Raw genomic sequence first — 72,089 nt, forward strand, 5'->3', positions numbered from 1 at the left:
TTTATGAATTTACACTTATTAAATGAAAGATAATATTCATGTATTAAATTTTTATAATAAACTTTTTCTTAACAAATATTTAGATTAAATATTTAATAATAAAATTTAATTGATAATTTTAAATTATTTTTAATTTATAATTTTAATTGAAAGCAAATATATATATATTTTAAATATAATAATGCATAAATAAAATTAAATATATAAAAATTTGTTTAGGAATAAATTTAAAAATATTTGAAATCACATTTTATTTTAGCTAAAGGCTAACCTATAGAAATATATTTCTAAAAACAAAGTTGATTCTAGGTATTGTTATGAGCACAACCATAAATAATTTAAAGCTAAATAAGGTTATGATTAAATAAATGAGCTAAACTTAAATATATATATATATATATATAGTCTTTTTGCTAGTAAATATTCATAAAAATTATAATAAAATTGAATTTTTATTAATATATCGAAAAAAGAAAAGAAAAATAATAGAAAATAAAATATAATATGTAAACGATATACTATATAGATAATTAAATATATATATGAAAATAAAATTAAAAGAAATTACTTACCAATCAGGTTGAGTGTAATAGTAAGGTGCAATACATTTCTAAAAGGATGATTTAAGTCCGAATCTTAGAGATAATATTATTGGGAAGGACAGTCATGAATCTCGAACATGAATATAAAAAAGTTAATTTACGAAAAATTCATTAACACAATAGAGAAAATCAAATAGGAGGAAGAAATAATTATTATTTAGTTTTTATTAATTTTATCTTAATATTTTTAAACTTTCTAATTTATAAGGAAAATAAGTTGTTCAGAAAAATAATCAGTTTGAATCGCTGTTTTATATTTTTTTTACTCTTCCTTTTTTGTTCCATATTAAATACCTAATTTTTTTATTCTTTCAGTCTCTTTGTTCTCTGTCGCCGCTACCCATCACTTCTAAAACCCTTACGCTATTTGCCGCCTCACCGGCCACCGCTGCCGTTTCTCCTCACCTGCGCCTTCATAAGTCAACGTCTTTTATTGGGTAAAATTCAGCTTTTCTTTCCTCAACTTGGATTGGGTAAATATCTTATCTTTTACTTATTGATTATACGAAACAGGAAGATGATGGCGGAAGAGGAAGGACAGCCATTGCCGTATGTATCAGAGATAGTATTGAAGAAAAGGAAAATAAGAGATGAGTTAGCAATTACGAGGAGGACCCAGTTGGAGTTGGGTAAATACGGAGCCAAGAAGAGCAAGAAGCAATCCGATGTTTCTGACATCAAAAGACCTGAGCAATTCATTAAAGAGTTCAGAGACAAGGTAATGCCCGATCTAACTTTGCATCTCTTTGGTTTACTACTTTATGAAATGGGTTTTTACTGTTCACTCAGTGCATCTCTTTGGTTCATAATGTTACTAAGGAATGATACGGGTATAAATGAGTGAAGCTACTTGTTACCTACTCAAACTGCACTTGTTCGTAGTCTAAGGTTATGGGTTTAATCGAGACACTTGTGCTTTCAAGCTACACGTTTTTTAATCAAGCTTTTTTAGTTTTTAGTTAGTATTGAAATTTTTTTTTGCAAACTCAAACTTGAGCATAAATAATCTAACCTGTACTTGAGCAGTTGGGCACTGTAATTGAGCTCATTTTAATCCAGTCTAATCAAGTGAGTTCAAGAAGTTTGGTTTTTTCTTGAATTGAGCTCAAGTTTTATGCTTGAAACTCAATCAAGCTTGAGTGACCTTTGAACATTGAATTTTAAGTCAAGCTTGAGCTCTAGCTTTTCATGGCTTAAGCTCTGCTCAGCTGGATGGGTTGAGTCCTGACTGAGTATATCCAATGCTTTCTCAAGCAAGTCATGAACCTAATAGCAGTTTCGAGTATTATATTTTATGAATATACATGTGTAAATATGATTCGGTATTTATTTTCATGTTTGCGGAATCTGAACTCCTTGTTTGAACTTGAGTTTCAAGTTCCTTGAATTGATTACTTAAATTGACCCTAAATTAGTCTTCTGTAGCATGATTGTTTTGTTTGAGCTGAGGTCAAGGACAGAAAATTATAAGCTTAACTGAGCTTCAGCTCGACAAAATATCAGCTCAGCTGGACTCACACCCGTGGTAGTGGTTCTATTTCGAAAGGAAATAAGATTATCTTAAAATCAATTGTCTTGTGGGTTTAGGAATTGGACCTGATCAGAACGAAACAAAGGGCAAAGAGGCCAAAATCAATGATACCAACAATAAAATCAAATTTGCTTTTCATTATCCGTATACAAGGGTAGGCAATCTTTTCCGCTGTGATCTTATTCAATAGATTTCCCTGTAACTTTTTCCAGCTCTTATCTTTTTCTTTGTTTTGCAGCAAAAATGACATGCATCCAAAAACTAGAAAGATCCTATACAACCTGAGATTGAGGAAAGTTTTCAGTGGAGTTTTTGTGAAGGCAACTGAGGGTGTAATAGACATGCTGCAGAAGGTGGAGCCGTATGTTACTTATGGGTATGAAAACTGCCTCTGTTTTCTTTTCTTTTCCTGTGAATGTAAAACACCGAATCTTCTGATGTGACGTTTTTCATCCTCTAATGCATATATATCATCGTTTTTATGGTTACCTAGTTCCGGGGGGGGGGTATTGCCAAAATAGGTTTTTACTATGTTTGAAGGGGGGAAGGGGGTGGGGCAAGGCCCCTGTCTGCCTAGATGAATATTGAATCTCATGAAAAAAGGTTTTACGTGCACACTTGGCAATCAATGTACTTATTTTTTTTGAAAAGAGCTAGGGAACTTGCCATGGAAAATTGTTCTTAGCATCATAATAGCTAGAATCGGGTGTGAATTGCTGTTGGCCATTTGCGTAATGGTATCAGACGCTGCTTTCTGTGAACTTTTTACCAAGCACATACTGTATGCATTTAAACCATTAGTGTGACCTTTTGATGTGAGCCTTCGTAATGTGTAATAATTCAGAAGCTCTTATTTAGAGGTTGAACTGTCCAATAATTCATGTAGTTGAAGATTTCATCTTGGATAGCTTAGGACTAGGAGCATTGGCAGAGCTAACTGATGTTCATGAGGTTTTCTTTGTATAGGATACCTTTTCGAGGAATTTGCTATCTCATAAATTTAGCAACCACCTGTCCTTTAGAATGTACAAAAATAGAAATGACTTTTCATGAAATTATACCAGCATCTGACAATTGCACCTGAGTTTGAGGAATACAGACCATAGAATCTTATGCAAGCTATAAGGGTTAAGTTTTCAGTTTGAATGCTTAGTTCTTTTATTTTTGTTTCTTCAACTTATCTAACTACTAACATCGGTTTATGCAGATACCCAAACCTTAAGAATGTGAAGGAGCTGGTTTACAAGAAGGGTTATGCAAGGATTGACAAGAAAGCAGTTCCTCTGACCGATAATAACATCATTGAACAGGTACTGTAGTTGTCTTACAGTCTAAGTTCCGGGTTTAACTGTCCCAATGTGTATCATAGTTGTCAATGTAACCTTTTCTCTTTCCAGACATTGGGAAAGTATGGCATCATATGCGTAGAAGATATCATACATGAAATTGCAAATGTTGGTCCACATTTCAAGGAGGTTGTTCTTTTTATGGGACCCTTAATGCTTAGCAAGCCAGAAGATGGATTACTCCGAGGAAAGAAACAGCCGTATAGAGAAGGGGGAGATGCCGGAAATCGTGAAGATGAAATCAACGACCTAATCAGCAAAATGAATTAAATATCCAATATCCTAGTTCCTTGTACCTTTCCGTAACCTGTATGGGATGTAATCCAGTTTTGAAGTTGAACAAATTTGCCTTGCTTTATCATTATAGATCAATACTAATTTACCATTTCTTATTTGTTGAGAAAGTTCCCTATGAGTCTTCTTGTTTAAATTTTTTTCCCTTTTACAGAGAATAGGGATAGTGTTTGGTTTCTGAGAAACTGAACGAAAGAAGAAAGAAATTAAAATAGATTTTCGTTAATTGTTGTAGATTTGAACCTGGAGAGTAGACATCAACGTATCATTGGATCAAATATCGATCTCTCTGTTAAGCTCTAAATTTCAAGCAGAATATTCAATTTCCAAGGAAATTTTCCTGAGAAAATAGTTGTTCTGCAGATCAGACGAAAAAGGGTTTGAAATAATGAAAGAATGTAATGAATCTGACACCGAAATCGAAGGAGGAGCAAATCTGTTAATGAACCAACAAAATTGAGTTTATATTTTTCCTTGTGGTAATTTACACTTGGAGTCTTAGATTCCATATAATTCTAAAACGTAACATGAAAAAAAAAGTAGGTTTCCCTCTTCTTTGAAATGAAAACCAAAATCCTATACTCCGATTCTGTATAAAGCAAAGGAAGAACCCCCCCCAGAACTAAGCACAATCGTTTCATTCAGTCAACAGAGTTGGGATCTCAGCCTCCACACCCGAATCCCGATCCCCACTTTGGATCGAAAAAAAAAAGAAAAAGAAAACCAGACAGAGAGAAAACCAATAAACCTGAGAAAATATAAAAAAAAGTGTTCGGAAGATCATCAGACAACTTCCAATTCATTGTATCTTGGTCTTGTTCTATCAGGGGATTGAATTTCTTCACTACCCTTTCTTTTATTAGTGTTGGATTGCATTTCAGTTTTGGTTGTAATTCCTTTCATGAGATGAGGCCTAAGCTTGTTTACATCTGATAACTTAACAGGTTTCAAAAAGAACTCCTCTGCTCCATCTTCCAAGCATCTGTTGATTCTTGATGGGATATTCTCAGATGACATTATGACAACCGGTATGTCTTTAAAGGATGAAGATTGTTTGATTTTCCTCAGGAGATCATACCCCGTCATTCCAGGCATACAATAATCCGTGATGATCAAATTCACCCCCACTTGATGATCCTCATCTGCAGCAGATACTGATTCGACACTCGAATTCCTTTCTTCATCTTCATTCTCACCATTCAATCCCAGAAACTCCAAAGCCTTGCTTCCAGAATCCACTGCAGTCACTGTAAACACACAAACATCATCAACCCATGTTCCCATCATTCATATTTTCCTGATTTAAGAAAAGAAGGACAAAAAAGGAATACCTTGATAAGAGGAAGTCTTGAGAAGCCTTTCAATAAGTTTTCTATCAATGAGACTATCATCAACTGCAAGAACATGAAACTGAGTCTGGGTGGCCATATTTCCCATGAAGAAGAAATAGGGAAGAAGAAGGGAGTATTAAAAGGGGAGAGACATGGAAGAAAATGAGACAGTTTGGAAAGGCAAGATCCGGCAGATATCATCCAGAATCTCCCGGATCTTCTACGTTGATTTTTGAATTGGACTACAAGCAAAGATGATGCTGTGTTTTCCTTTTTCTAAATATTAATAATAATATTCTGTTTGACCCTTTGATTAAAAGCTTATTGGCCTTTTTGCTTCATGGAAGGCTACTGTTTCGACCTTTTCTTTTTCTCTCTATTTTATTTATTATGTGATGTAATCTCCTTAATTAAGGATTTTCTTTTCTTTTTCATTTCTATTTACTATTTCTTAACCAAATGTCAACATATATATATATATACATATATAAGATTTCAAATATTTTTTAAACATATGAAAGATATTGGCAATCACCATACATTTTGACTTTTTTTACTTTAAAAAATAATTTTTCTAATTTTTTGAATAATCTGATCGCTCCTCAATCAATAAACAAGAGGATAATATGCTTCAATATGCTCACACTCACATTCTCATACATTGATAACAATATTCATGCCAATCAAATTAAAACTCAATCGGCGTTAATTCTATTAGCTTGAAATAAAAAAATTTAACATAATTCTCTTTTTTTTAATCTTTTCTATAATACAATGAAATAAAAGAAAAGTGTATAATTTTTATTTCAAAGGATATAATAAATCTGTCCAAATAAAGAATATATATATAATTAAGTGTTTATAAGATTATTATTATTATTTTATTACATATTAAAGACATAGACATCATCTTGTAGAATTTTTCGATAATGTGATAAAATGGATAAAATAAGAAAAGGAAATATAATATTAAATTTGATTATATTTGATTTAATTTTGTTTAATACATCAAATTAATTTGAATTAATTAAGAATCAAATGTTTGGGTTTAGGGGATGTGATGTTTTGAAAAAGAAAAAAGAAGAAAATATTTGTAGGGCCTTTTCAATTGGGTCCCTGAAACTGAAATCAAATTCATACCAATTTTTTTTTATACAGTAATTAAGAATGGTAAGGAAGACATGAAATTGATGGAGTGTTGATTTTGAAGGGAACATTTGTGGGTCCTTTATCTTGAAATTTTGTAGGAAAATAAAGAGGAAACTTCAATTCAAATTATTAGGTTTCCAACATTTCATGTCTTCATCTTTTCTCCTTTCTCAATCATCATTTTCTTTTCTTCTTCCCTTTTTCCATTTTCAATAATTTTCTTCTTGGAAAATAAATAAATAAATAAATAAAAGAAAATGGATCTTCAAGCTTTACTATTTGTCCCCAAAATAATTGTTGCTTCATCCCCATTTTTTTATTTTTATTTTCCATTTAAAAACAAACATAGATAGCTGTATGAATAATAAAGTCTCCACAATTTGTTTTGTCTTTATTATTTTTTAAACACACCATGTTATTAATGCTTTGCTTCTTTCAAGCTTCAAATTTATATATTTTGGTATTTAAATTTATTTTTTCTCATTTTTTAAAGTAAAATGAGATAATAATAATTCAAATGTGAAAATAAAGAAAAAGGGTTGAAAATTAAATAAATAATAGTATAAATGTTAAAATTGATTATTAAGAATAAAAAAAAAAGGTTGGAAAAGAATCCCATGAAGATGGAAAGAGTGAGTGGGTGAGTTTGGAGCAAGAGTTGGGTTGGACCCACCAAATCTTTTCAAGGATATGCTTATTTCAGCTGCCTAACTTTTCCCTTGTTGGAAAATCATATGCTCCCTCCATATGCCATTTCTTTAAAACCATATCCTACAATTCAATATTTAACAATAACAAAATTAGTGCAATATCTTAATATTTTTATGGGTGGCTAAGCTATTTTACTTTTATATAATTTTGATTTGATTTATATATTAGATTATTTAGATTTGGATATTTATATTTTATAAGGAAAGAGGCATAAATTAAATTTAATCCAATATGTGATACAACATAATTTCATCAGTGTTAGTTTTGAGGATTGAAATAATACAGTCAATAGGACTTCAACAATAATATAAAAGATCTTTTAAGTTTACATTCATAACATTCTAATTAGTCAATAAAATATTGCCTAATTTGACCATTATATTTGCGCACTTATCCCCCTCTTTATAGATGTGTTTGAGAGAGCTTTGTTTCAACTTAGATAGCAGGAGCTGCAATAAAAATAAGCACATCCAAAAAGCATTTTCTCATATCAATATTCTTCATAAGGTTAACAACAATTTCAACTACCAAAATTTTGATATTAAGCTAAGTAGCTAGCTTTAGGCCATCTTAAAGGGCCCTGAAGCTTAGCTTCAACACTCGAAATTACTTGTAAGTGATGATATGAACCTACAACCCAGTTCCTACAGTAGTTAGCCTTTATGCTTCCTATACCTGAGTTTCCAATAGTTGAACTATGAATATTTAGCTTGCAACCTAGGTGTTGGAGTTTTCCATTTCATACTAATAATCTCACACAAAGGCAATTTCTTAACATTACTTGCCATCGAAAAGAATTTCCCAACCTTGGCAATCGTTATACGGATATCTTTATTTTGATCACCCTTGTCAAAAACAGTTTTGTTACGACATAGCCAAATTTCCCATAGAATAAAGCCAAAAAGAGTTTTCCAAGGTATATAATGTTTATGATGAAAAAGTTTCGATCTTCAACCAATCTTTCCATACCAAGGTTGATTGATTGATTGAGTTGAAACTATGATCCGATCCCTCTCACAATTTTCTACTAACAAGATACCATCTTAGAATGTGTTCCATTATTGCAAGGTTTGCATTACAAAAGGGGTAGGCTTGAAATAAATCCAATCCATTTTGTAAGAGAAACTTTTATAGGTTGGAAGCCATAAAGACACTCCCACAGAAAGAATCATTTTTTGAGGGATTTTTAATCTTTGTATCCATCTCCAGTCTACACCCTAATTTGCATTCTATTCTATGTCAATTCCTGCTATAATTTGATACCCATTTTTCAGGCTAAATTCTTCATTCATTGATGTTAGCCTTGATGTCCCAAGCTTTTGTTATAACAACATTTACGATAAATTTTATTTACTAAGTCATTTAGTGTTCAAACATTTTCAAAGCATTTTAAGGACTTGCAACTCAAAAAACATATTTCAAATGTGCTTTAACTTATCCAAATATTTTTGAGTCAATACGAAAGTGTTTTTAAGTTTTTAAAATGTTTGTAAAGCATTTTGATAGCTAATTATAATACAGAGGGTTAGGGTATCGATACATTGCAAGTCAGTATCCAAATAACAAAATTGGAAGGAAATGTATCAATATATCATGTATTGATACATTGTTGTTTTTATTGATACAATGATGTCATAATGTCTATAAACGACTAATTTTGAGCAATTATCGATACCTCTTTGATAAAAATCAAGACTTGAGTTAGAGGGACACTTTTTAGTCAAAATTAATGCTTGCAATGGTTCCAAATCACTCCCAACGACTCCAAACATCTTCAAACTCGTTCCTTAATACAAATAAAAGTCAAAGACAATTCAAGACATATCCAAGCATCAAAGTCAAGAGAAAAGCTTCAAATCCCCATTCTTTCATTTCTCTTGTAAATATTCTCTAGGATTTTAGTGTCAAGTCTTTTATCATTCTTATTTCTATTATTTGAGAAAGCTAACACTTGTAAACACATACCTTTGAGAGCTCCTAATTGTTTACATTTTTTTCTCTTTGTTGTAAAGAGTATAGGTAAGTTTTTGAGGTATAAAACCTTAAGGGGATTATAGAAGTTTATAATTGAGCCGTAAAAACTAAGAAGGGTTCTAGTTTAGCTATAAAAACTAGATGGAAAGGTTTTATCTTAACTTTGTGAAAAAGATAAGAATTGTAAAGGTTATACCTTTTCTTTGAAATGTTTCAATTCTAGTAGTGAATTGGGAAATCCTCGGTTAGGGTGTACTAAGGTAGTGGAGGTATGCAATTGAGGTCGAACCACTATAGATCAAAGTGTCCACACTATTCTCCTTGTTTTTTTATTTATTATTATTTTGGAATAGTTTGTAAGAAAATGTCAAAATCCCAATTCACCATCCTTTTGGTATTTTTAGGCCTAACATTCGAGTTACCCCAACATTGGCCATCTTTTTGGTAACATCCCTTACGTGTCCCAACAAATGATATGAATAGGAGATGCTATTGGAAAATAAATGGAACAAAACTTTGAAAAGTTTTGACAATTTTAAAACTTAAACCAATTCAAAAAAATCATAAAAGGTCATTTGAAATCATTGTAGAGCTTTAGAAACATTTTAAAACTATTTAGAGTCAATTTGTAGGTGATTAGGAGTGAGCGAGGCAAAAAAAGACCCTTGAAAGTCAAAACGAGTCAAAATAGTGCTAGTGTAAAATGTTGGACATGTAAGGTTGCGACGTCATGGAAAGATGTTGCGACGTTATGGAAAGATGTTGCAACGTCGAAGATTCGAGGTTGAGACATCGCCTACTGTGTAACCCCAAAACTTATCAAGTTATACATAAAACTACTTTTACACATAATATGCATAAAAATCATTCAAAGATCACCCAAACACAAGAAAAAAATATCCCAAAAATTGTTCAACCATACCTCAGAAATTCATGTAAGCAAGTTAATTAAATGCCATTCTAAATTTTTCCTTAGTGGAGATAAGGTGCTATGTAAGCACACTTAGCTAGAATTTAAACGCATTATGATCAAACACAACCATTAAAGCCACTAGCACAACAACTTAATAACAAGCACTTCAAAATTCTAAGTAGATAATGAACTAGCCTATTTATACAAGTTAACACCCTAGGTATATGCCACGATTACAATTACACTAAGTTCATACTTTCGATGGTCTTATTGATAGTGTTATGATTGTAGACATTTAATTTTGCCTGGGCCCAGAAATAAGTCCAAAAACAAAAATAACAAACCCCCCAAAAAAACACGAAGTCCAAGTTCGGTCCAGAATTACAAATATAATTTGGCTCGATCAGAATGGCCCATTACTTGAAAAGATTTAAGGTCCATCTACAAGCTTGACTCATATGGAAATATAATCTTCAATGATATGCAATCTTAGATATGGTATGCAATCTTAGATATGATACAATCTTAGATATGATTGCAATCTTAGATATGATATGTAATCTTAGAAGATATGATTTTGTAATCTTAAAGATTTAATTTGTAGATACCTTTTAATCTTAACTGTTGATGTAATTGATCTGTACCGTTGGATTTTAGGAGGTTCAACTATAAATAGAGACCTCTCCCTTCATTGTAAACACACTGGAGTTTTGGGAAACAATAAAATTTTTTGAGAGCTTTCACTCAAATTTCTCTTCCTCTTACGTTCTTATTTTCTATGGTTTGTTCTTATTTTATTCTTTGTTCATCTTCGTTTTCAACCCTTTTATTTTGATTTAATCCATGTTTCCTGATTTTTTATATATTTTAATTTTTAATAATTTTAGTATCATATCAAACTCTTTCATTTTTAATAATTTTTTAGTATTACTCTTAGTAAATTATTTTTAAATTTTACTCAAATCATTATTTTTAAAAAAATATATTTCATTTAATTGTCATATTTTATCCAAAAGCTTTTCTAAAATGAGGCAATATTTTTCGTATTTAGGAATTCGGGAAATAGTGCCCTAACATGCTGGGTTGCGATTTCCCGTTTGTCTAAATGCCTAAAGTATCCTTCTAAATAGATTTTGTAAATCATGAGATGATTTCAGTTATGAGAGTTTAAGAATACCGTGTCCTATCATGCTGGATGTGATGTTTGTATTCTTTCGGAGCTAAGGAATCTCGATTTTTCAACTTAAATAATTCCGGTTTTAAAAAAAAGGGATCCTATTTTTAAATCCTTTCAAATTTTTGACATTAAGACAGAAAACTATTTAATTTGGTACCAATTTTGGTCGTTGCGAGGGTGCTAATCCTTCCTCGTATGTAACCGACTTCCGAACCTTTTTTCTTAATTGTCGTATACCAAAACATTTTATAAGGTGATCCAATCACACCTAAAAAGGTTGGTGGCGACTCTCCTTTTCATTTTTCAAAAGTCGATTCCCATTTTTCAAACATCCCTTTAAAAAATAGTTTCAACAGCTTGGCGACTCCGCTGGGGACATAAGAGAGTCGAGCCAAAAAATTGATTGTTTTTGTCTTAATGTCGGAGGTTTGTAAAATTTAAAATTTGATCCTTTTTACATGTGTTTGCTGCATATGTTTGTTACCTTATTGCTGTACATTGCATTTGCATGATCGTTGTGGTCACACCCTTAAGTGGGAGTGAGAAGCTACGTTTTCGTAAGGTTTTCACCTTCGTATGAGCTAGTAGATTGCTTCCGGGATACTGTACCTATGTCTTCGTGAGAATTTCATCTCCGTATGGCCATAGGAAAATGTGTCCCCCTGAACTGAACTTGGTCTATATGAGCCTATAATGGGTGAAGACCAAGGAATCTGCTGGTTCAGGTACCCTTACTTTAGAACTAAAACTCATATAGTGAACTTTAAAGAGTTTATGGAGTTTAGGAAAGATAGTGATAGCCTTTAGTAAGCTACCCTTGTAAGTACTTGTTTATCATTTTTTTTTATGATACTGACCTATTTTTATTTTGTCATCATCGCATATCATTCATCATTAAAAGGTGTCGATTCAAGGTTCGTTTTCTGAGTTAGGAAGTTTTGTAATAAGGAACGAATATCTTAAAGTGGAGGACAACTCTTCCGTTTGTGCATGGTCAGAGAAAACCCAGTTAGAGAAAAGAGATAGTGTCACCAAGGGATAAACATCAGAGTTGTGGGACTTTACTCGTATCAGTTTGACACAGAATATTTTCGGGAGATGAAGGACATTTGGGCCCAATGGGATGGCGAGGCTAGACAGCTTTTCTTACAGACTTATGGAGATCTTTCTTATTTGCTAGACATTAAGGTAGATAAGCATCTATTTCGAGCTATGGTACAGTTCTGGAACCCTACTTATAGTTGCTTTACATTTGGAGAGGTAGATGTAGTGCCTACTTTAGAGGAGTATACAACCTTGCTTCGTTGTCCGAGAATTCAAGGTAACAAAGCTTATGTTAGGCCTGCTAGTCTCCTAATTTTCGTGAGGAAATTAGTGATGATCACATGGATGAGTGAGCAGTGGGCTGTAGCTCGAGTGCAGCAAAAGGGCGATAGTAAGTGCATTCCGTGGGCCATTTTGAGGGATCTAATATTGACACACCCAGATGTGATGAAGAAGGTCAACGTTTTGGCCTTAAGTAATTACGGCTTGGTGATTTTCCCGAAGGCGATAGGGCACATAGATGAGGCAGTCGCAGATTTGTTTGATTGTATTGGTAAACAGAACACACCGGTGCTAGCAATCCTAGCTGAGACGTTTAGATCCTTGAAGTACATGTCGGAGAGCCAGTGAAGTAGATTCATTGGATGCGCACAGTTGTTGTTAGTATGGTTCCATAGTCACTTTTGGAAGCTTGAGAAGGTTCCTTGTCGAGTGTTCTTTGAGGGTTAATCCCCCTTAAAGGAAGCAGCAACTACACCAATGAGAGACGATATTACAGAAGAAAGGTGGATGGATATTCTTCAGAATCTTCGAGAGGAGGAGGTTTTGTGGAAAGCACATTGGATGACTCCTAATGAAGTCCTTTATCGCTGCGACAGTTTTGATTGGGTACCTCTTCCTGGGATTTGGGGAGTCGTTGGCTATGCACCGTTACTCATCCTAAAGCAATATAAAGCAGGGCAGTTCAGATAGAGGTCGAGAGTTAGCTTTGTTATTAGATAGGGTTAAGACTCTGGGCCTACGAGCGAAAGCGTATTTGTGGTCCATTTTATGAAAAGACTTTTGTTCCTTAAATAACATTTTCTAAAATAAAACTGAATCGAGATCGATACCTTTTTGCATTCATACATTTGCATTACATTACATCAAAGAAAAGAAGATGTTGATTCGAAATTCGATTCCTAAATAGAATAGTTTGTCATAAGGAAATGAATTTCTTGATAAAGTGGATTATAGTGCGGTCGTCTGAATATAGTCCAAGTAAACACGACGAGAGAAAGCTGGTAGTCCACGGTGGAATACATGATGTAATTGCCAGAGATTCAAACCAACAAAGGCATGACGAGAGAAAGCCGGAAGTCCACGAAGGAATACATGACTTGATTTAAATGCCAACGAAGATTATCCAAAAGCCGACACTTTTTTATGAGTATCATGGAGATAAGCGAGCAAGAGATCGAGGCTCAGATTAAGCAGCAAGGAGCTAGCAAAGACATCTTTTGGAGAATTTACAGGATTCGACCATGAAGAAAAGATCAGCGTTTACTTGGACTATGAAGGGCAAGACCGAATATGTAATCTATTTTCGTGTAAAGAAATTTGTTTTCTAGAAAAGTTATTCTAATGGAATTGAATTCAAGATCAACATCTCCTTTTCTTTTGCATTTATGCATTTGCATTGCATCACATCACATGTATTTAAATCCATAAAAAGACCCTAATTAAGGTTAAAAAGAGAAAGAAAGAGAGAAAGAGAGAAGAGGGTCACGGCTAAGCGAAAAGAAGACGCTCCCTTACATATCCTAGACTTTTGTATCAGGAGGGATAGCTTACCTGGAGATGGGGGTGTTTGGAAATGAAAATCATTCCATCAATGCCATACATGAAGAAGGGACTGATTAAGGAAACCTTGAGGGCATTCGCCCTTACGAACCGAGAAGCTCTCTAAACAATTGGACTGCGGAGGAACTTCCTGTAGTCTTTAGGAATTTTTCAGAATAATTCTCGAAACATTCTTGTTAGTCTAGGGCCTAGGAGTAATAGGATTACATTTGTGGAATGGGCTTACGATCATCTATTATTTTTTTAATAAAATATAACTTTTATCAATTTGAACGAGTATTGTTTCATTTTTATCAACCAATATTCCGTTAAATTTTGGCAATTCTTATTCTTTCATTCATAGCACATAAATAATCATTCTTAAATTCATTCATTCTTTATACTTCACAGATCTCTAGATATCAATGATATGAGCATTGATATTACAAATCCTGATTTCTCTCATGAGCAAGACATGTGTTTAGAGGAATCACAGGATTTTGAAGATGTCTAGGATTGTGATGTGTCTCTAGATCTTTTGAGGATGGTAAAACAGGAGGAGAAAAAAATCATGCCACATGAGAAAGAAGCAGTAGAGAATGTAGTCCTAGAGGAAGGGAAAGAGGTGAAAATTGGCGCACATATTGCTGATGATATAAGGCAATGACTGATTGAGTTGTTACGTGAGTTCAAGAATATCTTCGCATGGTCCTATCAAGATATACCAGGGTTAAATACTGATATTGTGGTGCATCGTCTTCCAATAAGACAGGATTGTAAACCATTTCAACAGAAGTTGTGAAGAATGAGACCAGATATCGTATTAAAAATAAAGGATGAAGTCAAGAAACAGTTCGATGCAGGATTCTTACAAGAGGTGAGGTATTCTGAATGGGTAGCTAACATTGTACCAGTTCCTAAGAAGGATTGGAAGGTACGAATGTGTGTTGATTATAGGGATCTGAACAAAGCTAGCCTAAAAGATAATTTCCCTCTGTCTCACATAGACACTTTGGTAGACAACACAGCGGGATATTCGTTGTTCTCCTTCATGGATGGTTTTTCAGGGTACAATAAGATAAAGATGCATTCTGAGGACATGGACAAAACCACCTTCATAACCTTGTGGGGGACTTTCTGTTACAAGGTAATGCCTTTTGGGCTAAAGAATGCAGGGGCAACATACCAAAGGGCTATGGTGACCTTATTTCACGATATGATGCACAAGGAAATTGAGGTGTATGTTGATTATATGATTGCCAAATCTTGAACAGAGGAGGAACATATTGAGGTTTTAAAGAAACTATTCTTGAGATTAAGGAAGTTTCAGTTAGAACTTAATCCGGCAAAATGCACTTTCAGAGCTAGGTCGGGGAAGTTACTAGGTTTTGTGGTTAGTGAAAACGGAATAGAAGTTGATTCAGACAAAGTTAGAGCCATACAAGATTAATCTTCACCTCTACACGTTATGACTTCTCCATGGCCTTTTTCTATGTGGGGCATGGATGTTATTGGGTCAATATCACCAAAAGCTTCAAAAGGGCATCACTTTATTTTTGTGGTCATTGATTACTTCACGAAGAGGGTAGAGACTGCTTTTTATGCGAATATTACTAAGTCGGCTGTAAGTCGTTTTTTGAAGAAAGAGATTTTTTGTCGGTATGGGATGCCTGAAAGGATCATATCAGACAATGCAATCGAACTTGAACAACAAAATGATAGCGAAGTTTGCGATCGTTCAGATTAAGCATCATAACTCTTTTGTCAGACGCCTAAAGATGAATGGGGCAGTGGAAGCTGCTAACAAAAACATCAAGAAGATAGTGGGGAAAATGACTGAAACCTACAGAGACTGGCATAAGAAGTTACCATTTGCACTCTTAGCTTACCGAACGTCTGTCAAAACCTCAACCAGGGCAACTCCTTTCTCGTTGGTTTATGGGATGGAAGCAGTGTTACCCATTGAAGTGGAAATACCGTCTCTTCGAGTCTTGTTAGAGATAAAGTTGAATGAAGTTGAATGGATACAATCGCGATATGATCAGTTGAACTTGATTGAGCAAAAGAGGCTAAAGGCCATTCGTCATGGTCAGATGTATCAAAAGTGAACGATGCGAGCTTACGACAAGAAAGTGCGACCAAGAGAATTCCACGAGAGGGATCTTGTGCTGAAAAAGATCCTCCCTATTCAGAAGGACTTTAGAGGAAAATGGATGCCAAATTGGGAAGGGCCGTATGTCGTGAAGAAGGCCTTCTCTGGAGGTGGATTGATCTTAACGGAAATGGATGGGAAGAGTTTGCCCAATCCAGTGAATTCAGATTCAGTCAAAAAGTACTTTGTCTAAAGGAGAAAAGAATTCAGGGTGAAAACCCACAAAGGGCGCCTTGAGTTTTCGAAAAAAAATAAAAAATGGAGAGGCCAAGGTGAAAACCCGCAAAGGGCGCCTTGTGACCAAAGGGGTTTTGAGTTGAAAACCCGAAAGGGCAGCTCAAATTTTGAAGAGTACACGGTAATCTTGCTATATCTGATTCAAGGAAGAGTGAAGCGCGTTGTATATCGGGGCATCAACAAAGTACTTTGGATCTTTTAAACACATGTTGAATTCAAGAAAGTCTTCATGGAGCTGGCATATAAACGCTCAAGCGGCGATATCTAGAGCATCTAACTTTTGTCCTGTTTTCTATCTTTAGATTCTTTTTCTTCTCAAAGATAGGCTTTCAGATTAACTTGCTTTCTATTTTTGACAAATTTATTCAAATCTAATTATTCTCAAGATTAAATTCATCTTCCATTATTCTTAAAGTATGTTTCATTAAAATAATGATAGATGAACTAATCAATTTTCACAAATGAAGTTTTGCTCATTACTCTGGAAATTTCTAGATAATACTAGAAACTAAAACAGAACAATTGTTCGAAGAATTCACATAAGTGAGGTTTGAAAGAACTCGAAGAAATTCTTTCTTTAGTCCAAAATGATGATTGGACAAATCAAACGATTCGATCCTAAGAGAGGATCATCTTACAGACATTTTTGGTTGGTCATAGCATTTGAAGAATGGTACAAACCCACAGGCTGAGTAGGAATGATTCTTCGAGAGAAATAAGGATAAACTTCGACGAAAGAATGGGTGGTGACGTCTGGAATAGGGGTCATATTCATAAACATTTTGCATTATAATAGGTTTAATTAGGAGCATTTGACTCACTTCGGTCATAGCATCCTAATCATTAGGCATGAACTCATACACATTATACAGGTTATGTCCTTCAAGGGACAATGAAGATTGATGCGCCTTAACCCCTAAGCAAGAGGGTAAAGCTAAAGCATAGCAGATTTGACCTTCAGTGTTTTTGTTGAAGCGGATCCAAGATGATTTAACATCTCTGTATTGTCAGAGAACAAATCAAAGAAACATATTTGGCATCTCCATATTCGACGGAGAGCAGATCGAAGACATAGCAGATCTAACCTTCGGATGTTTTCACATCGAAGTAGATCCAAGATGATTTGGCATCCTTGCGTTGACAAGGAGTAGATCGAAGACATAGCAGATTTGCCTTTCACGTGTTTACGCTGAAGCAGATCTAAGATGATTTGGTATCTCTGTACTGTCAGAGAACAAATCGAAGAAACAGATTTGGCATCTCCATATTCGACGGAGAGCAGATTGAAGACATAGCAGATCTAACCTTCGGATGTTTTCACATCGAAGTAAATCCAAGATGATTTGGAATCCTTGCATTTACAAGGAGCAGATCAAAGACATAGCATATTTGGCTTTCACGTGTTTACGCTGAAGCAGATCTAAGATGTTTTGGCATCTCTGTACTGTCAGAGAACAAATCGAAGAAACAGATTTGGCATCTCCATATTCGACGGAGGGCAGATCGAAGACATAGTAGATCTGACCTTTATTGAAGCAGATCCAAGATGATTTGGCATCTCTGTATTAGACGGGGAGCAGATCGAAGACACAGCAGATTGGACCTTCATTGAAGCAGATCCAAGATGATTTGGCATCTCCATATTCGACGGAGAGCAGATCGAAGACATAGCAGATCTGACCTTCATTGAAGTAGAACTAAGATGATTTGGAATCTCTGTATTAGACGGGGAGCAGATCAAAGACACAGTAGATCTGACCTTCATTGAAGCAGATCCAAGATGATTTGGCATCTCTGTATTAGACAGGGAGCAAATCAAAGACATAACAGATTGGACCTTCATTGAAGCAGATCCAAGATGATTTGGCATCTCTATATTAGAAGGGGAGCAGATTGAAGACATAGCAGATTTGACCTTCATGTGTTTACATCAAAGCAGATCCAAGATAACAGATTTGGCATCTCTGTAATAGACAGGGAGCAAATCAGAGATAACAGATTTGGCATCTCTATATTAGACGGGGAGCAGATTGAAGAAGCAGATTTGGCGTCTCTGTATTAGACGGGGAGCAGATCGAAGATAACAGATTTAGTGTCTCTGTATTAGATGGGGAGCAGATGAAAGATAGCAGATATCGCCTTCTTGAGTTGCAGTGAAGCAGATTGAAGCCGTCAAGAGGCCATTTAAAGAAGATCAGGGATCAAGAACTCAAGACTCTGCGAGCCCGGATAAAATTGGTCCTTTTATAGTCTTTGCTCTATTCTGTTATAAAGAATGAGCAAAGAGGGCAACAGAGACACTCAATTTTGCCCGGCCTAGAAATAAGCCCAAAACAAAATAATAAACCCCCCCCAAAAAAATGAAGTCCAAGTTCAGTCCAGAATTACAAATATAATTTGGCCCGATCGGAATGGCCCATTACTTGAAAAGATTTAAGGTCCATCTACAAGCTTGACTCATATGGAAATATAATCTTTAATGATATGCAATCTTAGATATGATATGCAATCTTAGATATGATACAATCTTAGATATGATACAATCTTAGATATGATTGCAATCTTAGATATGATATGCAATCTTAGAAGATATGATTTTGTAATCTTAGAGATTTAATTTGTAGATACCTTTTAATCTTAACTGTTGATGTAATTGATCTGTACCGTTGGATTTGAGGAGGTTCAACTATAAATAGAGGCCTCTCCTTTCATTGTAAAGACACTGGAGTTTTGGGAAACAATAAAAATTTTTGAGAGCTTTCACTCAAATTTCTCTCCCTCTTACGTTCTTATTTTCTACGGTTTGTTCTTATTTTATTCTTTGTTCATCTTTGTTTTTCAACCATTTTTATTTTGATTTAATCCATGTTTCCCTGATTTTTTTTATATATTTTAATTTTTTAATAATTTTAGTATCATATCAAACTCTTTCATTTTTTAATAATTTTTTTTAGTATTACTCTTAGTAAATTATTTTTAAAATTTTACTCAAATATTATTTAAAAAATATATTTCATTTAATTGTCATATTTTATCCAAAAGTTTTTCTAAAATGAGGCAATATTTTTAGTATTTAGGAATTCGAGAAATAGTGCCCTAACATGCTGGGTTGCGATTTCCCGTTTGTCTAAATGCCTAAAGTATCCTTCTAAATAGATTTTGTAAATCACGAGATGATTTCAGTTACGAAAGTTTAAGAATACCGTGTCCTATCATGCTGGATGTGATGTTTGTATTCTTTTGGAGCTAAGGAATCTCGATTTTTCAACTTAAATAATTCCGGTTTTAAAAAAAAGGGATCCTATTTTTAAATCCTTTCAAATTTTTGACATTAAGATAGAAAACTATTCAATTTGGTACCAATTTTGGGCGTTGCGAGGGTGCTAATCCTTCCTCGAACGTAACCGACTCTCGAACCTGTTTTCTTAATTTTCGTAGACCAAAACGTTTTATAAGGTGATCCAATCACACCTAAAAAGGTTGGTGGCGACTCCCGTTTTCGTTTTTCAAAAGTTGATCCCCATTTTTCAAACATCCCTTTAAAAAATGGTTTCGACAATGATTTTGAGTCGAGACAACTCCAAGGATTTGAAAGTGGGAATCTACATACAAAAATAACAACCCGTAAGCACAAAATGCTTAGTAAGTTCAAATGCTAAATACTAAACTTACCTTACTTGGAAGAACATACAAACATATGGCTCAACAAGCTTCATATATACATGTTAATTTTTCACGTGACCTTAATGAATGACAAACTCTATTTGGTTTCATTTTCTAGCATCTATGGATTAGGAGGAATAATTTTATTTTTAATACAAACTTTATTGCATAAGAAAGTGTGTTAGAGAAAAGCTACCAGATGAAAGACATGTTTCTTCATTCGAAGCATGGAGTGGTGAGTCCTTTGATGCATAGGTAAGCTAAAACATGCAGACTCATTTAGTTGGAATACACCTGCGGAAGGACAATATAAGGTTAATACGGATGGTGTTGCTTGTATTGAGACTAGGAATGCTACAACAGGGGGCTAAGTTTGTAACCTTCCTAACTCGGCCTAGATGTTAGACCTAAGTTTGAAAGATTACATTAGCCACCAAAATGGTCCAGTAAGCTATCAGAGTTTATAAAATTGTAATTTTAAAACATTTGTATATTTTTCTTAGAAAAAGAATTGACCTATTTTCAAAAAACTCATTATTTAATAACACCCGATTAAGTAGAACATTTTTTTTCTTGTAACAGTGATTACTTTTGAAAACTTAGTTAATTTCCAATTTATTTATTACTCAAAATTTATTTATAGTCTAGCAGTGGGAAAGTGATATTTGACTTAGTTTCAAATAAGTAAAATCAGGATAGTTTTAAGCTAAATTAATTCCAAATCCATGCTTTGTTATTCTAGATTCATATTAAATATCATTCATACTAAATGGACCCAAAATAGAAGTCTGATGCCACAATTCAAATAAAGCGATACAATTCCGAAATTAATAGAAATTTCAGATAAAAGATCTAAACTACTTTTATAGTAAAAAGGTCAATCCGATCTGAGTTTTTCTTATGCTGAGTCTGCGTCCTAACCTGATAGGTTATCTATAAAGATGGAAATAGAATAGGGGCATGACCTATAAAGCTCAGTGTGATTTCAATCAGAAGAATACCAGTGCAAATGGTGGGAAAATGATACAGAATATAAACTCATAGAATAAATCACAACTGGATAGCAATACAAAATACCAAAAGTGCAGAACAATTCATTAACATAATATCTCAGAGTTTATAGCCATGTAAATGCTTATGTAATCAACGCAATTTTAATTTATCAGAATAGGTCTTACCTAACTCCACTACACTCTATACTAGGAGTTCCCTAGAACTCTTCTACCTTTACAGCACGGTGTGGATGAACAGCTAAACGTTGCATATGAACTGCTAGTACGGTGTGGAAAAACCACTAATCGGTGCAGATAAAATATGCTAATACGACATAGATTGACCACTAAACAATACAGATAAAAACTACTAATACGGTGTGTATTAACCACTAAACGGTGCAGACAAGTTGCTAACAGTTCCTTCGATCATATCGTCCCACCTCATGTAGTGCAACATGACATGGTATAATAGATTAGTGCGGTAGCATTAACATGCTTATAACAAGTATATACAGTAGCAATTTTCATGCTTATAACCGATCATAACAGTAGCAATAAATTTGCTTAACATGTATTCGATTTAACTGTAGCAGTAGGCATGTATTTCATATAATCAGTGACACAATGGTATGAAAATATTATCAGTTTATCATCATTACAGTGGTAGTAAACAAGTAATGTTCTCATATCAAGTATATACAATAATAATTTAGTCAACTAAATCATGGATTCCAACATTATTCATATTAACAGGGACTTAATTGAATGAAATACAACACAAACAGTTTGGGAATCATTCAAGGACTAAACTGAAAAAATCCATAAAATTCTGGGTAAAACTCTAAAATCTGAAAAACAAGGGCACACGGTTGCGTAGGATGCTATAGACCATGTGAAAGGTTACACAACTGTATGGTCAGGCCGTGTAATAGAATATAATTGTGTGAAATTTGCAAAATTAAGCTACAAGGGGGCACAACCATGTAGCAGGCCTTGGAGGGTTCGTGGCTGTGTGAGATTTGAACTATCCTAGGGTTCTAAAGATACATGTTCATGTGGTCCACAAACCCTTATGGTAGACCGTGTGGACGTAATCCTAGGCATGGTTTTCCTATATTCGCTTGTAAAAGAACATACACCTTTCACCAGATGCCAGAACAACGTCCTTTGCATTCAAATCTGATCTGACGTACCAAAAACAAGTCCTTCAAATGACAAATTTGCATGAATTAACAATTGATTTCAATATTTAATGAGATTAGTGGAAATATTCGACAAAAATCGCAAAAAATCATAAAAGATTTATTAGCTTGAATAAAGAATTAGCCTCGGATAGAAGTACTATGAAATTTTGGGGTTTAATCATAGGGGTCGAGATGTACTTACCGATTTTTGGCAAAAGTTAAGGATGCTACTTGACAATAATTCTAACACTGTTAAGAATACAAGAAGTAGGGTTGATTCGATACGAGAAGGAAAATAATTAATATTTCAATGATGGAAACATGCTGCAATTATGAGAGAAAAGAGGAGGAAAAGAAAAAGAGGAAGAAAATAAATAGAGGATGAAGAGGAATTTAACTAAAATTGTGAATAAGATTGTTATTATAATCTAAATAAGAGTAGGAAGGACTAAATAGATAGGGTTTGTAAACTCCAGGGGAGACAAGAATAATTTCCCCAAATTTTGGGTAGAATTAAAAGGAAAATGGGAAGAGAAGGGTATGGTTTGAACTTGGGTATACAAGGGAGAGAGTTTAACACTTAGCCATTTAGCTACTACCCATTTCTTGTTTAATTTTTTACTTCAAATAATATTTTTTTAGTGTGACTTTTATCCTAGGTTGCTGAAAAAAAAAAGATGGGAGGAAGGAAGCTTAAACCTAGGACCACTAAGATAGGAAATAATACTTAACCATCAAGCCTAAGGCTCATTCCTTGTCTATGCCTTACAACTAACCCCTTATGTTTTGGGGTGTGACATAGTCTATGACCAGCATGGTAATTGGGTAGCTAGTTTTCTAAAAATATTGGATCCTACTCTGTTATTAATGTTGAGCTTTGGGGTGCACTTGATGGCCTTCAAGTATCTTGGAATTTAGGTTTGAAATAGATGGTTCTTGAAATGGATAGTGTTGCAGCCATCCAATTGATTCAAACCTTTTCAACTGAGCACCATCATTCAGCAGTACTACGAGTTATCAAGGGGTTACTTTAACTATTTGGGACGGTTCAGATTACATATGTTTTCAGAGAATGCAATAAGGTAGTTGATAGATTGGTGTCAATTACGTTTTCAAGGCCGTTAGGTAGGTATATTTTCATGCAACCACCGGATGAAGTTTTATGATTGCTGTACGATGATAAATCTGGCATGGCTTGGCCTTACCTAGTTTAGTTGGGGTTTTATCCTTCTTCTTGTATGCCACAAAAAAGAAAAAAAGAAAAAAAGAAAAAGCTTTTTATATCTATATATCTATATCTATAAATATATATAAATAATGGGTTAGTATGTGATACATTGGTAGTATACTTTCTTTATTCCATAAGCAGCCTTAAAAAATTACCATGTGTCATTTTTTTAATATTTACATTTTTAATATTATACACCCTTATAGGACACTTGTCTTGTGGAGTTGAAAAACTCCACTAAAAAAGTCCAAATATTATTCTATAAATAATTTATGAAAAATTATTTGATACACTTATAGTGAAGTTTTTTAGACTCCACAAGCGAATTAAAAGTTTGACAAGCGTATTATAGGGGCCAGTAAAAAAAATAATTATATTAATAAATGTAACACTTGTCATTCTCTCAGCCCATTTGTGGAGTCTAAAAAAACTAACGATATATCAAATGATAACTCATAATTTATTATCTCATAAAATTCAAATATTCAACTTTTAAGACTTCTTCAAAGAAATTACAAATGATGTTATTTTACATTGATGCATTTGAAAGTACTTGCAAATTCAAAATTTCAACCCACAATCTTCGATATTATCTTTATTCAATCATTAGGATCAAACATCTTTATCTTTTAATAAGACCAATAGATATTTTCAAATATAGATATTTTGAAAACTTATTTAGGTATAATGATTTATTTAGCCCTTTAACTTTAGAGAAAATATCATTTTAGTTTTTTATTTAATATTTTGACTCTCTTAACTTTTGAATTTATTTCTTTTTCTTGTCAAATCACCATAAAATAGATGGAAAAATTAAAAATATTAACTTTGATGATGTCGACTACTATGTGGATGCCCCATCAATAATTAAATAAAATTTTAAAAATCTAAAAATAGAAAGTTATTTAAATTATTTAAAACTTTTGTAAAAATAAAAATATTATAAAATTATTTAAAATTAAAAAAATTAAAAGTAGTTAATTGTCATGTGACATCTACGTGGCAGTCCACATTAGTAAAGTTACGTTTATTCTATCCATTTTGGGGTGATTTGATTAAAAAAATATAAATTCAAGGGTTAAAAATGACAAAAATTAAATGGAAGGCTAAAATAATTTTTTTTTTTAAAAGTTAGAGTGCTGAATAAGTCATCATGCCAATTATCTTATTATCTTATATTTTATTATTAGTAATATATATGGAAATACTTAAATTATCCTAAGATTAATTTGATTTTATGCATGTTTTTATCTATACTATTATTTAAGTCCCCGATTGAGTTTGCATAACGAGTTAATCAAATACCAACTTGGTTAGAGAAATTATGGAAATACCCTTTCGTAATTAAAATCATTTGTATTATTTGAGGAGTATTTTAATCTTTCTATTTTAACAAAATTAATAAAAATAAAAATATGCATATGATAATATTTGAATCCACAACGATTAAATTGGTAGAACCTCAAATTTATCACTCAACAAAACTTCATTTCATTGTGTTTTATATATTTTTATTTCAATATGCACAATTTATTATCTCTATTAGTTGTAAATCTATACTTATTATTATTAAAGCCACTGATTGAGTTGGTTTTACGAGTCAACTAGACACCAACTCGATTAGGAAAATTACAAAATATATTTTCATATTTAAAATAAGTTATATTATTCGAGGGTGCCTTAGTCTTTTTTATTAAAAAAAATACTTATGGTGAGATTTGAACTCAAAACCAATGCATAATGCTTTAAATTTACCTCTCAGTCAAAGCTTTATTTTATACTTTTATACGTTTTAATTTTTATTGTGTACACTTTATTACCTCTACTAATTGTATATCTATACTTACTATTATTTAAACCCTTGATTGAGTTGGTATTACGAGTCAATCGGACAACAACTCGGATAGGAAAATTACAAAATATCATTTCAAATTTAAAATAAATTATATTATTCTATGATACTTTAATTTTTCTATTAAAAAAAATGCTTATTGTAGACACTCAATTTTGCTCGGGCCGTAAATAAGTCCAAAAAAAAGTCCAAGTTAGGTCGAATTACAAATATAATTTGGCCCGATCGGAATGGCCCATTACTTGAAAAGATTTAAGGTCCATCTACAAGCTTGACTCATATGGAAATATAATCTTCAATGATATGCAATCTTAGATATGATATGCAATCTTAGATATGATTGCAATCTTAGATATGATATGCAATCTTAGAAGATATGATTTTGTAATCTTAGAGATTTAATTTGTAGATGCCTTTTAATCTTAACTGTTGATGTAATTGATCTGTACCGTTGGATTTGAGGATGTTCAACTATAAATAGAAGCCTCTCCCTTCATTGTAAACACACTGGAGTTTTGGGAAACAATAAAATTTTTTGAGAGCTTTCACTAAAATTTCTCTCCCTCTTACGTTCTTATTTTCTACGGTTTGTTCTTATTTTATTCTTTGTTCATCTTCGTTTTTCAACCCTTTTTATTTTGATTTAATCCATGTTTCCTGATTTTTTAAATAATTTTCGTATCATATCAAACTCTTTCATTTTTAATAATTTTTTTAGTATTACTCTTAGTAAATTATTTTTTAAATTTTATTCAAATCATTATTTAAAAAAAATATATTTCATTTAATTGTCATATTTTATCCAAAAGTTTTTCTAAAATGAGGCAATGTTTTTCGTTTTAGGAATTCGGGAAATAGTGCCCTAACATGCTGGGTTGCGATTTCCCGTTTATCTAAATGGCTAAAGTATCCTTCTAAATAGATTTTGTAAATCACGAGATGATTTCGATTTAGAGTTTAAGAATATCGTGTCCTATCATCTTGGATGTGATGTTTGTATTCTTCTGAGCTAAGGAATCTCGATTTTCAACTTAAATAATTTCGGTTTTAAAAAGGATCCTATTTTTAAATCCTTTCAAATTTTGACTTTAAGACAAAAAACTATTCAATTTGGTACCAATTTTGGGCGTTGCGAGGGTGCTAATCCTTCCTCGTACGTAACTGACTCCTGAACCTGTTTTCTTAATTTTCGTAGACCAAAACGTTTTATAAGGTGATCCAATCACACCTAAAAAGGTTGGTGGCGACTCCCATTTTCGTTTTTCAAAAGTCGATCCCCATTTTTCAAATATTCCTTTTAAAAAATGGTTTCGACAGCTTGGCGACTCCGCTGGGGACCAATAAGAGAGTCAAGTCGTAAAATTGATTGATTTCTGTCCTTTTATCGAAATTTGAAAACTTGATTTGAAAACTATGATCTTTTTTTTTCATGTGTTTGCTGCATATGTTATTTTTCTCGCACACATTGCATTTGCATGACCGTTGTGGTCGCACCCTTAAGTGGGAGTGAGAAGCTAAGCTTTCGTGAGGTTTTCACCACCGCATGAGTTAGTGGATTACTTCCGGGATATATCTGTACCTATGTCTTCGTGAGATTTTCATCTCTGCATAGTCATAGGGAAATGTATCCTCCTAAACCGAACTTGGTCCATATGAGCCTATAATGGGCGAGGATCGAGGAATCTACTGGTTTAGGTACCCTTGTTTTAGAACTGAACTACATATAGTGAACTTTAAGTGCTTGCTCTAGGTAGGATGGTGATGACCTTTAGTACCTACCTTTATAAGTGCTTGTTTATTGCATCTTTTTATATGATACTGACTTGTTTTTTTATTTTGTCATCATTGCATATCATTCATCATTAAAAGGTGTCGATTCAAGGTTTGATTTCTGAGTTAGGAAGTTTTGTAATAAGGAACGAATATCTTAAAGTGGAGGACAACTCTTCCGTTTGTGCGTGGTCAGAGAAAACCCAGTTAGAGAAAGGAGATAGTGTCACCGAGGGATATACATCAGAGTTGTAGGACTTTACTCGTATCAGTTCGACACAGAATATTTTCGGGAGATGAATGACATTTGGGCCCAATGGGATGACGAGGCTAGACAACTTTTCTTTCAGACTTATGGAGATCTTTCTTATTTGCTAGACATTAAGGTAGATAAGCATCTGTTTCGAGCTATGGTACAGTTCTGGAACCCTACTTATAGTTGCTTTACATTTGGAGAGGTAGATGTAGTGCCTACTTTGGAGGAGTATACAACCTTGCTTTGCTGTCCGAGAATTCAAGGTAGCAACGCTTATGTTAGGCCTGCTAGTCTCCCAATTTTCGTGAGGAAATTAGTGATGATCACAGGGATGAGTGAGCAGTGGGCTGTAGCTCGAGTGCAGCAAAAGGGCGATAGTGAGTGCATTCCGTGGGCCATTTTGAGGGATCTGATATTGACACACCCAGATGTGAAGAAGAAGGTCAACATTTTAGCCTTAAGTAATTACGGCTTGGTGATTTTCCCGAAGGCGATAGGGCACATAGATGAGGCAGTCGCAGATTTGTTTGATCGTATTGGTAAACAGAACCCACCGGTGCTAGCAATCCTAGCTGAGACATTTAGATCCTTGAAATACATGTCGGAGAGCCGGTGAAGTAGATTTATTGGATGCGCACAGTTGTTGTTAGTATGGTTCCATAGTCACTTTTGGAAGCTTGAGAAGGTTCCATGCTGAGTGTTCTTTGAGGGTTATTTCCCCTTAAAAGAAGCAGCAACTACACCGAGGAGAGACGAAATTACAGAAGAAAGGTGGATGGATATTCTTCAGAATCTTCGAGAGGAGGAGGTTTTGTGAAAAGCACCTTGGATGACTCCTAATGAAGTCCTTTATCGCTGCGGTAGTTTTGATTGGGTACCTCTTCTTGGGATTTGGGGAGTCGTTGGCTATACACCGTTACTCGTCCTAAGGCAATATAAAGCAGGGCAGTTCAGATAGAGGTCGAGAGTTAGCTTTGTTATTAGATAGGGTTAAGACTCTGGCCCTACGAGCGAAAGCGTATTTGTAATTCGTTTTATGAAAAGACTTTTGTTCCTTAAATAACGTTTTTTAAAATGAAACTAAATCGAGATCGATACCTTTTTGCGTTCATGCATTTGCAATACATTACATCAAAGAAAAGAAGGTGTTGATTCGAAATTCAATTCCTAAATAGAATAGTTTGTCATAAGGAAACAAATTTCTTGATAAAGTAGATTATAGTACGGTCGTCTGAATATAGTCCAAGTAAACATGACGAGAGAAAGCTGGTAGTCCACGGAGGAATACATGATGTAATTTCCAAAGATTCAAGCCAACAAAGGTTATCCAAGAGCATGACGAGAGACAGCCGGAAGTCCACGAAGGAATACATGACTTGATTTAATTAGCAATGAAGACTATCCAAGAGCCGGCACTTTTTGATGAGTATCATGGAGATAAACGAGCAAGAGATCGAGGCTCAAATTAAGCAGCAAGGAGCTAGCAAATGCATCTTTTGGAGAATTTATAGGATTCGACCATGAAGAAAAGATCAGCATTTACTTGGACTATGAAGGGCAAGATCGCATATGTAATCTATTTTCATGTAAAGAAATCTATTTTCTAGAAAAGTTATTCTAATGGAATTGAATTCAAGATCAACATCTCATTTTCTTTTGCATTCGTGCATTTGCATTGCATTACATCACATGCATTTAAATCAATAAAAAAACCCTAATTAGTTAAGGTTAAAAGAGAAAGAAAGAGAGAAAGAGAGAAGAGGGTCACGGCTGAGCGAAAAGAAAACGCTCCCTTACATATCCTAAACTTTTGTATCAGGAGGGATAGCTTACCTGGAGATGGGGGTGTTTGGAAATGAAAATCATTCCATCAATGCCATACATGAAGAAGGGACTGATTAAGGAAACCTTCAGGGCATTTGCCTTTACGAACCGGGAAGCTCTCTGAACAATTGGACTGCGGAGGAGCTTCTTGTAGTCTTTAGGAATTTTTCAGAGTAATTTTCAAAACATTCTTGTTACTCTAAAGGCTAGGAGTAATAGGATTACATTTGTGGGATGGGCTTACGATCATCTATTATTTTTTTAATAAAACAAAACTTTTATCAATTTGAACGAGTATTGTTTTTTTTTATCAACTAATATTCCGTTAAACTTTTTCAATTCTTATTCATAGCACATAAATAATAATTCTTAAATTCATTCATTCTTTGTATATTCTTTATACTTCACAGGTCCCTTGATATCAATGACATGAGCATTAATATTACAAATCCTGATTTCTCTCGTGAGCAAGACATGTGTTTAGATGAATCATAGGATTTTGAAAATGTCCAGGATTGTGATGTGTCTCTAGATCTTTTAAGGATGGTAAAATAGGAGGAGAAACAAATAATGCCACATGAGAAAGAGACAGTAGAGAATGTAGCCCTCGAGGAAGGGAAAGAGGTGAAAATTGACACGTATATTGCTGATGATATAAGGCAAGAACTGATTGAGTTGTTATGTGAGTTCAAGGATATCTTCGCATGGTCCTATCAAGATATTCCAGGGTAAAATACTGATATTGTGTACATTTTCTTCCAATAAGACAGGATTGTAAACCAGTTCAACAGAAGTTGCGAAAAATGAGACCAGATATCGTATTAAAAATAAAGGATGAAGTCAAGAAACAGTTCGATGCAGGATTCTTACATGAGGTGAAGTATTCTAAATGGGTAGCTAACATTGTACCAGTTCCTAAGAAGGATGGGAAGATATGAATGTGTGTTTATTACAGGGATCTGAACAAAGCTAGCCCAAAAGATAATTTCCCTTTGCCTCACATAGACACTTTGGTAGACAACACAGCGGGATATTCGTTGTTCTCCTTTATGGATGGTTTTTCAGGGTACAATCAGATAAAGATGCATCCTGAAGACATGGAAAAAACTACCTTCATAACCTTGTGGGGGACTTTCTGTTACAGGGTAATGCCCTTTGGGCTAAAGAATGTAGGGGCAACATACCAAAGGGCTATGGTGACCTTATTTCACGATATGATGCATAAGGAAATTGAGGTGTATGTTGATGATATGATTGCCAAATCTCGAACAGAGGAGGAATATATTGAGGTTTTAAAGAAACTATTCTTGAGATTAAGGAAGTTTCAGTTAAAACTTAATCCGGCAAAATGTACTTTCGGAGCCAGGTCGGGAAAGTTACTAGGTTTTGTGGTCAGTGAAAAAGGAATAGAAGTTTATTCAGACAAAGTTAGGGCCATACAAGATTTGCCTTCACCGCGTACTCAGAAAGAAGTTCGGGGTTTTCTTGGAAGGTTGAATTATATTGCTCGGTTTATTTCACAATTAACTGAGAAATGTGACGCTTTATTTTGCCTCCTTAGAAAACACAACCAAGGTACTTGGGATTAGGAATGCCAGAGTGCTTTCGATAAGGTTAAGTAATACTTGTTAAATGCTCCCATGTTATCTCCACTTAATCCAGGTAGACCATTAATTCTGTACTTATCAATGTTTAGCAATTCTATGGGATGTCTACTTGGCCAACATGACGAGTCGAGAAGAAATGAGAAGGCGACAAACTACGTCAGCAAGAAATTCACAGAGTGTGAGATGAGATATTCGCCAATTGAGAAATTGTGCTGTGCTTTAATCTGGACGACTCGAAGGTTGAGGCAATATATGTTGTATCATACTACTTGGCTTATTTCAAAACTTGATCCTCTAAAGTATATAATGGAGTCAACAGCTTTGAATGGAAGAATGGCGAGGTGGCAAATTCTGCTTTCAGAGTTTGACATAGTTTATGTGAGCCAGAAGGCTATAAAAGGAAGTGCGATAGCGGAATTTCTGGCTAGTAGAGCTCTAGAAGACTATGAGCCGTTGAATTTTGATTTCCCAAATGAGGAGTGGATGTGTGTAACAGTTACAGAGGATTATCCTTGGAAGTTGAGCTTTGATGGGGCATCCAATGCAGTGGGAAATAGAATTGGGGCAGTCTTGGTATCCCCAAATGTTGATTATTATCCATTCACGTGCAAGTTGGATTTTGATTGCACAAATAATATGGCTGAGTATGAAGCGTGTATCATGGGACTCCGAGCGGCTATAGAGCGAAGAATAAGAACCTTGGAAGTTTATGGAGACTTCGCGTTGGTAATTTACCAGCTTAAAGGTGAATGGGAGACAGGGATCCTAAATTGATCAATTATCGAAAGGTAGTTTTGGGGTTATTTGAGCAGTTCGATGACATCACTTTCCATTATATCCCACGAGTCGAAAGCCAGATGGCAGATGCTCTAGCAATCTTGGCTTCAATGATTAAAGTGAATAAAGAGGAGGAGATAAGACCCATTCAGATGAGTATCTTTGAGGCTCCAGCTCACTATTGTAACATTGAAGAAGAAGAAAAGGATGATAACCCTTGGTATCAGGATATATTGCGATATGTGAGAGATCGTAAATACCCAGAATAGGCAACTGAAAATGATAAGCGAACTTTAAGGAGATTAGCCTACGACTACGTTTTGGATGGGGACATCTTGTACAAAAGAAGAAAGGACCAAGTACTGTTGAGATGTGTTGACGTCGTAGAAGCTAAGTTAATCTTGGAAGAAGTTTATGAGGGTGTTTGTGGGACGCACGCTAATGGTTTCACGATGGCTAGACAAATCATGAGGTTTGGATATTATTGGTCTACTTTGGAAGGGGATTGTATCAACTACGCCAAAAAATGCCATAAATGTCAGATTTATGGAGACAAGATTCATGTACCACCTTTACCTCTACACGTTATGACTTCTCCATGGCTTTTTTCTATATGGGGAATGGATGTCATTGGGCCAATATCACCAAAAGCTTCAAATGGGCATTTCTTTATTTTTGTGGTCATTGATTACTTCACGAAGTGGGTAGAGGCTACTTCTTATGCGAATGTTACTAAGTCGGCTGTAAGTCGTTTCTTGAAGAAAGAGATTATTTGTCGGTATGGGATGCCTGAAAGGATCATATCGGACAATGCACTGAACTTGAACAACAAAACGATAGCAGAAGTTTGCAGTTGGTTCAGGATTAAGCATCATAACTCTTTGTCGTATCGTCCAAAGATGAATGGGGTAGTGGAAGCTGCTAACAAAAACATCAAGAAGATAGTGGGAAAAATGACTGAAACCTACAGAGACTGGCATGAGAAGTTACCATTTGCACTCTTAGCTTACCGAACGTCAGTCAGAACCTCTATTAGGGCAACTCCTTTCTCGTTGGTTTATGGGATGGAAGCAGTGTTACCCGTTGAAGTGGAAATACCGTCTCTTCGAGTCTTGTCAGAGATAAAGTTAAATGAAGCCGAATGGATACAATCGCGATATGATCAGTTGAACTTAATTGAGGAAAATAGGTTAAAGGCCATTCGTCATAGTATGATGTATCAGAAGCGAATGATGCGAGCTTATGACAAGAAAGTGCGACCAAGAGAATTTCACGAGGGGGATTTTGTGCTGAAAAAGATCCTCCATATTCAGAAGGACTTTAGAGGAAAATGGATGCCAAATTGGGAAGGGTCGTATATCGTGAAGAAGGCCTTCTCTAGGGGTGCATTGATCTTAACGGAAATGGATAGAAAGAGTTTGCCCAATCCAGTGAATTGGACTCATCAAAAGTACTTTGTCTAAAGGAGAGAAGAATTGTGGTGAAAACCCATAAAGGCGCCTTGAGTTTTCAAAAAAAAATAAAAAATAAAAAAATGGAGAGGCCAAGGTGAAAACCCGCATAAAGGCGCCTTGTGACTAAAGGGGTTTTGAGTTGAAAACCCGAAAGGGCAGCTCAAATTTTGAAGAGCATACGGTAATCTTGCTATATCTGATTCAACGAAGAGTGAAGCGCGTTGCATATTGGAGCATCAACAAAGTACTTTAGATCTTTTAAACACATGTTGAATTCAAGAAAGTCTTCATGGAGCTGGCATATAAACGCTCAAGCGGCGATATCTAGGGCATCTAACTTTTGTCCTGTTTGCCATCTTTAGATTCTTTTTCTTCTTAAAGATAGGCTTTCAGATTAATTTCCTTTGTATTTTTCACAAATTTATTCAAATCTAATTATTCTCAAGATTAAATTCATCTTCCATTATTCTTAAAGTATGTTGCATTAAAATAATGATAGATGAACTAAATAATTTTCACAAATGAAGTTTTGCTCATTACTCTGGAAATTTCTAGATAATACAATAAACTAAAATAGAATAATTGTTCGAAGAATTCACGTAAGTGAGGTTTGAAAGAACTCGAGAAAATTCTTTCTTTAGTTCAAAATGATGATTGGACAAATCAAATGATTCGATCCTAAGAGAGGATTATCTTACAGATATTTTTGGTAGGTCATAGCATTTGAAGAATGGTACAAACCCACAGGCTGAGTAAGAATGATACTTCGAGAGAAATAAGGATAAACTTTGACGAAAGAATCGGTGGTGACGTCTGGAATAGGGGTCATATTCATAAACATTTTACATTATAACAGGTTTAATTAAGAGCATTTGACTCACTTCGATCATAGCATCCTAATCATTAGGCATGAACTCATACACATTATACAGGTTATGTCCTTCAAGGGACAATAAAGATTGATGCACCTTAACCCCCTAAGCAGTAGGGTAACAGGCTAAAGCATAGCAGATTTGACCTTCAGATGTTTACGCTGAAGCGGATCCAAGATGATTTAACATCTCTGTATTGTCAGAGAACAAATCAAAGAAACAGATTTGGCATCTCCATATTCGACGGAGAGCAGATCGAAGACATAGCAGATCTAACCTTCGGATGTTTTCACATCGAAGTAGATCCAAGACGATTTGGCATCCTTGCGTTGACAAGGAGCAGATGGAAGACATAGCAGATTTGGCTTTCACGTGTTTACACTGAAGCAGATCTAAGATGATTTGGCATCTCTGTACTGTCAGAGAACAAATCGAAGAAACAGATTTAGCATCTCCATATTTGATGGAGAGAAGATCGAAGACATAGCAGATCTGACCTTCATTGAAGCAGATCTAAGATGATTTAGCATCTCTGTATTAGACGGGGAGTAGATCGAAGACACAACAGATCTGACCTTCGTTGAAGCAGATCCAAGATGATTTGGCATCTCTATATTAGACGGGGAGCAGATCGAAGACATAACAGATTGGACCTTCATTGAAGCAGATCCAAGATGATTTGGCATCTCTGTATTAGACGGGGAGCAGATCGAAGACATAGCAGATCTGACCTTCACGTGTTTACGCTGAAACAGATCTAAGATGATTTGGCATCTCTGTACTGTCAGAGAACAAATCGAAAAAACAGATTTGGCATCTCCATATTCGACGGAGAGAAGATCAAAGACATAGCAGATCTGACCTTCATTGAAGTAGATCCAAGATGATTTGGCATCTCTATATTAGACGGGGAGTAGATCGAAGACACAGCAGATCTGACCTTCATTAAAGCAGATTCAAGATGATTTGGCATCTCTGTATTAGATGGGGAGTAGATCAAAGACATAACATATTGGACCTTCATTGAAGCAGATCCAAGATGATTTGGCATCACTGTATTAGACGGGGAGCAGATCGAAGACATAGCAGATCTGACCTTCATGTGTTTACATCAAGCAGATCCAAGATGATGATTTGGCATCTCAGATTAGACGGGGAGCAAATTGGAGATAACAGATTTGGCATCTCTGTATTAGACGGGGAGCAGATTTAAGAAGCAGATTTGGCGTCTCTGTATTAGACGGGGAGCAGATCAAAGATAACAGATTTGGCGTCCCTGTATTAGATGGGGAGCAGATCAAAGATAGCAGATATCGCCTTCCTGAGTTGCAGTGAAGCAGATTGAAGCCATCAAGAGGCATTTTAAAGAAGATCAAGGATCAAGAACTCAGGACTCGGCGAGCCTGGGCAAAATTGGTCCTTTTATAGTCTTTGCTCTATTCTTATTACACAGCAATGAGCAAAGAGGGGCAGCTGTAGACACTCAATTTTGCCCGGGCCCAGAAATAAATCCAAAAAAAAAACGAAGTCCAAGTTCAGTCCAGAACTACAAATATAATTTGGCCCGATCGGAATGGCCCATTACTTGAAAAGATTTAAGGTCCATCTACAAGCTTGACTCATATGGAAATATAATCTTCAATGATATGCAATCTTAGATATGATACAATCTTAGATATGATTGCAATCTTAGATATGATATGCAATCTTAGAAGATATGATTTTGTAATCTTAGAGATTTAATTTGTAGATACCTTTTAATCTTAACTGTTGATGTAATTGATCTGTACCGTTGGATTTGAGGAGGTTCAACTATAAATAGAGGCCTCTCCCTTCATTGTAAACACACTGGAGTTTTGGGAAACAATAAAATTTTTTGAGAGCTTTCACTAAAATTTCTCTCCCTCTTACGTTCTTATTTTCTACGGTTTGTTCTTATTTTATTCTTTGTTCATCTTCATTTTTCAACCCTTTTTATTTTGATTTAATCCATGCTTCCCTGATTTTTTTTTTAAATAATTTTAGTATCATATCAAACTCTTTCATTTTTTAATAATTTTTTTTAGTATTACTCTTAGTAAATTATTTTTTAAATTTTATTCAAATCATTATTTTAAAAAATATATTTCATTTAATTGTCATATTTTATCCAAAAGTTTTTCTAAAATGAGGCAATATTTTTCAGATTTAGGAATTAGGAAATAGTGCCCTAACATGCTGGGTTGCGATTTCCCGTTTATCTAAATGGCTAAAGTATCCTTCTAAATAGATTTTGTAAATCACGAGATGATTTCAATTACAAGAGTTTAAGAATATCGTGTCCTATCATCTTTGGATGTGATGTTTGTATTCTTTCTGAGCTAAGGAATCTCGATTTTCAACTTAAATAATTCGGTTTTAAAAAGGATCCTATTTTAAATCCTTTCAAATTTTTGACTTTAAGACAGAAAACTATTCAATTTGGTACCAATTTTGGGCGTTGCGAGGGTGCTAATCCTTCCTCGTACGTAACCGAATCCCGAACCTGTTTTCTTAATTTTCTTAGGCCAAAACATTTTATAAGGTGATCCAATCACACCTAAAAAGGTTGGTGGCAACTCCCGTTTTCGTTTTTCAAAAGTCGATCCCCATTTTTCAAATATCCCTTTAAAAAATGGTTTCGACACTTATGATGGGATTTGAACCTACGCCAATGCGTAAAATCTTAAATTTACTACTAAACTAAAGCTTTATTTTTAATTTTTATACAATTTAATTTTATTATGCACACTTTATTACCTCCATTAATTGTATATTTATACTATTTATAAAGCCCTTTTCTAAGTTCGTGTCGCCTATCAATTGGGTCCTAGTTCAGTTAGGAAATTACCAAAAAATTATTTTATTTGCGGAGTAGGTTATATGATTATGCGGTTGTTTTTGACTTTTTATATTTTATAAATCAATAAAAAATTATCTATAATGAGATTTGAACCAAAGGCAACATGTATATAAAATTATTTCTTTTACAATTTGAATTAAACCAATTTTTATTTTAATATGAAACTATAATAAGTATATTTTATATAAAATTGTTTTATATTTGTATATATGTTACACGGGTATCTGGCGTATGATAGAATTTTTAATATTAATAATATTATTGATTAAGATGGTGTCACAAATTAACTTGACACCAACTTAGGATTGGTGACAATATCATGGTAAATAATTATATTCACGTAGTATTTTTAATATGACGTAGACATAAGTTTAAATTTTGTTTTACTTACAGTTTACTCTATTTTTATATTAATATCATACATATTTTATTTGTTATTATTAATTAGGTTCAAACTATACATTTAATTATTTCTTGTATGCTATATTGAAATACAAATCAGTATTCTAAATACATGGTTTTCACACATTTACACGTGCGATAGAGTTAATTTCTAGTATTAATGATGTTAATTGAGTTGGTGTCATAAGCCAACTTGACACTAACTCACGATTGATGATAGCACCATGATAAACAATTGTAATACCTTTAATATTGTTTATATGATATATTTATGTGTTTAAATTTTGTTTTACTTACAATTTAATCTATTTTTTTATTGTAATATCGTATATATTTCATTTGTTATTATGATTAATTAGTTTCAAATAAGGGTGATCAAACTTCGGTTAAAACTGAATTAACTGACTAAACCAATCTAATTCGGTTAGTCTGGTTAATCGATCTAGATCGGATTTAGTTAATCGGTCAATTAACCGATCTAGTTCGATTGGAGATTGGTTAAAGATTTTTTAGAATTTCGGTTAACGGTTAATTCGGTTCGAAATCAGGTAATTAACCGAATTAACGAATTTAATAAATAATATTATATATTATATGTATTAGGCTATTATTAATTCGTTAATTCGGTCAAATGAATATTATCAATTTATTTTTTTGATATGTTTTATACTTGTTTTAACAAAAAAAAAAAAACATATAAATTTCGGTTAGGTTATTTTTTTTTTGAAAAATTTCGGTTTGGTTAATTGTTAAAAGATTAAAAACTTCGGTTAATGCTAATTCTGTACGGTTAACTGATCGGTTAACTATTTGAACACTCCTAGTTTCAAACCATATGTTTAATTATTTATTGTATGTTATTTTTAAAAATACATCTATGTTTTAAATACATAGTTTCCACACGCATATGCATATGACAAGATTTCTAGTAATTTTTATGTAATTTATCATGTATATCGATTTTTGAATAAATTTAAAAATTAGTTATTTGTTTGATGCGAAAACTTCAATTGTTAAAGATACATTTCTTGACCGACTATTAGATTAATTCAAAACTTAAACCTCTCGTTTACTATTATTAATAAAAAATAAGGGTAAATTACATTTCAGGTTATTAAACTATTAGTAAGTTTACGTTATGGTCACTCAACTTCAAAAAGTAATACAATGATCACTGAATTACTCAAAAGTTTTCATTTAAGTTATTGAACTATCAAAAGTTTTTATTTAAATCAGTAGGCTATTGGGTTTTTCTTTTTGAAAGTTCGGCTAGCGAGTTCCAAGTGACGACTTAATGATTAGTACGGTGGATCAGTATCCATTGACAAATGGAAGAACATATACCTTAGATCTAAGTCGATTTGACAATCAATGTTGAAGATCGAAGAAGAAAGCTATTTGGATTTTGATTCGTAGATTCGTGATATTTAAAACTATTTTATGAAAAAAAATTGATTTGTAGAAGAGAAGGGGAATGAGAGCTTTTGATTGGTGTAGAGTGAGTTAATTAATGAAAACTTTTGAATAGTTTATTGACTATTTTGTAACCTTTTGAAGTTGAGTGACCAAAACGTAAACTTACTAATAGTTTAGTGACTTTTGATATAATTTACCCTAATTTTTTCACTTAAATTTAATCATAAAAATATATAAATGTTAATAAAAAATAATTTTTGATGTTTAAACAACAAAAAAGTGTTGTAGATAGCTGGTTGTCTAACAATTTTCAAAATATCTTGGCTCAGCTTAACTCAAATATATATACCCCGAACTTTGATTTAGGTTCAAGTTTTATCATCCGTAATTATGATGTATGGTCTCATTCTCATTATGTGCACATGTTATGTATGAGTTTTTATCAATTCTTTTTGAATTAGTTCAATTTTATTTAGTTCTTCATTTATTTATATCTATAACATACTTGTATCGTATTTATACTAATTAAACTCATGATATTTTATTTGTTTATTTGATAATCTTCACTTTCTCTAGATTTGATCTCTTTTTTTTTTCTTGCTCGAACTTTCTCTTGATTTTATCTAAAGCCTAATCCACCTTATTATTCATTGTTAGGATCGACCCGATTAAGCAACGAATAGGAAAAATAGCGGAATAAATTAAGAAATTGAACACACAAATTTAACGTAGAAAAACCCCTCCAAAGAGGATAAAAAATCACAGGCAAAGATAATTTTACTATAATGGCAAAAGAACGAAGAGTAAAAAAGATGAAGATAAAGACTAAACCCCGAAAACCCAAAAATAAAGAACCCTCAAAACGTAAACACAAAATTCTCTAAATGTGTTATGAGTTCTAATCTTTAATGGGTGTATTTTTCTAAGGTTGTAAAAGAGCCTATTTATAGGCTAAATTCATAGGTCAAATAATAATAAAATAATTTAAACTAATCAGTGTTTGATTGAAACAAGTAAACAGAGTTTAACTAAAAGATTATTTTTCAAATTTGACCGAAAATAATAGTCATATTTAACAAATCTCCACCTTGACTTATATTTCCACAGCGCCATCTTTGCCAAAGTCCGCCACGAGCCTATCTTGAACTATGCAGGGAATTAACTGAGGTGAATTTGTGCTTAGAAACTAGAAGACTTCTAGCCTTCAACTTGTACACTGTTAAATCAAAACTTACCCGGGTCTGATTTTCACGAACACAATGCCCTAAATTTTCAAAACTTGCATCCAAAAGAGAACCTCTCTTCAACGAAACGGTCATACCTGTTTCCCTCCTATGACCAAGTTGCCTCCACTCCAAATGAGTTGACTTCAACTCCGTGACAGACGAGGGACGTCCGATTTCACCGGTCATTGTAGAACCTTCTAGAATATAAACACTACCTGTTCTTTTACCTTTTAACAAAACGAGAGCTCCACAAGATACTTTAATGCCGCTCGACTCGATGTTAATTCTACATCCTTTCAAGTCTAAAATACTCAAGGAGATGAGATTCTTTCGTAAATCAGGTACATACCTGACATCTGAGAGTGTCCTAATCGTCCCATCCTGCATCTTAATTTTAACAGTACCAATACCAATTACCTTACTAGATGAATCATTTCCCATGCGCACAACTCCACCTTCAATTGAACTGTATGTGGAGAACCATTCTCTATTGGGACACATGTGGGAAGAACATCCTGAATCTAGGATCCACTCGGACGTGAGCTTGGAGTTATCGCTTGTTGACACTAACAAGAAATCATCACCATTTTCATCGATCAAATTAGCACCAGCTACATCTTCCTCGTTACTCTCAGCAGCTCTTTTATTTCGCAGTTTATAACAATCTGATTTGACGTGACTAACTTTTTACAATAGCGACACCTTTTGTCTCGTTTCTTTGATGCTACCAAAATAGAAGCTTGCCTATTTGTCTTGCTATCCAAATGAAGCTCATTGTCGAGTTTTTCTCTACTCAACAAATGACCCTTCACACCTTCGAACGAGAGTTTGTCTCTGCCATAAATTAGGGTCTCCCTGAAAGACTTGTATGAAGGAGGTAAAGAGCACAATAATAGCATAGCTTGATCTTCATCATCAATATGAACCTCAATGTTCTTTAAATCATTTAAAAGAGTAATGAATTGACTGATATGATCTCTAAGAAGCTCATCTTTGTTCATGCGAAACGTAAATAGACGTTGTTTCAACACTAAACGGTTAGCCAGAGACTTAGTCGCATAAAGAGTTTCTAACTTTTTCCACAAGGCAGATAAGGTCTTCTCCATCAATACCTCCTGGAATACCGTATTCGCGAGGCACAACTGGATTGCAAACAAAGCCTTTTCATCAAGCTCTTCTCATTCTGTTTTATTTAGATTCTCAGGCTTTTTCCCGGTAACAACTTTTTTCAAACCGGATTGAACTAGAATTGCCATCATCTGAACTTGCCACAGATTGAAATTTGTCTCACCATCGAACTTCTCAATTTCAAACCTTGTTGTTGCCATATCTGAATGAGCTGATATATAAAAATTGAAATAGCTCTGATACCATTTGTTAGGATCGATCCGATTAAGCAACGAACAAGAAAAATAGGTGAATAAATTAAGAAATTGAACACACAAATTTAACGTGGAAAAGCCCCTCCAAAGAGGATAAAAAACCACGGGCAAAGATAATTTTACTATAATGGCAAAAGAACGAATAGTACAAAAGATGGAGATAAAGACTAAACCCCGAAAACCCGAAAATAAAGAACCCTTAAAACGTAAACACAAAATTCTCTAAATGTCTTATGAGTTCTAATCTCTAATGGGTGTATTTTTCTAAGGTTGTAAAAGAGTCTATTTATAGGCTAAATTCATAGGTCAAATAATAATAAAATAATCTAAACTAATCAGTGTTTGATTGAAACAAGTAAACAGAGTTTAACTGAAAGATTATTTATTAAATTTGACCGAAAATAGAAGTCATATTTAACATTTATAGTAACACATAAAACCAAACTTTTAGGAGACTAAATAGAAAAATAATACATCAAGTTGGTAATAAAAATAAATAAATAAAAAAAGATAGGTGGTGGTCCAAGGATTGTCTCTCTATAAATGTGACCTGATCAATGCCTCTCTAGAAATGACTACTAGTAAGATTTAAATATTTTATATATTTAATAAATTAATATGTGTTTTTAATATTTTATTAAATTTTTATAGGATATTTGTCAATTTGTGGAGTCTAAAAACTCTACTGATAGAATATTAAATATTTTTCTTTTTAAATTCCTAAATTATTTATATAACCTTTTAAAATTATTATTTTTATTTTTATTTAATTGAATTAATTTATTTGATTCGTGACATTAATTTAATTTATATTTTAATTTTATAAATAATAGTGATACAATTTCTAAATAAATATTATATTGAACAGGTGAATGGTTTTTTAAAAATAAAAATTTGGTGTGACAATTTACAAAGTATGTGGTATAGTTTGAGGATTGAGAAAGGTTGCAGATAGTGTATGAGATGCAATTTTCTTAAGGAATTGAGTAAATTAAATTAAACTTCAAGTTAAGAGTGAAATGATAATTGATAGAATAGAATTTCTTGTGTGATTGGGAATAAGATGTGGCATCACATGGGATGTCACCTTTGCTGTTTAATTTCTAGAATCAAAATTGAAGAGAAGAGCTGCCAAATCTTATTATGTCCCCTTATCCCAATACACAAAATCCATTCTGACAAACCCTAAGCATCTTTGTATATCAATCCAAACCAAATTCCAACTCAAAATCATTACAGGCTGCTTAAATGAATAGGAAATCATGAAATTATCAAAATTCCAACCCAACACTTATTATTGGATTATATGGTGATTAGGTTTCCAATAGGATAATTGAATCAATTCCTATGAATGGAGAATTCCAACTCAACATTTAGTTTTAGGTTATAGGGTGAATGGAATATTCAAATCTAGGTTTTTAAGTAGGAAAATTGGGTATGATTGAATCAAATACATAAGCTCAATCTTTAGAATAGAAGCCACATACATTATTGAATCAATTACTATAACATATATTATTAAATTAAGGGTGAAAGGATCAAATGTGTTACTATGTTTAGTTGCAACAACTTGTTATGATACTGGGTATGATTACAAGTTATGACATAAAATACTAGTTTAAGTACAAATAAAAGAGAAAACAACCATAAAAAAAATTCAGAGTTTAGCCTTAATTTACATCAGCAAAGCTTTGTCCAGAAAATAATTTATTACTAAACTCATGATACGAGTAATGATTAAATCAAATCTATCTTAAAATTTAGATAATTACAACCTCATACTAATACATTTAGTATGAACTCTTCTAGTTGACCTTGTAAATTATAACTAAAAAAAAAAAAACAAGTTTTATATATAGAATTCAATACATAGTTGTAGATGTTTGGAGAGAATTCATGTAGCATGGGATATAACTTTTGTAACGCGCCGAATTTCTTAAATTTGGAATGTTAAATTATGTTAAGTAATTTAATTTGAATTAGTGGTTGAGTATTGTGGTGGTGTGTGTGAGGTTTTGGGTTCAAACCTTTTCCTAAGAATTTTGTTAACTTTTGGTTCTATCCTCTTCCCTAGTCATGTATTCAAATCATGTGGTGCATCATTGTGAATTTTTTGTTCTTGGAAGTTGAGTTTCATTCAGATTCTGTAAAATCTGGTGGATTAGGATTAGGATTAAAGTAAATATTTTTATTTTTATTTTGAATTTATCAATTCCTATTTTCTCTCCCGCTACCAACCGTCCAAGCTTTTCATCAATTCTACCTTATTTTCTTTCTTTCCTCGAGTCTGTCGTTTTTCCCCTTCTTCTTGCTCCTTGTTTTCTTATTTTTCTTTGAGCTCTTCCTTCTTTGTTGATTAAATCTTGAGTGCTACCAATTATTTTCGGGTGTTCCGTTACACTTGGAATGTATTTTGTACACTGCGTAAGTTTCGCTTGATATTTTTCTGCTTCTTTGATATTATTAAGTTCTAGTTCGTTTTTGGACAAAGTGGGATTTTGATTGGTATGTTTTCCGTTTAATGTTAAGATTAATGCTTTTGTAGTTTTGGATTAGGAGAACGGTGTGAAAATCAAGACCCTCCAATAGAGTAGGCTCGGTTTTTGGACGTTGTTTCAGAGAACTAATTGAATTTTGGTTTAGGGTTTGAAATTTCGGTTTAAGGATGTGATTTTAGATGGATTTTATCTCGGTTAATTAGTGCGATTTAATGAACGATTATAGGTATTTGTGAGTTTTAGCTGTGTAGCCGATCAAATAAACAATTAGGTATGTGAGATTAACCCGAAAATTCGTTCGAAATTCGAGAAAATTGTGAAACAGGGGCTGTTTTCGAAATTGCCCAGTGCCACACGGTCTGAACAGGTAGGCTGTGTGGACCACATGGGCTGACTTTTAGGCCGTGTGGGCCTTTTTGGCCTATTTTAGGGGCCGATTAAGAGACTTGAAAAATTGGTCCATGGGCATTATGTAGGCGTAGAAAAGCAGAAGTTTTAGTAAACAAACATGGGAAAGTGTAAGAATCATGTTAAGTAAGTTCCAATAAGTATAATAATGCGATATGATAAGTATGTACATGAGTTGTATATGCTATATGATTTGTGAGTTACATTTGTATGTTATTATGCTATATATATGCATTGGGGTGGGTTATGATTTGATGGAGGAAGTGTGATATGATAGTTATTATTGCAATTATGGCGGCTAGACTGCAAATTTTTGTTTGACAGCTCAACTGCATATTATGAGTGGCATACCGTCACATATTGGTGTGATTGGATGGATGAACTCTCGTAGTTCTAATTGGTGTGATCAATTGGACGGAGATGATGTATAGCAGATGAGGGTAGGATATGTTATGTTATAAGATATGTTTCCATATGAAATCTAATATGCTATGATATCTTATAAGTTATGCTTCGTTATGAAAGTTGATATGCTATAATGTGTTGTAAGATATGCACCAATATGTAATATGATATATTCTAACCTATACTACGATATATGGGCCAATTCACATACTGGGCGTAAAGCTCATGCATTTGTTTGTTTCATTTTAAGTGATCCTCAAGCTTAGGATTGGACAATAATTTTGGAGCTCAAATTTCACAAATATTGGTCTAAGTATATTTTGGACTTGTTTCTTTTATGGACTTTCAGACTTTTGGACATTTAAAATTTTTTTGAGACGTTAAACTTTACTTTGGCATTTGTTTTGCAAAAGTTTTAACTTTAATCGGTGCTTAAGTCAAGGCAACTAAAATAAACAAGGGTTATAAGATTAATTTGTTACAAAGTTTTCCACTACTAAGTTTTATTGAATTTCACTTGATTGTTTTATCTCGCAAATGAATTAAATAAGTTGGATTCGTTTAGTAAAGCTAAGTAAATGCGATTTTCATCAAAATATTCATGGGTTTCGGAATTGATACATTTTTCAACGAGTTATTCAAAATTAGTTTTTCTTTAAACTGAAAGTGGGTTTTCACCAAAATTAAGTATTAGTGTTTTCAGGTATTATGTAACCTCCACAATCCGACCGTAATGTCTAGGTTGGATTTGGGATGTTACAACTTTACTCAACTAAATTGAATGTTTTGGTCTTTAAAATTTATTTGAGTTTTTTTTAATAAATTTAAATTATCATCTCCCTTTATCTTGATCAATAAGAGTTTTAATTAACTCAAATTAGAATAATCATCAAGTCAAAAACTTCCAACTAATAGTATTAATTTTTAGATTATTAAACATTGGGTTGGCTAGGAGATTCAAATTTTGATTATGGTGTTAAAGGGTGAAAGGATTTAAGCTTAAACTCTTTTAAGTAGATAATTATAGTCAATGAGGTTTTGTTAGTTAAGGATGAGGAATTGAATTTTAAGAGTTCAAATGTAAATTATTTTCTTCATTATTTTGAATTTAAGTCTTATCATGTCCTTGATGCATTCAGATATATTTGATTTTCTGTTTTTTATTTAAGCTATTTTAGTTTAAAGTGATTTCACGTTTGTACTTACAAGACCTGAATACACTAAAACAAGACCTCAATCGACTTAAGAAGGCCCTCAATATCGAGTTCCGCAGCATGACATTTCAAAAAATTACAAAAACTAGACTAAGAGATGAAATAAGATCACTGCAGTCAGATTCTATCTCCACTTTAGTCCAATGGTAGCAAGCGACAATGGAAGCACCCAGTCAAATGGCCAAAGCTTCTGTCATCCACGTTGAAGAGGTATAAATTCTAGAACTTTCACTTCCAATCAAGACACTGTTTCAGTCCCTCACAACAACAACTATATCTACTACCAAACGATTCTAAGAAAGCCGTGACATCACAATTAATTTTAGTCACATTTTGCTTAGGTTTCATCTGCCATTTCAAGTGAGAGAGCTTCCAAGCACCTTTGCTTCAGCAATTTCTAAGACTTCGTAAGCTTTGTTTTAAATATTTAAACCACACTGAGATTGGGTCACCTATTTTTCTAAAAAAAAATAAAAATATAGGCATTGTGTGCGGTCTGAATATTTCTACAAAGATTCGCAAGAAGCTCAATTCTCTTCTTAGCACCATTCACTATAGAAAGATGTGAATATTCAATCCACCATTTGGAAAAGCCACCGAAGCCTTCCCCGTTTGGTTGTTAATTGTCAGTTTTTTAACTAGTTAAAATTGTTGCCTAAACACATGTTCAAACACAAGTTTGAACAAAAAACTAACTAGAAACGAAAATAGAGAAGTAATGAGAGATTTGCACACATCGTTTGTTAATGCATTTTGGAAACAATCCTACTCTAGAGAGCCTTGTTCAATGAATGATTTCATTCCACAATTGATTCAACTACCTATTGGCTAAAGCGGAATCTACCCTTACACAAAGAAATAATTGCAACCCTAATAGTTAGTTCCAATTTGTTATAATCACTCAGCCAAAACCTCATTTACAAATGTTCAATCTCTCACAAAGAATGCCTAATAATAGAGTGAAGAAATAAAAATGAAAATAGCAAGAATAACTGTCACACCCTGAAAATCAGGTTAGTAGAATTGGGTAATTTAACCATGGGCTCAAGTGAGATATCAGGTTTAGTGTTGTAGAAAATCATACCCTTTTGGTCTTGATTTCAAAAATGGAAAATCATGAATCTCTCTCCCAATTTCAACCAATCAATCTTTGTACGATTCTTTAAAGAATTGTAACAAAGGTCATTGTCAATAGATTGAAGCCTTTGATGCAAAAATGGGTCCTTTTGAACCAATCAAGTTTTGTCCCTAGAAGAAGTATAACAAATAATATTATTATTGTACAAGAGATCATTCACTCTATGCATAGGAAAATTCAAAAAAAGAATGATGGATAATTGTTAAGATTGACTTGGAAAAGCTTATGACAGACTCAATTAGGGCTTCGTTGAGGATAGTTTCAGCTAATATTGGCATTCTAGGTACTGTTCAACAACTAATTATGCACTATGTTAGTTCCTCTACCATGCAAGTTATCTAGAATGGAAATCTTTCTAATTTCTTTACCCCATCTCGAGGCACAAGGCAAGGTAATCCTATTTTGCCCCATCTTTTTGTTCTTTGTATAGACTGTTTGGCTCAAGCTATAAATGATGAAGTCTAGAAAGGGGCGCGGAAACTTATAAAGCTCTCTAGGAATTTTTCTAGTATTTCTCATATCTTCTTTGCAGATGATTTGGGGTTGTTTAGTGAGGTGTCAGTTGACTAGATGTTGATTATGAAAAGGGTTCTAAAGAGCTTTTACGCCAGTTTTGGCTATAGTTTTAATGTACAGAAAACATAGACATTTTTCTCTAAAAATGTTTCCCATGATTTGAAAAAGAATATCAGTTGTGACTTAGGGTTCTCTTATGTTGATAATTTAGGGAAGTATCTAGGTCTTTTGCTTTTACATCAAAAGGTGACAAAAGATACTTTTCAATACATTATTGATAACATGAGGAAAAAAATAGTTATCCCTAATTATGCTATGTATTTGACTGTTATTCCGAAAGGAGTTTACTTTGAAATGGAGAAATTATTCATAACTTTGTATAGGGACACATTGAGGATAAGAAATTGATAAATCTCGTCAAGTAGGATGATCTCTGCAAGGTTCCAAAACATGGTGTACCTTGACTTTAAGAAGATTGACTGTCAAAATGATGCTTTCCTCATGAAAGATTGGTTTTAATCTTATTAAGAAATCTAATTAGTTATGGGTTTAGGTTCTTAGAACCAAATATAAGTGGAGGGGAAATCTACCTACATCCTTACATGTGGGTAATGCGTCACGGATATGGAATGGAATTTGTGGTATTTGGAGTAAGATTTTTTATGGTGTTATCTAGAATGTAAGGAAAGGCATGAATGTAGACTTTTAGAAAGGTAATTGGGTTAAGGAATGGGGTCCTTTTATTAATGTTTGCACCTAACCCCTATACATTCCTTATGAACATGTTCCTGTTAAGGATATGGTACCTCCCAGTGGGGAGGAGAATTGGGATGTGTTTACGTTGGTGTTGTCGCTTCCAGTAATCAAGAGTATTTCTACCTATAAGCTTTCGTCTGATCATGATGTGGATGATTTTGTTGGATGGGGATATGATAATAAGTGTGTATTTACTATTTGCTCATCTTACTCTACTATTTATGGCCCGAATTTGGTTAATAGGGACATAATTTGGCATCATATTTGACACTTTCCTATACCTCACAAGGTATGTATCTTCCTTTGGTTAGCATATATGAACAAAGTCCTTACTAATGAATGTCGATTGAGAAAGCACCTTACTACTGATACGAGTTGCAAGGTTTGTGGTGATTCGATAGAAAGTATAAATCATGTATAGCGGTAATGTACTCCAGTTGTGTCGACATAGGTGTTGGTGGTAAAGCCAAATAAGAATCATGAATTTTTCACCATCAATTTGGAAGCATGGTTCGAGGTCAACATTTTGATTACTGTTTATTTTGCATGTGACCCTAATGAATGGAAGACTCTATTTGGTTTCATTTGTTGACACCTTTGGATTAGGAGGAATAATTATGTTTTTAATATAGACTTTATTGAATGGGAAAGTATGTTGGAGAAAAGCTACCGGATGAGAGACATGTTTCTTCATTCGAAGCATGGAATGGTAAGTCATTTGATGCATAGACAAGCTCAAACATGCAGACTCATTAGTTGGAATGCACATGCGGGAAGGATGACACAAGGTTAATATGGATGGTGTCATTTGTATTGAGATTGGGAACACTATAACAAGGGGCTTAGTCCGTGACCAACATGGTAATTGGGTAGCTAGTTTTTCTAAAAATATTGGATATTGCTCTGTTATTAGTGCTGGGCTTTAGGGTGCATTTGAAGGCCTCCAAGTAGCTTGGAATTTAGGCTTGAAATAGGTGGCTCTTGAGATGGATAGTGTTGCAGCCATCCAATTGATTCAAACCTTTTCAACTGAGCACTATCGTTCAGCAATACTAAGAGCTATCAAGGGGTTACTTCAACTATCTTGGATAGCTTATATTACACATGTTTTCAGAGAAGACAATAAGGTAGCTGGTAGATTGGCGTCAATGGCATTTTTAAGGCCTTTAGGTAGGTATATTTTCATGCAACTACTGGATGAAGTTCCACGATTGCTGCACGATGATAAATTTGGCATGGCTTGGCCTTGCCTAGTTTAGTTGTAGTTTTAACCTTCTTCTCATAAAAAAAAAATTTCAGAGTAATTTGAACTAGTAATGGTTGACTAGTAAGTAATCAGAGTTTATAAAACATTTTAAAATATATTCCCATTAATTATTTTATTGATAATTTGACCAGTAACTTCGCTAAAAAAAATTAGCTCGTAAGAAGCACATGAAGTTACTACTACATCGTATAAAGCCAAAGATCAGTAGTTGGTATCTTGGTATTTATTTGTTATGCATTTTTTAGCATTAAAAAGGAAAGCCCCCCTAAACCCTAGAAGAAGTGTAGCTGTTTAAAGATGGGAGTCATCAAGTCAGCCATAGAGGACGCGCCTTTAACATCCATGTGGGTTTTCAGCATCCTTTTTTTAGGATTCTAACCCTCGAAATTATAGCTTTCCTCAGCCTTCGACCCTTCCCTTTGGCTGCTTTCTTCATCACCACCCTCTTGGTCAGCCTTATGATGTTTATCTTCACCATCATCGACAATGCTCTAGGTAGCGCCACCTTCAATCCCACTGACTTCCTCTCTTGCTACGCCGTTGGCCTCAAGAAAGACTGGTCTACCCTTTCCATGGTAGTGCGTTTTTCCTTGCAAGCCACCGGTGGAGTGGTGGGCGTGAAGACGATTTTGGGGGTTCTTCCAAGGGAATATAAAGAAACCATTAAAGGACCTTTGAAAGTAGATATGTAGACAGGGTTTTTAATTGAAAGGTTGTTGACATTTGGGCTATGTCTAGCTCTATTGGTGATTTTGGTAAGTGGTCCTAACAACCCTTTGCTTAAGCTATTGTTGATGGCGATATCAACAGTGGGATTTGTTGGGAGAGGGGCTAATTACACAGGACCCTCCATGGATCCTGTAAATGCTTTTGGATGGGCATATGTTAACAATTGGTATACCTCTTGGGAGCTTTATTATGTTTATTGGATGGTCCTTTGATTGGGGCAACTTTGGCTGCTTGGGTTTTTAGATTCTTGCTTTCTCCTTTATCATCAACCAAGGAGAAAAAAGCTTGATTTTTATGTAAAATTTTCTTCTCTATTTCTAATGAAAACATTTCCATTTTGCCTGCTTTTACCTTAGTCATCATCTTAGGATTATCTTCTTAAGTTTTACCAAAGCTTGGAACTATGTAATAATTAGGGTAAATTACACTAATGTTCACTCAATTTTGATTAAAATAATAAAAAAGTAATTAAACTTTGAAAAGTTACAACTCAATCCCTAAACTTTAGAAAAATAATAAACTAGTCATTAGTAACCATTTTTCGTTACGTCTGTAATGAAAAGTTGACCTATCATTCCACGGTGTAAATGGCCCCAATTTAAGAACCCTAACTGGGCTAGGCAATAGAAGAAGGAGAAGAGAAAAAAATAGAGATGTCGATCGTGATTCTGTCACTGTAGCTTTAGTAGTTCGTGGCGGCAACCACTATTCATGGCTATCAATAAGCTTAGAAACTTCCCAAATTTGACAACATTCCTTTTTAACTTGTAAACCCTAAAGTCAACTTAGATTTTTCAAAATTAACTTCTAAAGCTCTAAATCTAAGCCTGAATCCTATATTTTTAATATTTTAACTGTCATATTCTCATATATGAGATTTCAAGTTTCCTTTTCAATTGGTTTTTTGGGGTGTTTTTAGTAGTTGCTGACTTAGGATCCGTTTCCCCTCCTTTTCTCGTTCCCTCTTTAGTTCCAAACCTTAATAGCTAAATGGAATATGCTTTAGTTTGGTGTATCCCATTGCTCACCTTTTATTTTTTTTTTCTCTATTGTTTTCTTATTCTTTTTTGTTCATTTTATGGGGGGTTTTGGTTTTGACCAACCAAGATAGAAGCCTCTTTTTTTTTATCATATGGTTTGCTAATATGATTCCCTTTTTAAATTATCTTATCATCTGTTTTGATTGACTCTTTTAATTAAAGTATTGTTGCTCTGATATGTGCTATTGATTTTACTATGAGTTGTTTTGGGGCTTTCTATGTAAGTATGGGAAGGGAAAAAAAGGGTTTTACTTGAGATTTGTTGGTCAATAATAGGCTTGTTCATATTCACTTTTTCTTGTATGTATAATTGTATTACCAATGACAATTGGTTCATTGGATTTCAAATTCAAAATTCTCTCCTAAACAAAATCTCTATTTCAACTACAATATCATATTTCAAGTTTCCAACTTCCTTTAAAAAATCTTTCTTTGTATTTTTATTTATTTATTTTTCCCCCTAAAATTGAGACCATTCGGCTCCTCATGTCCAACGTGGCAAGTTAACTAGTCACGTCACCTGTTCCATTAGGCCTGTAATAGAAAACGTTAGTGGGTGACTAATTTATCATTTTTCTAAAGTTTAGTGATTAAGTTGTAACTTTTCAAAATTTAATGGCTGTTTTATTATTTTAGTCAAAGTTGAGTAATTGTCAATGTAGTTTACCCTAATGATTATTATTGCTTTCATATCAATTTTATCTTTAGGCTTACATTTTGGATTGCAAACTTGGACTATTATATACACAAATATTTAAGGTTTATGTTTGGGCTGCTAGCTTCAATACTAAGCCCTTTTTCAAAATAAGTCTCTACAATAATTGAGTAAACTTGAGGGGTCTGGTGAAAGGTTTGGTCTTTTTATTTTTCTTCTTAATTTTAAGTATTTTTCACTAAAAAGAAATTTAAAAAACTTTTCTAAATCTCAAGAACTTAGAGTCGGTCTGGTTTCAGAAAATAATTTTAGTTTCGATTTTCCTGGAAAATTTCTGAAAATGATTTTTGGAAAAGGAAAATAAAAATATGTGAAAAAATTAGAGAATTAGAAAACTGATTTGGAAAAATGAAAATGTTGAAAATAAAGAATATTTTGAAGTTTCATTTTATGCTTTAAATTTATTTTGGTTTAAATTTTTTAATTTTAATTTTATTTTATAACCTTTAAATCTTTTTATTTATTTATTTTCATCTTTAAAAATACAATTCGATTATAATTAAGTTCATCATTCAAGCGGCGCCACTATCTTGGTAAATAATTAATCTAATTATATATATAAATCTGATTCTATAAACATGGGATTATTTTTCCACAATATTTGCTTTGATTGTTTGATTTTTGGTTACCAAAGAGATTCATAAGAATGCAAGCACTAGAATTTGGTTTTGATTAAGTTCAAGAGCTGTCACTATCTTAGTAAAACTCACTCTTTTCTTTGCATGAATGCCTTGTGAAAGAATAGGGATAGGCAAAGTAGACAAATTTAGAGAAGTATGTCATGCCATCAATAGCAAAGTTGAGTGTTCTTAAACATCATCTGTGGCACTTGCTCTTAGCCCTGATTTCTTAAAAAAAATAGACTGCAAAAAGTTCAAGAAACAAGGTTATGGAGACTAGAATTAGAAAGCTTCAACAATTATCCACTAAATATATATCCACTATCTTCTAATGAAGACAGATGCTTTTTTTGGTTCTATCCATATTGACTTCGGCGGCAATAGTTCAGATAGTGAAGGGTTTGAAAAAGGTAAAAGAAAAAAACACGGTATCGATTCAATTTCCGAAGATCGTGATCTAGGGTGATAAGATGGATAAAATGAAAGCATTCTTGGATAAGTGGGTATCCATATTGAGTGCAAAAGAAGAAACTGGTAAAACAAAGCGTCTATAATTAGTATTGTTTTCGACCCTTATTCTATAGGAATATGCGTGGACCTTTTGGAAAAAAGTGGAGTATGTTTCTTCACATTCTTATAATAAAGCAGTTGAAAAATTCATATCTGCAGAATGGAGACAAATCTTTGTTGCAATGCCAGATGTGATGCGAAAGGATTGAGTGGATAGTCTAGATTGGTCTTAAGTTTTCTTTTCTTTACTTATTTTTATTTGTTAGGACAAAGGCTGTCCAGCACTAACAACTCGGCGGCTAATCAGTCACCTGATTAGTTACGATGTTGGGACAGTCCAAGTGTTTTATTTGTTAGCTTATTTGACTTGGCATTTTTCATGTGTGATGTTTTTATAAGGAAATAGACTTTTAAGGCTAATTTTATTATGCCTTATAGTCATAATCAAAGTTGGAGTTCTTGAAGAGCGTGAGATCGACTCGGCTTTATGGATAAAGCTTAGGCTTATCCTTTATCATTATTATGGCAAATTTATGGGTTGACTTTAAGGAGATTAAACTTCTTTTTTTTTTTGATAAGATTGGAGGTAATTTATTCTGATGATTTTATTATAGAAGAAGATTTTATCTTGGATTATGTTGATTGAATAGTCTGCCATACCTATTTAGAGGTAATCAATACGCATGTAAAGATGCATCGATTAAGGAAGTGCTATTTTGATTTCGATTAGTAGGAATTCTTTGTGAAAGATTGAACATTTGTAAGTGAAGTTTTGGGTGAGTAGTTGTAACAAGCTAGATTGGCTATTAGGGTTGCAATTACTTATTTGTGTAATAGTAGATTGGGTTTAGCCAATAGATGGTTGGATCAATTGTGGAATAAAATCATTCACTGAGCGAGGCTTCATAGAGTAGGATTGCTTCCGAATTGTGTTAACAAATGATTGTGTGCAAATATCTCCTTACTTTTTCTATTTTTCATTTTTGTTTCGTTGACTATTTTATTTCATGTCTGAACACATGTTTAGACAACCAATTTGACTAACTACTTTCTTCAGTATTGTAGGCAAATATATCATGCAATGTGACTTTATAAGTAGGCATTAACCAAGAGGAAAGGAAGAATTATTTAATATAAGGCAATCTTCTATTGAAAATGTGATTGAACGAAGTATTGGAGTTTTGAAAAAAAAGATTTACCATATTGAGAGATATGTCCAATTGTCATAGAAAACAATGTTATATACCGAAAGCCGAAAGCATGTTGTACCGTGCATAAATTCTTGGAAGCTAAAAAAGATGAATTGTTTGAAGAGGGTGAAAGAGAAAACATGCAAGAATTCGATGACACAGAAGCAAGTTTTTCAGGTTACGATGAACATATTACGTTTGATATGTCACAAACAATTGAAATGGCTCAAGCTAGAGAAGATATTGCTAAGCAATTATAGATTAATTATAGGTATAATTGAGAATTAAAAAATTATATTATATACTTGTTTCTAGTGAAGCACATTTGATTTTATTTAAAATAATGTTTGACTTTTCTTTATTTGATCACTTTTATCTAGTTAATTACATTTTATTTTAATATTGCAATACATATTTAATTAACTATACTTTAATTTAGTTATTTAATTATTTTTTATTTTTATTTTAAAGAAATTTATATGGAATAATATAAAGGTTGTCTCATTTTAGGCCAATAAACCAAAGTGTGTAAATTTCTCAAATCCTTGTATGGTTTAAAACAAACACCTAAACAGTGATACGAGAAATTCGATCAAATATTAGTAAATAATTTTGTTGAAGTAGATAAATGTATATACAAAACTTGTTGATGGATATTGTGTGGTCATTTGCTTGTATATTGATAATATGCTTATTTTTGTACTAGTTATGAGTTAGTACTTGAGAAAAAGTTTCCTTGCTCTTAAATTTGACTTGAAAGATATGGGTGAAGCAAATGCCATATTGGGTGCTAAAATCATAAATAAACGGGATAGCATAATGCTGTCACAAGAACATTATATTGAGAAATTTCTAAAAAAGTTTGGATACTTTGATATCAAACTAGTGAGTACTCCTTATGATGTTAAAATTAAATTGTAGAAATATAAAAGTTATCTCAATCTAAGTATGTACATATTATTAGAATTCTAATCCATTTAATGAATCTTAGTCAACCTAAAATAGCATATGTTGTATGTGGATTGGGCATTATACACAACCCAAATCATGAGCATTGGCTGGTATAATTATACTTGAAAGATGTGGGCTGCTAAGATGGCATAGTGATGTTAACTAGATTTCATATTTAAATGAGATAAAATTTATTATTGGTTATGGATTCACCCTCGAAGTGGTACAATTACTTGAAAATCAACCAAAGAAATTGTTATAGTAAAATTTATCATGGAGTCAGAATTTATTACTTTAAAATTGATTGGTAATGAGACTGAGTGGTTAAAAAACTTGTTAGCAAATATTCCATTGGGCACAAAACCAACACCTTCAATGTCTAAGCCTTATGATCGTCAATTAACAATAGTCATTATAAAAAATAAAAATTTCAACGACAAAATAGAGATATTCTAAATTTAGGAGTACATGGCACTTATAAATACCATGCATTGCCAAGTTGTCAAAACAGACAAAAAGAAATCAACTATCATTCTTCCTTCTTTCCCAATCGACATTCATCCCTCTTTTAGCTAAGTGATATTTTGTTATTCTTGCTCCTTGTTCATTTGTGAAATAGAAGTGCTTACTGAATTTTGTAAAATACATTTTCCACGAATTATCCTTAATGATCGACAATCTCAAACATACCAACATGATGATACTTTTAAACAGGTTCAAGGAAATAATTAAGGTTTAATACATCTTAAATCAATTAATAAACACAACAAGATACTTTTAAACACAAACAACAGGATGATAGGTTTGATATTCATGAATTTAACATATCTATGTTTACTTTATACAACTAGTACATAAAAAATGAGAAATTACATGCATAATTCTTCATCTATTTCACTTAAAATTAAAGGACCTAAAAGTATTAAAAAAAAGAAAAGAAAAAAGCCCTAATTAGTTTTGCATTTAAACTTTAATTTGAGATTCTTACTTCCAATTCCTAGTTGGTATATCTAAGATGTAAACTAGTGAGTATTTGCATATATTGTATATCTGGATATCATGTAATTTATACTCTAACATCCGAATACCCTTCCATTTCCAACTCTTTTCCTTCACTTATTTCATCATATCCTTCAACCTTTTTGTACTCAAAGGCACTAGAAATCCACATATAGACACATAGATTAATAGCACTCAGCCCTGCCAATACCCAATAGAAGTAATTAAGATTTGAACGGTTCAGATTATCTCCCAACCATTCCTTTCCATGCTTTGAACTGATCATTTGAACCACTGAGATGATTCCAGTGTTTACAAAGCTCCCAATTCCCACTATACTTATATAAGCTGCTGCTCCAATGCTTCTCATTTCTTCCGGCATTTGATCGTAGAACAGTTCTTGTAATCCGATGATGGTGAACACGTCTCCGATCCCAGTGAGTACATATTGCGGAAGTAACCACCATATGCTCATGGGGATCACTGCTTTCGGGGTGTCAATTAGGCCGTGTTTTCTAGCGGTGTTCACTCTAGCAGTCTCGACAATGCCTGCAACGACCATGTTAAGTATGGATACAAATAAACCGATACCGATTCTTTGTAGCATAGTTATTCCTGTGGGGTTTTTGGTTAGCTTTCGGGCTATAGGGACGAAAACACAATCATAAACCGGGACCGCGATGAGGATGGTGAGGCCTACTAGGCTTTGGAGTGCCGCGGGAGGGACTTGGAAATTGGGGCCGAGGGATCTGGACATTGTGCTGCCTTGCTTGGTGAAAAATGTGTGTAATTGAGTTATCACTGCACAAAACATTAAGCAACTAACCCAAATGGGGATGAGTCGAAGTAGAAGCTTAACTTCTTCCACTTGGTTCAATGAACAAAGCTTCCATGGATTCCTGGATTTCCTCATCGCATCATCATTGTCAATCATCATTGCCTTGTCTAAAAATCTGCATTTCCAATCTAATATTAGTAATCATCATTTTCTTAAATTGAAATATAATTAAATTCTAAATGAAAATAATAATAAAATTCATTTTAATGATCTTTTCGCTATTAATTGAATGAAAATATATAAATAGTAAACATTAGTTTATCCTTTTACAGTGTAATTCTGTATTTGATAAATTAAAATTTTAAGTGTAGAAAAATTAAATACTAAATTTTTGTGTTAAATTTTATAAGTGCTGAATTTATATTAGAAAATTATTTGGTAAATTAGTAAATATAAGTACGGAATACAATCATGTTGTTTGATAAAAATAAATAGTGGTTTTAATTATTTTTAAAGTTTTAATCTTATTAGTATAATATTTTATATTATTTTGAATAGTATTGAATAAAAGATACACATGATAATTTGAATATTTTATTTTTTTAAATGAAGAGAAGGATTGTATAAAGCTGTGATTCACGTCATCCTTATCCATTTACAATAGGAAAATGATAAATCAAATTTTTTCTCTTGATTTTTAGTATTTTTAGTTGGATTTGAATTTTTTGATGAGGAAAAAGTTGAAAATCAGGAGAAAAAAATCCAATTTGCCATTTTCTTATTAAAAATAGATAAGGATGACGTGAAATCACAGTTTCATTAAATAAATTATTTGAAAGGTGTTTATAGGTAAAAAAATATTTTAGATTATGTACTAATTTAATTCCAATTGATTAAGTTATTGCATTGTTCATGTTGATGCAAATCCTTTCAATTTAATAGTTAAAAAAACTCTGTATAAACAGATGAGATGGAATTAATTTAGCAATAGAATAGGATCTTATTCTAATTGTGTGAACATCAATCAAGTCTTGAAATTGGCTGGAAAATTATTAACTAATAAAAAAAGGGTAAACCTAAAGAAATATATTTTATATTATTTAAATGAAAGTGGTGATTTTATCTCATTGATATAATTATACATAGATTCCTTTGCCTTTATTAATTAATTAACTTAATAAAATCAACTTTTAATTCCTTGCTTTATTAGATATTACATTATTTAATATATTAAATTATCTGTAAGTGGCTTATTTGATAAGGCTTGTAAGTAAATTATATTAATAAATAAAAGTACACATTCCAAACCCTTTGATTATTAAATCCTTATGTCCCGCTTCAAGACTTAGGGTTCTTTTGAATGGATGTTTATATTTAGTGTGGTGTGTTTAAAATTTTTAATCTCACATTACAATATCTAATCTCATCACCATCGTTGTCAATACTTATATCTTTTGTCAATTTGATTTTTATTCTTTTAGCTAAATTTGATCATTAACTTTTCAAAAATAATCACATCGTATTTTTTATCTCATTTTCATTTATCATTTACTCCAAAAATTTTAATTTGTAATTTATCTAATTTTTCCTCTAAATTAATTTGAGGGTTCAAAACAAAATTTTAAAAAATTAGTGAATTGAATTTAAAAAATCAATTGATATTAAAATAAATTCAATCAATCAAAATAATCCATACCCTTAGTAGACTCAAAATCAAGAAGGTACAATTTTGTACTTCTGTGATTAAATGGTGTTTTATAAAATAAAATAATTGGGTTACTTATTAAAATTTGATTTTCTTCACATATTTACCATAAAAATGCCAAAAATTGTATGATTTAAAAAAAAAAACACTTTTCTTTCGAAGTATGCGGGAGTTACCTAAATTGATTTGAACGGACCAATTTGGGGCCCATGGTTTGACCTCGGACCCTATCATCCTCACAACATATGCCCCTGCTACCGTGCGACTCAGTCAACCGCCACTTCCTAGCCGCCGCGACGAAGACCTGAGCCACCCTGGTGAACGGACTTCCCGTCGGGCGCTGCTTTCTATACTTCTTCATTCCTATTAGAAACAACGCCAATGCCACCGCCAACGACCCTGCTAACACTCCAAACCCCGCCGCCCAACTAACATTATCCTACACGTCAATTCCCATCACTTTATATATATTTTCTAAATGAAAAGGAAAGTAACGCTAGTTCCCCGCACAATTTTTGACTTTTGAGTCATAATTAGTGGAAACGTTTTTATTTTACCTGGAGGTAGATGACGACGACAATGGCGACGGAGGCACCGGTTACGATCCCTAGATACCACCAGTTGAAAAATGAGCTTTTAGCTGCCTTCTCTTCTGGGTTGGTTTCGTCGAACTGATCGGCGGCGAAGGTTTGAACGCACGGTTTATGGCCACCTTCACCTATGGCTAATATGTAAAGTGCTGTGAAAAACACCGGTTTTCGAGAATGCGTAGGAATTACTGAGACTGATAAACTCAATAACACCATTCCCTGTAATCATTTCAATATTATTAATTTAAGCAAGCAACTAAAATATGCGATATAAAGTCTGGGTTTCATCAGTAACGTCTTTTAATTTACCAGGAAGTAGATGGAAGAGGAAGCAAGGATGGTCTTGAAGCGGCCGAGATATGAATCGGCGACGAAAGCTCCGAGTAAAGGGAAGATGGCGGAAACGCCAACCCAAGTATTGACGTTCTTAGCGGCGGCGGCCACCGGCTGACCGAGGTTGTTGGTGAGATAAGTGATGAGGTTGCCGGCCAAACCATAGAAAGCAAAACGCTCTGCCATCTCAACAACTGCATCATCAAAAGGGGTTAAAATACATTCAAGAGAAGAAACCCAAAATTGAAAAGAGAGATGGGGATGGGTTTACAGATGACAAAAATGGCGGCGTTCCAACCACCTTTGGAGGTGTTTTTCTGAGAAGGGAGGAGCTTGCTGGGATTTTGATGGTCATTGTCAATGGCGACTGGAGTAACTGGGGCATCCATGTTGGAATTTGGGCAGGTGAAAACAAATGATAACGTTGGGATACCCTTGGATGCTTTGCTCCAATTTATACATGTCAAACACCCAATTTAATTATTTCATATACTATATTTACGTGTTGGTGTCAATTTAATTAAAAATTTATTTTTTAAAAATAAATACAAATTATACTAATATTTTTATTTTTATATAAAACTAATAAAAATAATAATAATTATAAATCACCTAGGCTGAGACAAGAAATTAATGAATAATCTGGCTTTAGTCGACGGATCTATTTGGGCATTTAACTCCATTTTATTTATTTTCTTTAAATATGCTGTATTGTCCCACTTTGTCAGGGTATCTTTAATTACAATATAGTAAGATTTTTTATCATTATGGGTCACCAGTTATTTATTAAACAAATAAATATATTTGTATTTAATGATTACCTATGTGTATTTTAATTGCAATTAAAATAATCTATTTTATATTGAATTTTATGTATTGTCCCACTATTCGAGTTGTTGTCAAGGCTTTGCCCTTTTCTTGTAATTCACCATAAAGTAATAGAACCTTAACACATGTAAATGTCGAGTTTCTGAATCAGCAAAATTTATAGGAAAGAGGAAGAATATCAAGTAACTTGACACAAAATGGAATAAATTAAACACACAAAGGATCAAATAGCAAAGTATACTATTCCTAAAGGGAATCCTAGAAAGCATTCAGAAGGATCTCAACACCTATGGATATCGAGATTCTATTAATATGACTTTATCGTCAACAAATGATTGGATAATGAATTTTGCAATTGCTATTCTACACCAATAAGAAACTTCACACATTTTGAGTGTTGAAGCACCCAAAAAATAATTATTCTGGAAATCAACTTTTCTACACACCTATTTAACGAGAAATGTGTTATTACGTAATATATATAATATATATGGGAGGATTCACTTACATAACTATAAAATTAAATTAGTTTTACACACTTTTTAAACTTTTTGTATGATAAATATTTTAACAATTTGATTGTTGAATTTATTAATATTTTATTTGTGACACATGTAAATTTTTATTGATCTCATGTCTCTATTATATCGATCCAAATTATTGTATTTGTAATATATCTTTAACGATCTAAATGTTAGATATTTTAAATTTACTTTGAAGTTATTTTGATTTTTTCATGTAAATTTAATAAATTTATTTGTAAAAATTAAGTAAACATATTTATGAATATATAATCAAACATATATTTGAATAATTAAAATTTATTTAAGGACAATAAATATAAATAACAAACAAATATATTTTTTTAGTTTTTTTATACAAGATTTGAGATAGGGGATGAGATAATATGGTTCAAACTCGTACTAAACAAAATGTCGATAAGAGGTTTAATCAACATTCTATTCAAATCGAAACATATATTTTTAGTTTTAAATATAACTAAACATAAACATTATTATTATATTATGAAAGTAAAAATAAAAGTATTACTAATTCATTATAGTCCAACAACAAACAAGTTTTTAATTAGATTTAGACAAATTATTAAATAAGTTTCAAGCTATTCATAAATTAATTAATTTAGAAATATTAATGAATTAAACCTATATTTCTATATTCAAGTTGAATTCATTAAATAAATCAACAACAATATTTTATTTTATTCTAAATAACCAAATAAAAATTGAATGGTTCATTTAGCTTAGATTTTACTCAATGCCCTAAAACTTATCTCTCAAATTGCTTTACGCAAAACTATGGATGGTACTTGACATGTGGACCAACTAGTAGTTCAGTTTGCTTCACATGAAACACTCGGTTCATTTAATTTTATTCACACATGCACTTTGACATGTGGACCGACTATAACAATAAATTGGCGTTTCAAATTATATTAATTAAATAAGCAAATTTATTAAAAGAAAACAGATAAAGTGAGCTGCCCATGATTGAAAATATCATTTTTATTATTTTTATAAAATTTATACTTATTATGTATTCTCAAGGTTTACTCTAATTGTTTCCTTTCTTTGTAGATTGTTATTTTGCGAAACTTATCGAGTCGGATCAGTGTGAAGCACACACTATCAAAAGATGGTAGAATTGCACTCTTTGTGTCTAAATGTGGCATGTATATAGGGGCACCTTAGTGTGTTAATGCTCATTTTCGGATAGTTGGGTATATGGAAATTGCAGTATGGTTAATCTTGAGTAATATGATTTCCTTATGACTTGGGAAATGTATAGTATTGATCATGTTTCTTGCTAGTATGAGTGATGATATATACTTATATGTTTTGGCATGTGAAAGATTACAAAATGAAGTAAATAAGATAGTTAAGTTGATGTATGATTGGAAATGGTATAAATGATCTAAGATAAGAAAAGTTGACATAGTTAAGTAAGTAAATGGTGTAATTGAAATTGAATAAATGACATAGATTGTATGTTATGTTAAATGGTTGAATTCAAATTGTTACAAGCTTGTTTTGGTATGTTTTGCTAGGTTTTAGTATAGGTGAATTGGAAAATGAAAGTATGTGATTGGAAACATGTGAATAGGTACCAAATGTGTTAACTTGACAAAAATAGAGGCAACGTCACGACCATGAATCCTCGACGTCGCAACTTAGTCTGATAGTGAGTAGTGTTGCGATGTGGAGGTGTTTGACATCGCGATGTGACTCACTAAGTTACATAGTCGCGATGAGGGAATTATGAAGTCACGACGTCAACCCGAGGTTCTAAAAACTTTACAAATAGGTCTTAATTTAACCTCGGGTTAGCAAAAGAGCTTTCGTAAACTCTTGTGGGACCCAAAAATGAATATATTGCATAGTATGAATGTGAAATTGTACTTAATTGCAATGTGTATGACTGTATGATGTAGAGTTATCTGTAGTAGCTTCACCAACGAATGTAGCATCTGACAGCTTGATCCCGGCGATTGGGTCAGACGAGGGAGGTTACAATAAAACATAATAAATACAACATTGGGCTCATATATAATAGAAATTAAACTTAAAAATCAAGCCCAATATGATATAAACTAGAATTAAAGCCCGAAACTCATAATTTCCTGTAATAATCTTGTCCAGAAATTATGCTTGTGCAGTCTTTACTAAAATGGTCATAACTTGATCTCCCGGACTCAAAATCAAGTGATCAAAGTGCATTGCGAATCTAAGCGATAGATCTTCGATTGACATTAGGACATATTGACCCAGAAATGCTTGGATCCCTTTTAATGCACTACAAGTCAACTAATTATAACACATGCTAGGCATGAGGCTTGATTGGGCTCCTTGAAGTGTAACGCCTGAGTTTGTTAACATCTTCCACATGGGCTTGTCATCATGGATTGAGATTTTAAGTTAATGAATGAACTTGGACTCGTCCAATTAATCCTCATTCCGCATTGAACTCCAAAGCCCATCATCTTGAATATTCAACTTTTCTTCTTAAAATTTCTTTATGATAAAGTCTTGAATGAATAAGTTGAGTTTTGACTTCAACTTCTTTGATTTGGATCTCGTGATTGGACCTTGAGAGAAACTAAGTCTATCTCTATCATAGACCTTGAATTGGGTTGGGCCTCTTATATTAGTAGGTCTTGAGGATAAACTCAACCGAGATGCCAATGGTGATGCTTGATTTAGGAGTACATTTTATTGAACATTATCAAACTTTTTAATGCTTATATTAATTGGTATTTATGTTATAAGTACTATTTATAATCACTTAGGACTATTTTGCATATTATATTTAACATATGAATTATGTACTACAAATTTGATGGTTAGAATTACTAAGCATATTTTAGTACTTGATGATCTTTGTTTTATAAATTAATAGTTATATAGTTCAATATATTAGTTTATGATAAAATTTGATTGGTTATGTTTGATATTTGGTTGTGGTTGTAGTTGGTATTTGATTGTTATTTGTAGTGGATTGATTTGTGATAGGATGAGATGAAATTTAAAATTTGTGGGGGCAATGAGATAATATAGTATGGTTATTCTAGTGATATATTTATAAACATTGTGACTGATTAAGAAAGAATCTATAATGGAAAAGGAAAGAGAACTTATACGAGAAAAAATCTGTGACGCAATTTTTGTCAAATTAATATACTGGAAAAATTTAATTATGACAATAGTAACAAAAATTTTTGACATAATTTTAGGACCGAAATTAAATTGTGATAGAATTTATTTGCGAAAATAAAATGTTAGTGACTATTTATATTGTGACAAGTAGCCGCCCAATTTAACAATTAGTTGTGATAGAAATGAAAAAAATTTCGCACAAATTTAGTGACAGAATATGTAAAATTTGTGACAAACCTTATTAGTGTGGGGTATCATCAACAAAAATCCGTCACAAACTCTGTTACTAATTTTCAATAGTGACGAATGTATAGCATCTTGTGACGGGTTTTGTTTGTCACTTTTAAAGCATTTTATAATAGTGTAAAATTATAGGTTCTGATCATATATGCTCTTTTTAATACGATACCTAGAACTACTCATATCTCCTTCCCAACTCATAAGTAGGAGGATAATGCGCTTCAACACATTCAAACCCATATCTTCCTGTATTGGAAACATACCTATACCAATTAAGCTAAAACTCAATCGGTTGAATTGCAACTAATTTTATATGCATTTCATTGTTATAATTTAGATACTCTACAAAATTTAATGAAAAGAAATCCAAACTTCAAATTTTAAATATGTTTTGAAATGGAGCATGATGCCCCATACTTGACAGCTTTCTTAAGTGAAACAATGCCACGTAAACGTTATGAAAATCCAAAAATGTTGTAGTGGATGGTTTATGAGATTGAAGATAGTGGAATTTTATATTAATATTCCCATCGTTTAGTATTTTAATCTTCAATATTCTTATTTTTGTCAACAGGTATGTGGTCTGTAAATATAATATTGGACTTCTAATTCAAGTGATTAGAGATTATCTTGACAACATGTTTTTCTTTCTCTGCTTTTATTTAGTGGGGTTATATATCTCTCTTCAAAGTCTTTGTTTTAAATTTTAAAATTTTAAAGTGGGACCAAATTTTGTTAGAAAAAATTTTGTTAGAAAATCAAAGGGATAATGGTTAGATACAATACATCAAAATGGGATCAGATGTTGATTTTGATCTCTGAATTTAGATTTCGTCAAGATTTAATAATGTAATTAGTGTTATTAGAACATGATTAGAACGATATATTAATTTAAACAAAAGAGTTGAACTAATCGAATCTAAAATCGTGCGAAACTAATAAAAATCTAAAACTAAGACAAAACCTGTAATTGAACAAGTTAAAGCGGTTTGATAATTTTTTTTAAAAAAAATTTAACTATTTTTTTTATCTAATAGTTGAACCAATCAAAATGAATAAATTGAGAACTGATGGATTAATTGGTTCAACCATTAAAATTTCGGACAAGTAAAATGTTTTATCATTTAAGCCATTAAAATTAAATCAAATTTTATGGAAGGTCCTTTTGACGGATTTAGTCCCTTCATAATAATTTAATTATATTTCTAGTCCTTTTATTTTTATTTTCAACCTTATGCAAACTTTTTCCTATTAATTTAGTTAAGTATTTATTTTTTCACACATGTTAAGATTTTCTTTACTTATGATTAATATGTTTCCCGAAAGTGACAAAGGGCTAATGGAAAATCCTTGTTAGATTGGATTGTATTCATATTCATCCAAGGAATGAAACATGTTTTGTTATGACTTTTGGGAAGTTTGTGTTATATATTTCGGCCCTACAAGGATTGCTTTTTCTACAAATTCATTCTATTGGGAAGTTTGGATTCGATGAACCATTTTATGGGATAATCATTGCTATTTCCTTTTTATTTCCTAGTTTGATTTATTTGCTTAATGCTTAAAATATAAAGGAAATTATTGCATATTTTACACACTTAATAAACATTTTAGAGCTAATTAGATTAAAATTGAATTTATTTGGAATAATGTTGTTTTTTATTCTTACTTTAAGTTTTTCAGGTTGCTGTCATTTTAGGAAAAATTATGAAAGAAAATAAATTTTCCCAGGCTGGTGTTATATGGTGCCGTAGGGGAAAATATTTTATGAAACTTATACACAACTTTCACATTTCGTAAAAATACATTTAAAAGAATTTCAACCATATTTCCATTATAGGATTAAAATCAGAAAAAATGTAACACCCCCAACTAAGCCGACCTGATTTAGGAGTTTTAGCTAAGTTGAAGGCGTTACATTCGATCACCGAGGTGATCCTGTAAAGACATTCTTTTTGAAGCGTTGATTTAGTATGGAAAACACTTTTTTTTTTTAAGAAATATGTTCATTAGTTTAAATCGGCTTTACTTAATAAATTGATTACAACGTTATTAATGTGAAGTCTTTTAAGAAAACGATTTTTTTTAGGTATTCAAGAAAATACTTTATCAAAACTTTAAGTATCTTACAAAGCAACGGAAAACATTTGAAGTAATGATTTTCTAAACCGAAAAACATGCAAATATCAGAGTATTAACTAAGTGTTATGCTTTAAAATAAATAAACTAATCAATCCCAAACTTAAGATATAAAAGCAAGAAATTAATAATTACAATCTCGAAAATAAATGATAAACGAAAAAAATTTAAATAATAAAACAAGCTGCTAATCCGAGAGTCCTTTGATGCCATACCAAGTCCTAATTTTCTACGTTACCTGAGAGATAGAGGAAAAAGAAGAAATAAGGTTACAATGGCTCAGTGTGAGACCAACTTATATATCATTATATATAATTGCACAAATAGAAAAACATAGAAATAATAGTGAGTTAAGCACAACATATGGAACATATAGTAAATCAATGTATTTACAGTTTATGTATGATGCAATGCAAATGCAAATTTCCCACCCGTCCATCCTATCCGCCCTCGAGCACTACTCGACACACCAAAACACATATAAAAAACTAACCATCCCAGATTTTCCGGTGAAGATGGACGTTCTTCTGTCATCTATGACAATGACTTTTACTACAATAACTTACCATCCCGGTTGCCCGATTTTGATGGCTTTTTAAACTATCATCGTGACTTATCTGGTTTTGGTAACATTGTCGCCTACTTCGTGCAATACTGACTTTTGGTGTGGACTTAAATTGTCACTATCTCTTACGGAACTCCTCCGTCCTCCATACCCATTTTTCATATAATTATACACATATACTTTAGCATATCATGCTATTTTTCAACATTTAATGCTACATTTGATATTTTAAACTTATCATATAATAACATGTGTTTATGCACACATAAGTTATTAATTTAAACAAATTAAAATAGTATTACATATACAGCATCTTCATGTGATTTAACATACTTAGTTTGGCTAACACATTCATGAGTAGGGTTTGCAAGGGTCACACATATTGTAACAACACCCCTAACTCGTCTCTATTGCTGGATTAGGATTACGGAGTATTACGGCACATATCAAATCAAATGACAACATAAAATCATTTAATTATTAAATTAAATACCAAATATTCAAAACCAGTCAAAATTCATAGCATATATATGATTACGGGCCTTATATCAAGCTTACATAACCTAAAAATCAATTTAAGAACAATTAGGGACTTATTTGAAACAAAACAAAAAAATGTAAAAAAACTTGAAAACAGGGGTCACACGGCCTTGTGGCTCAGGGGCATGGCTGTGTGGCCAGACCATGTACAGTTCAAAAATAGGGTCACAGGATCATGTCACAAATCGTATCTCCAGGCTGTGTAACAACTTGAGACCGTGTGGGACAAACCTACACCACAATTAAATAGTCCACACGACCGTGTGGTGTGACCGTGTGTGGCACACGGTCATGTACACATAAAATGACTTCCAAAACAATGACTTTTCCTTAGGTGCCAAGCCAAACCAAAATCAACCATTCACATGCCTCCAAAACACATTCAAATAAGCTTAAAACATACCAAAAGTTTCAACTTAAGTGCCTAACCAATATGTCCTCATTGACATCACATTTCATATACCAATCTAATTCACATTCAAAGGTCACTATTCCTTGCCTTAAGCATATGCCAAACTTATCAACTCATCCATTCCATTCACATTCAATTCTACCATATTTCAACCATTTACAAGAAGCATAAATCAAATGACCAAAGACATATACATAAGAATATATTGAAGTAAAAATCAAATATATATATACACAAGTATACTCAAACCAAGTTTAAACAACATCATTATAGCAAAAGAAATTAGAGGCTCCTATTACATGCCATTTTTCGAAACCATTTTTAAAGGGATGTTTGAAAAATGGGGATCGACTTTTGAAAAACGAAAACGGGAGTCGCCACCAACCTTTTTAGGTGTGATTGGATCACCTTATAAAACGTTTTGGTCTACGAAAAAATGAAAGAGTTTGATATGATACTAAAATTATTAAAAAATTAAAATATATAAAAAATTTGGGAAACATGGATTAAATCAAAATAAAAAGGGTTGAAAAACGAAGATGAACAAAGAATAAAATAAGAACAAACCGTAGAAAATAAGAACGTAAGAGGGAGAGAAATTTGAGTGAAAGCTCTCAAAAATTTTTATTGTTTCCCAAAACTCCAGTGTCTTTACAATGAAGAGAGAGGCCTCTATTTATAATTGAACCTCCTCAAATCCAACGGTATAGATCAATTACATCAACGGTTAAGATTAAAAGGTATCTACAAATTAAATCTCTAAGATTACAAAATCATATCCTTTAAGATTGCATATCATATCTAAGATTGTATCATATCTAAGATTGCATATCATATCTAATATTGCATATCATTGAAGATTATATTTCCATATGAGTCAAGCTTGTAGATGGACCTTAAATCTTTTCAAGTAATGGGCCATTCCGATCGGGCCAAATTATATTTGTAATTCTGGACTGAACTTGGACTTTGTTTTTTTTGGGGGGGTTATTATTTTTGTTTTTGGACTTATTTCTGGGCCCGGGCAAAATTGAGTGTCTACAGCTGCCCCTCTTTGCTCATTGCTGTGTAACAGGAATAGAGCAAAGACTATAAAATGACCAATTTTGTCCGAGCTCGCAGAGTCTTGAGTTCTTGATCCCTAATCGTCTTTAAATGGCCTCTTGACGGCTTCAATCTGCTTCAATGTAACTCAGGAAGGCGATATCTGCTATCTTTGATCTGCTCCCCGTCTAATACAGAGACGCCAAATCTGTTATCTTCGATCTGCTCCCCGTCTAATACAGGGACGCCAAATCTGCTTCTTCAATCTGCTCCCCGTCTAATACAGAGATGCCAAATCTGTTATCTCCGATTTGCTCCCTGTCAAATACAGAGATGCCAAATCTGTCATCTTGGATCTGCTTCGATGTAAACACATGAAGGTCAGATCTGCTATGTCTTCGATCTGCTCCCCGTCTAATACAGAGATGCCAAATCATCTTGGATCTGCTTCAATGAAGGTCCAATCTGTTATGTCTTTGATCTGCTCCTCGTCTAATACAGAGATGCCAAATCATCTTGGATCTGCTTCAATGAAGGTCAAATCTGCTGTGTCTTTGATCTGCTCCCCGTCTAATACAGAGATGCCAAATCATCTTGGATCTGCTTCAGCGTAAACACGTGAAGGTCAAATCTGCTATGCTTTAGCCTGTTACCCTACTGCTTAGGGGGTTAAGACACATCAATCTTCATTGTCCCTTGAAGGACATAACCTGTGTAATGTGTATGAGTTCATGCCTAATGATTAGGATGCTATGATCGAAGTGAGTTAAATGCTCCTAATTAAACCTGTTATAATGCAAAATGTTTATGAATATAACCCCTATTCCAGACGTCACCACTCATTTTTTCGTCGAAGTTTATCTTTATTTCTCTTGAAGTATCATTCCTACTCAGCCTGTGGGTTTGTACCATTCTTCAAATGCTATGACCCACAAAAAATGTCTGTAAGATGATACTCTCTTAGGATCGAATCGTTTGATTTGTCCAATCATCATTTTGGACTAAAGAAAGAATTTCCTCGAGTTCTTTCAAACCTCACTTACGTGAATTCTTCGAACAATTGTTCTGTTTTAGTTTCTTGTATTATCTAGAAATTTCCAGAGTAATGAGCAAAACTTCATTTGTAAAAATTATTTAGTTCATTTATCATTATTTTAATGCAACATACTTTAAGAATAATGAAGATGAATTTAATCTTTAGAATAATTAGATTTGAATAAATTTGTCAAAAATACAAAGGAAATTAATCCGAAACCCTATCTTTAAGAAGAAAAAGAATCTAAAGATAGCAAACAGGACAAAAGTTAGATGCCCTAGATATCGCCGCTTGAGCGTTTATATGCCAGCTCCATGAAGACTTTCTTAAATTCAACATGTGTTTGAAAGATCTAAAGTACTTTGTTGATGCCCCGATATGCAATGCGCTTCACTCTTCGTTGAATCAGATATAGCAAGATTACCATGTGCTCTTCAAAATTTGAGCTGCCCTTTCGGGTTTTCAACTCAAAACTCCTTTAGTCACAAGGCGCCCTTCGCGGGTTTTCACCTTGGCCTCTCCATTTTTTTTTCGAAAACTCAAGGCGCCCTTTGCGGGTTTTCACCCTGAATTCTTCTCTTCTTTAGACAAAGTACTTTTTGACTGAGTCTGAATTCACTGGATTGGGCAAACTCTTCCCATCCATTTCCGTTAAGATCAATGCACCCCTAGAGAAGGCCTTCTTCACGACATACGACCCTTCTCAATTTGGCATCCATTTTCCTCTAAAGTCCTTCTGAATAGGGAGGATCTTTTTCAGCATAAGATCCCCCTAGTGGAATTTTCTTGATCGCACTTTCTTGTCGTAAGCTCACATCATTCGCTTCTGATACATCTGACCATGACGAATGGCCTTTAGCCTCTTTTCCTCAATCAAGTTCAACTGATCATATCACGATTGTATCCATTCAACTTCTTTCAACTTTATCTCTGACAAGACTCGAAGAGACGGTATTTCCACTTCAATGGGTAACACTGCTTCCATCCCATAAACCAACGAGAAAGGAGTTGCCTCGGTAGAGGTTCTAATAGACTTTCGGTAAGCTAAGAGTGCAAATGGTAACTTCTCATGCCATCAGAGGTTTCATCATTTTCCCATTATCTTCTTGATGTTTTTGTTAGCGACTTCCCTTGCCCATTCATCTTTAGGCGTCTGGCGAAGAGTTATGATGCTTAATCTGAATCGATCGCAAACTTCGCTATCGTTTTGTTGTTCAAGTTCAGTGCATTGTCTGATATGATCCTTTTCGGCATCCCATACCAATAAATAATCTCTTTCTTCAAGAAACGACTTACAGCTGACTTAGTAACATTCGCATAAAAAGCAGCCTCTACCCACTTTGTGAAGTAATCAATGACCACAAAAAAAAAAAGCAATACCCATTTGAAGCTTTTGGTGATATTGGCCCAATGAAATCTATGCCCCACATAGAAAAAGGCCATGGAGAAGTCATAACGTGTAGAGGTGAAGGTGGAACATGAATCTTGTCTCCATAAATCTGACATTTATAGCTTTTTTTGGCGTAGTTGATACAATCTCCTTCCAAAGTAGACCAATAATATCCAAACCTCATGATTTGTCTAGCCATTGCGAAACCATTAGCGTGCGTCCCACAAACACCCTCGTGAACTTCTTCCAAGATTAACTTAGCTTCCACGGCGTCAACACATCTCAACAGTACTTAGTCCTTTCTTCTTTTGTACAAGATGTCCCCATCCAAAATGTAGTCGCAGGCTAATCTCCTTAAATTTCGCTTATCATTTTCAGGTACCTGTTCTGGGTATTTACAATCTCTCACATATCGCAATATATCCTGATACCAAGGGTTATCATCATTTTCTTCTTCCTTAATGTTACAACAGTGAGCTGGAGCCTCGAAGATACTCATCTAAATGGGTCTCATCTCCTCCTCTTTATTCACTTTAATCATTGAAGCCAAGGTTGCTAGAGCATCTGCCATCTGGTTTTCGTCTCGTGGGATATAATTGAAAGTGATGTCATCGAACTCCTCAAGTAACCCCAAAACTACCTTTCGATAATTGATCAATTTAGGATCCCTTGTCTCCTATTCACCTTTAAGCTGGTAAATTACTAACGCGGAGTCTCCATAAACTTCCAAGGTTCTTATTCTTCGCTCTATAGCCGCTCGGAGTCCCATGATGCACGTTTCATACTCGGCC

The 72,089-nt window shown here is 33.2% G+C and overlaps 3 protein-coding genes and 1 pseudogene across 3 annotated transcripts; 2 read left to right on the forward strand and 2 right to left on the reverse strand.

Moving 5' to 3' along the window:
* Positions 1–860: 860 nt before the first annotated feature.
* Positions 861–3,883, forward strand: LOC108460868 (60S ribosomal protein L7-1-like). Its single transcript, XM_017760561.2, has 6 exons — positions 861–1,039; positions 1,116–1,320; positions 2,190–2,287; positions 2,372–2,509; positions 3,341–3,443; positions 3,531–3,883. The coding sequence occupies exons 2-6, from the start codon at positions 1,120–1,122 to the stop codon at positions 3,747–3,749; spliced, it is 759 nt and encodes a 252-aa protein (XP_017616050.1). The 5' UTR covers positions 861–1,039; positions 1,116–1,119; the 3' UTR covers positions 3,750–3,883.
* LOC108460869 (two-component response regulator ARR8-like) lies at positions 3,637–5,415 on the reverse strand. The gene is made up of 2 exons (XM_017760562.2): positions 5,105–5,415; positions 3,637–5,020 (listed from the first exon to the last, which is right to left on the reverse strand). Exons 1-2 carry the CDS (start codon positions 5,208–5,210, stop codon positions 4,557–4,559), a joined length of 570 nt encoding a protein of 189 aa, XP_017616051.1. The 5' UTR covers positions 5,211–5,415; the 3' UTR covers positions 3,637–4,556.
* Positions 5,416–49,570: 44,155 nt separating this feature from the next.
* On the forward strand, positions 49,571–50,291 carry LOC108460138 (aquaporin SIP1-1-like; annotated as a pseudogene).
* Positions 50,292–55,803: 5,512 nt separating this feature from the next.
* LOC108459556 (protein NRT1/ PTR FAMILY 5.4-like) lies at positions 55,804–59,900 on the reverse strand. The gene is made up of 5 exons (XM_017758943.2): positions 59,705–59,900; positions 59,410–59,627; positions 59,068–59,319; positions 58,687–58,949; positions 55,804–56,980 (listed from the first exon to the last, which is right to left on the reverse strand). Exons 1-5 carry the CDS (start codon positions 59,820–59,822, stop codon positions 56,095–56,097), a joined length of 1,737 nt encoding a protein of 578 aa, XP_017614432.1. The 5' UTR covers positions 59,823–59,900; the 3' UTR covers positions 55,804–56,094.
* Between the last annotated feature and the right edge of the window lie 12,189 nt (positions 59,901–72,089).

This window comes from Gossypium arboreum, chromosome 4 (assembly GCF_025698485.1).
Source record: "Gossypium arboreum isolate Shixiya-1 chromosome 4, ASM2569848v2, whole genome shotgun sequence".
NCBI lineage: Eukaryota > Viridiplantae > Streptophyta > Magnoliopsida > Malvales > Malvaceae > Gossypium > Gossypium arboreum.

Excerpts from the sequence above, each read along its gene's own strand:
- LOC108460868 (XM_017760561.2), top strand. The coding sequence starts at position 1,120 with ATGATGGCGGAAGAGGAAGGACAGCCATTGCCGTATGTATCAGAGATA. Across the intron at positions 2,288-2,371 it reads TTCATTATCCGTATACAAGG|CAAAAATGACATGCATCCAA; the intron begins GTAGGCAATCTT and ends TTTGTTTTGCAG. Across the intron at positions 3,444-3,530 it reads ATAATAACATCATTGAACAG|ACATTGGGAAAGTATGGCAT; the intron begins GTACTGTAGTTG and ends TTCTCTTTCCAG.
- LOC108460869 (XM_017760562.2), bottom strand. The coding sequence starts at position 5,210 with ATGGGAAATATGGCCACCCAGACTCAGTTTCATGTTCTTGCAGTTGAT. Across the intron at positions 5,021-5,104 it reads CAAGACTTCCTCTTATCAAG|TGACTGCAGTGGATTCTGGA; the intron begins GTATTCCTTTTT and ends GTGTGTTTACAG.
- LOC108459556 (XM_017758943.2), bottom strand. The coding sequence starts at position 59,822 with ATGGATGCCCCAGTTACTCCAGTCGCCATTGACAATGACCATCAAAAT. Across the intron at positions 59,320-59,409 it reads CCTCTTCCATCTACTTCCTG|GGAATGGTGTTATTGAGTTT; the intron begins GTAAATTAAAAG and ends AAATGATTACAG. Across the intron at positions 56,981-58,686 it reads GTCCGTTCAAATCAATTTAG|ATTTTTAGACAAGGCAATGA; the intron begins GTAACTCCCGCA and ends TTGGAAATGCAG.